At 41.2% G+C, this 72,089-nt stretch overlaps 1 protein-coding gene across 1 annotated transcript; it reads left to right on the forward strand.

The window, feature by feature from the left end:
* The first annotated feature begins 5,624 nt into the window (after window positions 1–5,624).
* Window positions 5,625–30,817, forward strand: ZMAT3 (zinc finger matrin-type 3). The gene is made up of 6 exons (XM_072142768.1): window positions 5,625–5,831; window positions 13,920–14,265; window positions 19,707–19,814; window positions 22,577–22,743; window positions 25,993–26,087; window positions 27,880–30,817. Exons 2-6 carry the CDS (start codon window positions 13,993–13,995, stop codon window positions 28,086–28,088), a joined length of 852 nt encoding a protein of 283 aa, XP_071998869.1. The 5' UTR covers window positions 5,625–5,831; window positions 13,920–13,992; the 3' UTR covers window positions 28,089–30,817.
* Window positions 30,818–72,089: the final 41,272 nt, after the last annotated feature.

A 72,089-nucleotide genomic window follows, 5' to 3' on the forward strand; every position in this document is an offset into this window, starting at 1 on the left:
TGCCGTCAGCGATATATAGTGGCCCTGCCCGGCAGCACTCGTCCACGTGTCCGTGGTCAGGTGGACCTTGTCAGAAACGGCGTTGGTCAGGGCACGGATGATGTTGTCTGACACGTGCTGGTGCAGGGCTGGGACGGCACATCGGGAAAAGTAGTGGCGGCTGGGGACCGAATACCGAGGGGCGGCCGCCGCCATGAGGTTGCGAAAGGCCTCGGTCTCTACTAGCCTATAGGGCAGCATCTCCAGGCTAAGCAATCTGGAGATGTGCACATTAAGGGCTTGGGCGTGCGGGTGGGTTGCACTATATTTGCGTTTCCGCTCCAGCGTCTGGGGTATGGAGAGCTGAACGCTGGTGGATGCTGTGGAGGATCGTGGAGGCGACGATGGGGTTTTTGTGCCAGGGTCCTGGGCAGGGGGCTGACTAGCAGCTGACACAGGGGAAGGAGCAGTGGTGTGCACGGCCGGAGGTGAACGGGCTTGTTGCCACTGAGTGGGGTGCTTAGCATTCATATGCCTGCGCATACTGGTGGTAGTTAAGCTAGTAGTGGTGGAACCCCTGCTGAGCCTGGTTTGGCAAATGTTGCACACCACAGTCCGTCGGTCATCCGGTGTTTCCTTAAAGAACCTCCACACTTCTGAAGATCTAGCCCTCGCCGCAAGAGCCCTCACCACGGGAGCTTCACTAGTTGACAGTGGCGCTGATGCACCAGCTCTGGCCCTGCCTCTCCGTCTGGCCCCACCACTGCCTCTTCCAACCTGTTCAGGTCGAGGACTCTCCTCCGTCTCAGAAGCACTGTGTTCACCCGGCCTCTCAACCCAGCTTGGGTCTGTCACCTCATCATCCTCCGATCCCTCAGTCTGCTCCCCCCTCGGACTTCCTGCCCTGACAACAACTTCCCCACTGTCTGACAACCGTGTCTCCTCATCGTCGGACACCTCTTTACACACTTCCACTACGTCAAGAAGGTCATCATCGCCCACAGACTGTGACTGGTGGAAAACCTGGGCATCGGAAAATTGCTCAGCAGCAACCGGACAAGTGGTTTGTGACTGTGGGAAGGGTCCAGAAAACAGTTCCTCAGAGTATGCCGGTTCAAATGCCAAATTTTCCTGGGAGGGGGCAGACTGGGGGGGAGGAGGCTGAGGTGCAGGAGCTGGAGGAGTGGGGATTTCGGTGACATGGGTGGACTGCGTGGAAGACTGACTGGTGGTGGACAAATTGCTCGAAGCATTGTCAGCAATCCACGACATCACCTGTTCGCACTGTTCTGGCCTCAACAGTGCTCTACCACGAGTCCCAGTAACTTCAGACATGAACCTAGGGAGTGTAGCTCTGCGGCGTTCCCCTGCTCCCTCATCAGCAGGTGGTGTCTCACCCCGCCCAGGACCACGGCCTCTGACCCCTGCAGTAGTTGGACGCCCACGTCCCCGCCCTCGTCCTCTACCCCTAGCCCTCGGGTTAAACATTTTTAAAATGAGAGTTATAACTTTTTTTTTTTTTTTACTTCTTTTTGTTTTTTTTGGTGTTTTTTTGTGTTTTTTTTTTTTTTTTGTGTTTTTTGTTTTTTTTTGAGTTTTTAAAACCAAACAATCCTATCCTATTGCTATGGCTATTTTCTAGCCAAGTATCAAAGGAAGCACACTACTATGCCAGATGAGATGACACTGAGTTATTGCCTAATAGAAATCCAACCCCTACTGAATTTTGCCACTTCGGCCTTTGCTATGGATATGTGCGCCACTAAGCGCAGAACACAGCGGTCGCAAGTCTCACTACAAATTGCTCAGAATTGGCAAGTACATGCACTGCAGAAACTACAGCCACCAGCAGATCAACCAGAAATCAAATATATAGAACGCTACTGTAGGCTTCAAGAAGCTGTTTGTATTCTCCTATGGCTATTTTCTAGCCAAGTATCAAAGGAAGCACACTACTATGCCAGATGAGATGACACTGAGTTATTGCCTAATAGAAATCCAACCCCTACTGAATTTTGCCACTTCGGCCTTTGCTATGGATATGTGCGCCACTAAGCGCAGAACACAGCGGTCGCAAGTCTCACTACAAATTGCTCAGAATTGGCAAGTACATGCACTGCAGAAACTACAGCCACCAGCAGATCAACCAGAAATCAAATATATAGAACGCTACTGTAGGCTTCAAGAAGCTGTTTGTATTCTCCTCTGGCTATTTTCTAGCCAAGTATCAAAGGAAGCACACTACTATGCCAGATGAGATGACACTGAGTTATTGCCTAATAGAAATCCAACCCCTACTGAATTTTGCCACTTCGGCCTTTGCTATGGATATGTGCGCCACTAAGCGCAGAACACAGCGGTCGCAAGTCTCACTACAAATTGCTCAGAATTGGCAAGTACATGCACTGCAGAAACTACAGCCACCAGCAGATCAACCAGAAATCAAATATATAGAACGCTACTGTAGGCTTCAAGAAGCTGTTTGTATTCTCCTATGGCTATTTTCTAGCCAAGTATCAAAGGAAGCACAGTACTATGCCAGATGAGATGACACTGAGTTATTGCCTAATAGAAATCCAACCCCTACTGAATTTTGCCACTTCGGCCTTTGCTATGGATATGTGCGCCACTAAGCGCAGAACACAGCGGTCGCAAGTCTCACTACAAATTGCTCAGAATTGGCAAGTACATGCACTGCAGAAACTACAGCCACCAGCAGATCAACCAGAAATCAAATATATAGAACGCTACTGTAGGCTTCAAGAAGCTGTTTGTATTCTCCTATGGCTATTTTCTAGCCAAGTATCAAAGGAAGCACACTACTATGCCAGATGAGATGACACTGAGTTATTGCCTAATAGAAATCCAACCCCTACTGAATTTTCCCACTTCGGTCTTTGCTATGGATATGTGTGCCACTAAGAGCTAAACACAACGGTAGCAAGTCCCCCTGCTAATTCCTCACAAAATGGTAAAAGATGCAAATTAAAATAAAAAAAGTAGAACGTTATTGTAGCCCTAAGAAGGGCTGTTGGGTTCTTTGAGAATCACTCCTGCCTAACAGTAAGCTAATAGAACACCCTAACGCTTTCCCTGACCAGCAGCAGCTCTCTCCCTAGCGGCATCCAGAGACAGAATGATCCGAGCAGCGCGGCCAGCGGCTAGTCTATCCCAGGGTCACCTGATCTGGCCAGCCAACCACTGCTATCGACGTGTAAGGGTACCACGTCATGCTGGGTGGAGTGCAGAGTCTCCTGGCTTGTGATTGGCTCTGTTTCTGGCCGCCAAAAAGCAAAACGGCGGGAGCTGCCATTTTCTCGAGCGGGCGAAGTATTCGTCCGAGTAACGAGCAGTTTCGAGTACCCTAATGCTCGACCGAGCATCAAGCTCGGACGAGCATGTTCGCTCATCTCTAATAATTAATTAAATAAAGTTAGAGTCCCCTAAACACAAATATTCCCTATACACATGCAATAAAGTGAAAAAAACACAAAATCGCCAAAAAACCCACATATTTGGTATCGCCGCGTCCGTAACAATCTGTACAATAACTCAGAAACATTATTGGACCCGCTCAGTGAACGCCGTAAAAACAAAACCCGAAAAACACGCCAAAAATGTACATTTTTCATAAAATCTCTACACAAAAATGTTCTAAAAAGTGATCAAAAAAGTTATGTGCGCAAAAATGGTACCACTGAAAAGAACAACTCAACACGTAAAAAATAAGCCCTAAACTAGCTCTGTCAACCAAAAAATATTAAAGTTACGTCTCCGAAAAGATGGCGATGCAAAAACAAATGAGATTTCCTCTATATTAGTTTTTATCCAGTAAAATTGTAAAAATAAATGAAAAACTATATAAATGAGGTATCACCGTAATCGTAGTGACCTATAGAATGAAGATAATATAATGTTTTTAGTGTACGGTGTACAACCCCCAAAAAATACGAAAAGAAAGTAAACCAAAATTGACAATTTTCTTTTCACCCATACATTCAAGAGTTAATAAAATCTCATCAATAAGCTAATGACCCACTAAAATGAAGTATTTGTAAAGTGCATCTCATGTCGCAGAAAATAAGCCCTTATATGTCCAAATTGTCAAAAAAATAAAGATTGTATAGCCAATAAAAATTGACAATGCATAATCTGTTCTGAATGGCGCAGCTCCCTTCGATGCCCTGGCGTGTGCCCATACAGCAGGTTACCACCACATATGGGGTATTATTATATACGGAAGAGATTGGGTATCAAATTTTGTGGAGCGTTTTGGTATTTTATCCACTGAGAATTTGTACATTTTTTGAAAAACATTAATTTAGCCAAAAAAATTTTACTTTCAAAATTGCATCCGATTTTGTTTTAACCCCTGTAAAACAATTAAAGGGTTAACAAACTTCATAAAAGTTGTTTCACCTACGTTGAGGGGCGAAGTTTCTATAATGGGGTAATTTATGGGGTTTACTTTTATTTAGGTCTCTCAAAGTGATTTGAAACCTGAGCAGGTCCCTCAATAGCAGGATTTTGCGTTTTTTATGAAAATGTGAAAAATCGCACCTAACGTTCAAAGGCCCATAACAGCATACAAAAATAAGAGGATGCATAAAAAACCATGTCCACATAAAGTAGACATTTAGTGAATGTTAGTTATTAAGTATTTTTGCAGTTATGACTATGTATGGAAAAAGTAGAACATTTTGAAGTTCAAAAATCAAAAATTTTTCCAAATTTTCACCAAATATCTGATTTTCTCATAAATAAATGCAAAACATACCACCAAAATTTTTCAAATAACCTGAAGTACAATGTGTCACGAGAAAACAATTTTAAAATCACTTGGATATGTTAAAGCGTTCCGAAGTTATAACCACTTATAGTGACACAGGGCAGATTTGAAAAAATGGGCCGTGTCAGGAAGGTGAAAAGTGGCTTCAGCGTTAAGGGGTTAAACTGCTGGCAGCTTTGCCAGCGCCGATGGACGGGTTAACACCTGCGATCGGTGTTAGCACCGATTGTGGGTGTTACTGGTAAGCCTTTGCTGCAAAACATCTGGATAGTTGGACATTTCCAGTTTTGTTTCATCTAAAAACACTGATATTATATTAAAGGGAAGATTCTTAGTGTTTCTTAGTACCACAGTCTGGGAGATCTGATCATTTATATGCACGGGGCATGTGCATATAACATATATAGATGTATATCTATAGCTGTATGGCAGTTATGAAGAGGTTAAAATGACGTGATATGTGGCAGGTTTCAAAATAAAAAACGGTTCCTAAAATAATTAATTAATAATTCTAATATTTTTTTTTTCAAAATTTGATAAAATACTGTTCAATTTTTAATCTTTCTAACATCGTAAGATAATAAAAGATTTAAAGCAGAGAAATGGTAAATGGCAGCACTGAACACAAAGCTAGTGGGAGCAAATAACCAGCCAAGTACATAATAAGACTTGATATCTAAATAATAACCAAAGATAATACAATAATAGAGCTGCTGCTGTTTCGGAGGGTCAGTGATCACCCCTGTCCTCCATGTACACCTGCCGATGCCCCCAGCCAGCAGTGTGACGGATCCCCCAGCCTCACACTCAGCACTGTCTGTGGCAGGCAGGCAGGCAGGCAGGCAGGCAGTGGGAGGGGGGGAGGCCCCGGAAGCAGCTCATACACACAGACAGCCGGGGAGGAGGAAGGGGCTCTGCAGCTGCTGGGATCACAGGTCTGCTACACTGAAGGAAAGCAGCCGGCTAATGCAGGGCCTCACAGCCCACCCATCCTAAGGATGATCACCGACCCAGGGGACCCCCAATGACAGGAAAGTGTGGAGGCTGATCCCTGCAGCTGTGTGTGAGTAGTGACCCACATTTCTGTCCTGTCCATCATCACTGCTGTCTATAGATGTACTGGTCCACAGTCCGCCTCCACTCTGCATCCTATGGGACCCTAACAGACTCACATCAGTGCAACATCCACAGCATCTTCTCCACACAGATGCAGTGCTAGAGCATGAGCTACATAAAGCATGGTACTGCACCACGGAACATGCTGGCGCCATAACAGTGTATATGTTTTTAAGTAATCCATTCATTTGAATATCCATTCCTCTATCTCTATTAATCATTTTCTATTCATCCATTAATTGTTGTTCTATCTGACATCTATCTGTCATCAAACAGGAATGTAACCAGGTGGCCACCTGCGACATCTGGGACAATAGATCACAATCACAAAAGATTGTGCACTTTTCCCTCTGTCAAAGTCCCATGAAAAATTGATAAAAAAAAACCCCACTGGGGTTGACGTTTTGCCTACAAATGGTACCAGTTGTACCCATGAAGGATGAACACACTAATATTTGGCAGCAACACATTTTCGGAGAGCACTGTTACTGTAAAACTATGCTCAGGAGTGGCTCTGCTCCAGTGTAGTAGAAGTGTGGTTTTGCCCTCAGTTAAGATGGCGATCAGTAACACTTGAGAATGTATGGGGGAGATTTATCAGAAGTGTCTGAGGTAAAACTGTTATAGTTGCCCATGGAAACCAATCAGAGCTCAGCTTTAGTTTTATAAACAGCTGCTGAGCCCTGATTGGTTGCCATGGGCAACTAGAACCGTTCTGCTCTCAGACACTTATAAATCTCCGTAGTATATATTTTCATGCCTCAAACTCCATCCCATCATAGCTGCATCATGTTCTTCTATACGCAGGATAGGGGAGTTATCTCCACCACTCACTGACATGTGCAGTGGAGAGACACCGACCCTGGGATCGCACTGATAGGTCTTAGTAGGTAGTGGTGATGCCAGTGCCCTATAGAGAACAATTAACCCTAATAATTATGTGAGCACCTGGGCTATTGATTACTATGTTATTGTAGGGTATTTAATGTATATCATGTATATTAAACACTGAGCGAGATTTGTAATTGTGTATATATTTATGGAGTTTTGATTAAATATTTACATGTTTCGTATAACTTTTTGGATTATGGATTGATGATGTCACCAGGGTATAAACTTGCACTTATATTTATCAGAAGTGTCTGAAAGGAAAACTGTTCAACTTGCTCATGGCAACCAATCCGAGCTCAGCTTTCATTTACGTGATATTATATGCACAAATGGTATTATTATTATTAGGTAGATATCTACAAAAGCAGAAGGTGGTGTTCAGGATTTTCCCTGATCACTTTGTCACGTGTCCTGCCGAGCGGTCCGGACAGGGAATAATTGCCATGCATACTTTTATGCATGGCAACTATTTTGGGGGGTAATGGCGCCTCATCACGCGTCTATGACGCTTGGTGAGGCGTTACTGTGACCTCTGTCTGGCTTCTTACATTGTACTAACACAGGGACACAAAGAAAAAGATGTGACATATCAGAGATTATGAGATGCCTATTACAGACACAGCTTTGCTACATCTCACGTGCCTGCCTTCCCCTTCCCCCAGATCACTTATCTCCTTGTAGTTTGCAGCCTCTTTCTCTGCTCACCATGTGCTGACAGGCTGTGAATCAGTGAGTCTCTCTGAGCTCCGTGCAGGGGGCGGGGCTACAGCTACACAGCAGAGACGGATAGAAACTCAGCTCCACAATCTCACAAAGCAATCCAAGATGGCCGCCACCCGACCCTAACTGAGAAGTTACTGTGTTGTGTATAGGGGAAACCGAAATTGTGTACACCAGGACTGATAGAGACAGGTGGGCCTATATCTGTGAAATGCTACATTTTTGGTAATAACAGTGAATTAGAGAATGTGTTATTTTGTACATATAAGAAACTTGTCTTCGTAGGAATACCACTTTAAAGTATCCACATGGTTCCATACTTACAAACCCACAATGGACAAAATCTGGCACTCTATATGTATAAGTACATGTAACATTCTTATGTTAGAGACCTTCAAGGTTTTGATGTGGTGTTATCTGTTCCCTTCTAGAATGGCACATGCAGTGGCAGGATACCCACCTTTCTGCACTGTGGCAGATGACATGCTCCATGTATGGTGTCCCCCATGCCTCACAAACAAGCTGTTAACGAGGCCTGGAATAAATATGGCACTGATTTATCTGAAATTAAAGGGGTATTTCAATTTCAGCAAATAAATATTATTGTTTATATAATCAAAAGTTATACAATTTTCCAAAATTCTTTCTGTATCAATTCTTAATGCTTTTCTAGATCTCTGCTTCTGGCATTGTATAGGAAGCTTCATAGTTTACTTCATGTGGATAGTAATCTGTCTATGGTCACACAGGTGCGCGGCTCATTAGTGTCAGAGAGAGTGATTAGAGCTCTGTGTTATAACGAGCTTTGCACCTGTGTGACATCACATGCTCATGGACAGATTCCTATCAACTAGAAGTGAACAATGAAGCTTTATATATAATGACAGCAAGCAGAGATCTAGAAAACTGCGAGGAATTGATACAGAAAGTGTATATTGGAAAATTATATAACTTTTGATCATACAAACAATAACAATTATTTGCTGAGACGTGATTACCCCTTTAGGTCTTATGCACACAGTCATGGGCTTGCATTGTCTGTAACCTGGCCGTAGCACATGGCTAGGTAGAGAAGGGTGGGTGGGGGGAGTGCTCCTCACCCCTCCCCTCTCCATCCATCCAGGAGTGGGGCTGCGCAGGGTGTTACTGCCCCACGCCTGCGCACTTGCTGCAGCTGGCAAATGTTTACATGTGAAAATTTACTGGCTTCTTTGTACCCTGCTGGATACATCAAGAGGCCAAATCCTCTTGATGTTTCGGGGTGCGCAAGAGCATATGATACGCCTGTGTATGATAAATAACCCCCATTGTGTGTTTACCGCACCATGATCGGGGGCTATAGATCTGTATAGAAGCCATGATAAGGCCGGCGCCACACAGGGCGCTTTTGTCTGCGTTTGCAAACGCAAACGCAGACAAAGTCACGCCCACCGGGGCGGGCCTCGGCCCGATCGCATCGGCGTTTCTATGGAAACGCCTGCGATCGGGAACGAGCCGCCGGTGTTTCGTGTTAATTTAACCCGAAACACCGGCGTCTCGTTCCCGATCGCAGGCGTTTCCATAGAAACGCCGATGCGATCGGGCCGAGGCCCGCCCCGGTGGGCGCGACTTTGTCTGCGTTTGCGTTCGCAAACGCAGACAAAAGCGCCATGTGTGGCACCAGCCTAAGGCTGCAAATTGTGTGGCCGTATCACCAGACCCCTATCTTCAAGGGTAGGGGAGTCATTTGAGATAATTTTTTATATTGTGTTTGGGGGATATGATGAACATTTTTCTAATATACTTCATTAACAAATTCTGATTAGTTTGTAATAAAAATCCCATAGAAATGCGTATTCCAGCGTGTATAGTGCGAGTCTATGGAGGTTGCATTAGCTCACATCTAATCTCCCTGTGTGTGATCATACAGCGCTGAGAAGGGAGGATTAGCCCCTTTACTTTCTGCTTGATCTTTGAATATACTGTTCTTAGCATACTACAGTCAGGGAGAGAGCAGAGAGGGTTGACACTCACAGCTGTGTAACATATAGGAGAGTAGAGAGAGACCTATCTGGTCTTTGCCATAGCAACGTAGAAATAACACCATAATTGAGGGCACTTTGCAGTCTGTTTCTTTACAAAATAATCAGAATTATTAAAAAAAAAATGTGAAAAATGTTCACAATACTCATCCCCTTGCACACACACAATATCACATATCATCTGATATGACTCTTTAAACAACACATAATTTCATGCAATTTGGTCCCCACATTGGGACTATGCAGAGTTTTCCAGCAGTACAGTGTCTCTCCTCTCGCTCTAGGTATTGTTTTTCTTTCCTCATCCACGCAGGATTGCCTCTTTTCCCTCGCTCCCTTTTTCCCTCTCTCCTCTGTATTTCCCCATTTCCTCTATTTTTTTTTCTTGTGTTTGTTTTCTTTTGTTTTGTAGGGAATGCTTTTTCTCCTAGTTGCTCTCTGCTCTGTTGGTAGGCTTGTTAGCCCCATGAAAACAAAATTCCTAGTTGGTGATTAGTATTAGTATTTAGTATTATTTTTAGTTTTTAGTATTTCAAACACAGCATACAAATATCATAGGTGGAGAAATAGCCCATGGTGGCAGCCGAGGTCGAGGTACTTTAGCAGAAGACAGTCTCGTGGTCAAGTTTAGGCACAGGGTCAGGGCAGGCGGCAGAGATGCATGGTCAAGTCCAATCCAGGGTCAGCAATGGGAGGTCCAGGCAGATGGCAACGGGAACACGGGGCACAGGAGCACGGGAACTCAGGAGCAGGAACACACAGGAATGCAAGAATACTCAGGAATGTCACAGGGAAGCTTTCTTTAAGGCGTAGGCTCAAAGATCCGGCAGAGTGTACAGGAAGAGGCAGGTTTATATGGGCTTTCAGAAAATGGCCAGCGCCAATTAACGCCGCACTGGCCCTTTAAATCCAGGGAAACTGGCGCACACCTTAGGAGTCGGGAATGTGCGTGTACGGTGGATGGAGATGAGGCAGGAGCCGGGACAGGTAAGGTGCACGGGTGAGTCACTGGCGGGGTCAACGGGGCACGGCTTAGCCTCCGACCCATGGTATGGGTCGCGGGGCTACCCGTGACACCTATCCCATCCTGGAAAACTTATTTGCTTATTTTCCCACAATCCTTGTCTCATCAGTCTGGGAGTCTTTCATGTATTTTATTTTTGCTGTATGTGGCTTTCATATGTCTTGCATATGTCTTATCATAAAGCCCAGACTGGTGAAGGGCCACAGTGATAGTTGACTTTGTGGAACTTTCTTCAACCTTTTTAATGCATCTCTGTAGCTCAGCCACAGTGACCTTGGGGTTCTATTTTACTTCTCTCAGAAAGGCTCTTCTCCTACGATTGCTTAGGGGGATAGCTAGGTCGAGGAAGAGTTGTAGTCTTCCCAAACTTCTTCCTTTTCAGGATTATGGAGACCACTGTGCTTTTAGGAGCCTTGAGTGCTGCAGAAATCCTTGGCAAGATATGTGCCTTGCCACAATTCTGTCTCTGAGCATCTTGTGCAGTTTATTAGACCTCATGAATCTCAAGTGCTCTGACATTCGCAGCTGTGATTCCTGATATAGACAGGTGTGTGTCTTTCCTAAAAAAGTCCCATCAATCTAATTAAACACAACTGGACTCCATTGAAGAAGTAGAACCATCTCAAGGAGGATCAGAAGGAAATAGACAGCATGTGAGTTAAATATGAGTGTCACAATTACATTAATGAGCTAAAAAGAAACTTACCAAGTGGCTACAATGAAACAAAGAAACATTTAAAGGGGTCTGAATACTTTCCGTACCCACTGCATGTCTGGTTTGCTTTTAATGTGCTTTCCCCTGTTGATTTTGGAAATTGTAGCCAAAACCTTTATCGGGTTAATTTAGGAGATGATAGACTCCTTTTATTCATACTTTTTTGTATGCCAAACCCAAGAATGCTGAAGAACTGTGAAGTGTAGTCTTTTGTAAATGCTGCACAGATTTAAAACGGCTATCAGAAATAAAGGTAATACAAACACAGATATTATTTTGAACAGCCCCTTTTCTTAATTTTGTAAATATGGAAATAAAAGCTATGAATAATGAACTTGCTAATTATTATTATAATCTGTTTGTACTTTTTGTACCATTCCATTAAAAGGGTGAAGTTTAAAAATAAATTCATTTATCATAAAGTGAAACAGCAGAACAATCTGCAGTCATTTCCAGTCCTCTCATGTAGCACATCGGATGCATTCATTTTGTACTAACCCACGACTGACAGAAGGAGATGAGTCATCCAAGATCTCCACTCATCATGTTCCTTGTATCGCTCTCATGGGAAGCAGGATTTGGGTACTGACCTATTACTCAATCAGTGTTTTCCCATGTACAAAACATCCTAAAGAGTCTGGAATGGACTGATTTTATCTATACTAAAAGAAAAGTATTTTTTTTTCTCTGTGTGCACACATAGCATTTTCTTTGTTTGTTATACAGTTACTAGAGTCACCTTATATAGGTAACAGGAACATGTCATTGTGTACTGCACACTTATCTGATCCAAATTTATATAGTTCTGTAGATAAAAATTTGATGTGCATTTTGTTTATTTGAATCCATTTTTTGAAGTCTGATGGACATATATAACAGCCTGTATGAACCTGGCTGCCTCAATAGTCCTGGATGGAACTCAATTTTCTGTACCTGGCTCTTGGCTTTCACTGCTGAAAGAAGAGGCAGAGACGAATAGTTTAATAGTCAACAGCTATAGCAATAAAGGTCTCTCTCCAAGGGGAGCTGTTATTGGTTGCCAGGGGCCACTTTAGGCCAGTTACAGCAAACATTTTAAAGAAAGAGTACACAAACTGTAATGAGAAAACCCACTTATTATTGCAAAGTGAAAAAATAAAAAAATAACATACATTAACATGTGACCCCCCCACCTGCCCTCCATAGAATAGGTGTCCCTTTCAGGTATTATGCTCCTTCCTACCCTACCCCCACACTCCATTTTAGTGCCATTGATAAGTTTGTATCTCTCTTATTCATTAGATTTAATGTCGCCGCTGAAGTTTTTACCCTCTATCCCTTAGTTTCAGGGCCTACCCTCAAGTTTTGTTCCCACTTCCAGTCGCCCCATAGGATTTGTGTCCTTCTTAGGTTTTGTGTCCCTCCCCAACAGTTTAAGTGCACCCTAACATGTTTTGCGACCCCCTTTGCCCATTCTGACTGTATGGTCCCTATAACAACCAACATTTCTGTATTTCCTCCTGTTCTTTCACAGCTTTTAACCAAGATTGAATCACCAGGCCCAGAGCAGGGTCTCCAGTAGCTCTGGCTATGTCCTCACCTTGCTCCTCCTGCAGTCCCAGACAGTCTAGGATGAGCCCAACATGTCCTGGACTTCTGGAGACTGCCAGAGGAAGCCCTGAGTCACTAAGTACCTGTGCTGGGGCTACAGTGCAAGTCCCCCCTCTAGCATCCATGCCATTACCAGCACTGCTTTAGGCTGTGTGCTTTCCAAAAACTAAAACCTGAGTATGGGACAGAGTAATAGAACTATGCACGGGATAATGTGAGAAGAGACAGGACTCTGGCCAGGAATTGATATTTTCAATGACCTGGAGGAATAATATATGGAGAGGTGGGACTCAGTGGTGGATCTTGACAGGAGTGGGAGGGGTGGTATTGTATATAAGGTAGGAATGGACCCGTGCTGGTTTGGGTGGCTTCAGACAGTGGAAATAGGCAGGACTGGAAGCAGCGGTGTAAATAGCATAGAATAGTAATGAGAACATCACAAAGGCATAGAGAAACAACATGAGAGGTGTGTGTATCAGTAGGGCACAGTAGGCAGTAGGCCAACCCCTTTAATGATCATGTCACTTTGGGCAACGGAAAATGTGTAAGTAATCCACAAGTAAACTTTATATTGATGTGGATTTCAAGCAGATTTATTGTGGAAATGATGTAACATCATTACATGTGTACAAAAGAGGTTAAATATCAAATGTGGAAAATCTGCATGCACATCCACATCAAAACTACAATACAAATGAAAAAACTTACATGAAATCCGTGCATAAATATACATGCATATTTTTTGCCCATTTACATGCATGACAGGAACGTATGCAGATACTTTTAGAACTTTTCCACACACAAGTCCTGTACAAGGGATGGGACTCTCATTGAACACTGACCCATTATATGTAATTGGATTATTCGGACATGCAATTTTTTCATTCATTGCTGCATGAAACTCTCAGCATGCTTTACAAGTATACAAGGACACATTAAAAATGCATATCTCTTATTGTTCTGTTGCGATACAGACCACATTTACCAGGTGTGAAAAACACATTAAAAAACATACATTGTGTGTAAAAACTGAGAAACAAAATCTGACTGAAAACTTTCATTTTTATCTTACAGTAATCTTCACTGCTGCTGGTAAAAAGCTTAATTCTTCAATCGATACTGAATCTTCATCATAAAACCCAGACAAATGATTGTGTTACAACATGCCAGGCCGCCAACACAACCCGAGCCGTCCACTTTCCCATCCGCTTTATCAATGGGGACAAAGCAAATAGTACTTCCTGTGCAGCCTCATTTAGAAAGAAGACCTCTCCTTGTACCTCCCCTCCCGCCTCTGGAAGTCACACAGGATGAGGCTGTGGAGCAAGATCCATCCCTGGAAGACCTGTGTAAACCCCTTTCTTGTAAGCTGTGTAATGTCACTTTAAATTCTGCACAGCAAGCTCAGGCACACTATCAGGTAATGGTGGCAATGCGTATTGGTGCTCTGTTCCTTAGACATAGGTTTAAAGAAGAACTTTAGTCAAAATAAATGGAAAATGAGCCATTAGTTCTGTAAGGACTCATTTACACTGACGTAAAGGGAACAGATATGCAAATAGTGCGTCCGCATATTGGTCCATTGACATCTATGGTGCCCGTTCACTGTGTGCCACTTTCACACCGCTAGCTTCTCTAGCAGCACTCATCCCTCCTCCTTTCCAGCACGCGGCTGTATGTTCATCCGGGCTACAACCCAGGTGAACATACGTTGTGTGAATGTACCCTTAACATGAAGTAGTCACTTAACAATTTTGTAATGAATTATCGGCAAAATGCATTTATTTGATGTGAAGTCACAAACAAATATGTTTCCTGGTGAAAAAGGGGAACTCGAGAGGAGCAGTTTGGTAAAAAAAAAGCATGCTCTCTTACAAATGCTGAACAACAAGTAATAAAAAACCAAAGCTCAACTCTCCCTTCAAAACACAGAAAATCCATAGAAAATGGGCTTCAGACAAAATAAAGAAAAAAACAGTACTTTCATTTACACCACTCCACCCTGTTCTGAAATGGAAGACTCTTCTAGGCTTGGCAGTTACTCCCAGTCATAGTATACGCTGTCAGCATCGATCCATTTAACAAAATCTTGCTTTCAGATGGAAAAAAAACAGCCATAGGTCCTATGAAAAGGGAGACAAGCCAATCGTGCAGATCAGCAAGGTTTAAGGAGATAGATGTTTATTATCGAAATACTCACAAACATCAATTAAAATGCACATATAAAGTTTAAAAAGTTCCAAAACGCCATCTGATGGTATACAAATAAACAAATTACACTTTAATTAATTCCCCAATAAAAACATTCCATTTTAACCCTTCGTTCCCCTGCCGTACCTGTGAATACACACACATTCCATTTTAACACTTTGCTCCCTAGCAGCAAATATCCTTCATTTTTCAAAAAAGTAATTAAAGTGTAATTTGTTTGTTTGTATACTGCATAACAATGTTTTTACGAGTATTGATGACCGGTTATTTTTTTTTTTAATAAGAAGATATATGAATTTACTATTCACGGAATGAACACTAATGTGTATTTAAACGCCTACTGCTACGTCAAGCACCATGCCCCGGAAGGAGCCTGAAGAAGTGAAACCTGAGGTCGGGCGAGGTGCTCTGGCATTTTGGAACTTTATATGTGGATTATAATCAATGTTTGTGAGTATTTTGATAAATACCTATCTCCTTAAACCTTGGTGATCTGCACGATTGGCTTGTCCGAAAGCAAGATTTTGTTAAATGGATCAACGCTGACAGCGTATACTATGAGTGGGAGTAACTGCCAAGCCTTGAAGAGTCTTCCATTTCAGAACAGGGTGGAGTGGTGTATGTAATCTTCAATTAAAAGTACAGTTTTTTTCTTTATTTTGTCTGAAGCCCATTTTCTATGGATATTCCTTGTTTTGAAGGGAGAGTTGAGCTTTGGCAACATTTTTTTTATTATTATTTATTTGATGTGGCCCACCACAGCTCATCTACAGACAGTATTGGCCTACCTACACAGGAGCATATTGTACCTATGGACTGTTGTGTGTGGCTCTTGTGTCATCGATGTGTGATGACAGGAGAAAAGAGATGCCAAAGCAGCATGCAGGAAAAGGACCTGCTTCAAAATTTGCAGCTTGGACAGTTTGCACACACAAAAATAGCCCATCGTCATGTTTCTAGCTCATCTTTCTTTCATGGCCCAGGTTGGTGGCATCATTCAGAAAATCAACTTTGAAGTGAGATGTAAGTTGGATGTATAAGTCAGGGAAGGGGGGAGTTTAACACCATAGTCAAGCTCTCCCTGCTTCTAAGTGCCTCCTCCTTTGTGATTGACATGTGCTCGACTTCAGGAGATCTGGTTGTGTTAAACTCTCCACCTCCTTGACTTCTCTAAACCAATTTACATCTCACTTCAAAGTAGATTTTCTGATGATAGGTCCCCTTAAAGCCTCTCCAGCAGAACACCTCTATGAATAGATTAGAACATTATCCAGAGCAGATGTCCTGTATTTTCAATTCCACTATATTATTCATACTAACAATTCCCTTAGAAACCAATGCTAAATGCAATTCTGATTGGTCACTTCTAAAAGGTTTAACATTATATGTATAAATTCTAGTGCAAATAATAAAATAACACCAAAAGTTACTTCACATGGTAGTTGTCATTTGGAAATATGACCAGTAATCTCATTCTGCAGAATTTCCTTCTTTTCACAAAGATCTTTAACTATGCATTGTAGATGTACTGCACTACAATCTAAACTGTTGAGCAGTGAACCAATAAATCATCCAATAGATAAAGTGTCAACTGTATGGACAAAAAGGGTTTCTGATCCACAGAGACACAACATATAGAAAACTGCCCCTCGAGATGTCTTAAAGTATGGAACAATTTGTATCAAATTATAGCTCATATACAGCAATTTATATATGTTACAAAGTTAAACTTTGTATACAAACGTCAATGTTAATGACAAATCTAACAATGATACAACCCCATTTAATGTTACCAGAGCGTAAAGAATGTAATATTTTATGCTTGGTCATCTATTATAGAGAGCTCAAGCTTAGGAAGTACGTTATGATATTAACTGAGATCTATTGGGATATTATAATTATAAGGTAGGTACACCGAAATTACCATTCAAAAGCAGTGTTCATTGTTTCATTCTTTTAAATAGCTGCTCCAACTAGTTACAACAAGCTATTGGCTATACTACACCATAAGGACAGTACATATCCAAATGGTGTACTGCATATCATGACATGCCTCAGGCAGATATGTAAATGTTTATATATGTGGTCTGTTTAGACTTTTTGCTCTACAAAAGGAGTGAATAAAACTGCTCCCCTACGGAGTGGCTCTTGGAAACTACTTTCACGCTAATGTTCATTTGAACGATATCGGTCTCCATAGACACCATTTGGTATGGTGAGCACACGTGTGTCACCTTACCATAGCGTCATCGAGAAAAAGATAGAGCATGCTTTTCCCACATGTTTGCCCGTGCTTCATAACTGCCTATGGAGAGGGGAGGGGTGAGCGCTCTCTCCATCGGTTGGCAGTATGCATGCGTTCATGTGAAAGAAGCCTTAGGTTGTATACTTTTTCGTGAGAGATGGTTAACAGTTAGAAATGCCTCTGTGATCTACTTGACCAATACATTTTGTCCAGTTGACGATTTTTCGATTGGAGGCACATCAGGAAGGCCATTTTGTTGAATTTTCTACTATCTATTAGGAGGCATTGGTAGCATAAAGGCTACAGATAGACAGGATGATTTGATCCACCAACAAACATATTTTATTTGTCCACCTTCTACACAGGGATGACACCATCATTACCTACCCTGTCTGTATCCTGTCCATTTCAATGCACTAAGCAGAAAGAAATTTGGTGTTCAGCCTCCATCACTTTTGGACAAGAAGGCTGGACTGTTCCGGGAACCATGTCATATTTAGCTCTGTATCGAAGTTCTGTTTGAGATCCAACACTGGACTGTTTTTAGTATGGAGTGTTGTAAGATCTGGGATGACATTCCTTAAGACAACCCAACTAGTGATAAAAGTGACATTAAAATCTCGGAGACATGTGCAGGACATCCTGAAGCCACACATTTGCTTCTCTTGGCAGGATAATGCTCACCCAAACACAGCAAGGATTTTCTAGGAGTGTCTCTGCAGTTGTAGCACTTGGTTCCTAAGTTATCTCCATTGCATATTTATGGGAAAGGCCAAATTGCAACATATGTGGGTAATGGTGCCACTGGATACAACCTATATGCCTCCATACCACCCAGCCATATGCTCTTCTATAGTAGACCCAACAGGATAGCATAGCCCTGTTGTCACAGATGTCATCATTACAATCAATTTCCTTTGATCCAATAACTTTTTTTGTTTGTTAATAAGCGTACATCCTCTGAATTAGGAACTTGTTGACGTTTGATAGTAATTAAGGTAGAGGCTTTTATTACACAGTGGGGATCATATTCGTGTGATGATTTTGAGATAACACATATTTATTTAACATTTGTAAAGTTAGAATACCGTATATACTCGAGTATAACCTGACCTGAGTATAAGCCGAGACCCCTAATTTTACCACCAAAAACTGGGAAAACCTATTGACTCGAGTATAAGCCGAGGGAATGCATTGGTCACAGACCCCCCAGTATATAGCCAGCTAGCCCCCTATAGTATACAGCCTGCCCCCAGTAGTATGCAGCCAGCCCAGCTTGCTCCCAGTAGTATACAGCCAGCCCAGCCTGCCCCCTGTAGTATACAGCCAGCCTGCCCCCTGTAGTATACAGCCAGCCTGCCCCCAGTACTATACAGCCAGCCAGCCCCCAGCAGTATACAGCCTGCCCCCAGTAGTATATAGCCTGCCCCCAGTAGTATATAGCCTGCCCCCAGTAGTATGCAGCCTGCCCCCAGTAGTATGCAGCATGCCCCCAGTAGTATGCAGCCTGCCCCCATTAGTATGCAGCCTGCCCCCATTAGTATGCAACCTGCCCCCAGTAGTATGCAACCTGCCCCCAGTAGTATGCAGCCTGCCCCCAGTAGTATACAGCCAGCCCAGCTTGCCCCCCGTAGTATATAGCCAGCCCAGCCTGCCCCCAGTAGTATACAGCCACCCCAGCCTGCCCCCGTAGTATACAACCAGCCTGCCCCCAGTAGTATACAGCCAGTCCAGCCTGCCCCCAGTAGTATACAGCACAGCCCAGCCTGCCCCCAGTAGTATACAGCACAGCCCAGCCTGCCCCCAGTAGTATACAGCACAGCCCAGCCTGCCCCCAGTAGTATACAGCACAGCCCAGCCTGCCCCCAGTAGTATACAGCACAGCCCAGCCTGCCCCCAGTAGTATACAGCACAGCCCAGCCTGCCCCCAGTAGTATACAGCCTGCCCCCAGTAGTATACAGCCTGCCCCCAGTAGTATACAGCCTGCCCAGCCTGCCCCCAGTAGCATACAGCCTGCCCAGCATTAAAAAAAAAAACAACTTATATACTCACCCTCCGGTTGCCCCGATGTGCAGCGCTGCTCCCCCGATGTCCGTGCGGGTCCTCTTCTGGCTTCCGCGCCCGTCTTCTGTCTTCTGTAACATCGTGCTGGGCGCCCACCCATGTAAGCATTTTTAAATTTTTTTTCAACGCATATTGACTCGTGTATAAGCCGAGGGGATGTTTTTCAGCACATTTTTTGTGCTGAAATATTCAGCTTATACATGAGTATATACGGTAAATACAAGTTGTAACATAATCTATAAATGAATAAGTTGTTTTACAGTTGAGAAACGATTTTCAATGTTTTTGTACTTTACAGTACTTTATACTAATATATTTGTAATACAAAGTATGTTTTTAGGGCAAAAACCACAGCAAGAAATTACGAAATTACTCTGCATCAAGTAGTTGTCCGGCATCATCAAGACACACTTTACATACAGTATCACCGGGATCATCGTCACCAAATGTAAGTGTCTGGTATATGAATACTGTATCTTGCAGGTTATGATTTCAAGTTCATTATATAGTTCTTAGTAGGATGTTACCTTTCACTAAATGACCTGTATTGTATGCATGTTCTCATCTAACTTATACATTATCAGTGACTTAAATGTTTCTAAACATATATTAGCCCTTTTCTCATTCTCAGGAGTAATGCTTGAATATAATGGGGCACATTTATTAAGACTGGTTCAAACTGCACTTAGTGTGGCTTGCCTGTGTATAATGCAGGGTGCGCCAGATTCATGGTTTCTTGCGCCCATTCTTCATGAATCTGGTGCTGCCTGAACTGGCCCAACACTGCACTGCTTTTTTGTGGTCTATATTTATCATGGGATGTGCAACACACTTCTGTTGGACTTTGCATGTTAAATCTGGTGCATGGTTCGACTGAGCACCGGAACGACCCCGATTTGTGTTGCATGATGCCGAGTGCTGCTGCACAAAACGGTCACATGTGACACAAATGTGGTGCAGAAATTTCTTAAATACCTGTGCAAGCAGTTTGCACTGAAAAGAACATGCAAAGTCAGACAGAAAATTGGCGGAAGGCCTTAGTAAATGTGCCCCAATGTATCTAAATCAAAGATGTACCAAGCATTGTAATATTACTGTATGTGTGAACTTTTAGTTAAGCTGTGTACGTTTTGCACTTTTAATGTAAGCTTCATGTATGCACCAGGAAGCACATATGTTGAATAGGTACATAGACTGTGCCAGCGCTGATAGGAGGAGGATCCTGTGTAAAAGAGCCAAATTCCTGACAAACCCTTAAAGTCTAAACATGGATGTGAACACACTCCTATACCGTTTGCTTCTCTCTTAACATAGCCCAAGAAGAGTATTAAAGCCCCATGCACCATTGTTTTGTCTGACTTTGCACAACCTGCTTTCACAAACATTTATAACATTTCCGAGACACATTTCTGGCGCACGCAACACAATTGTGCTTCACCCCGCACTATACCCGATGAGACACAAAATTCTGCACTGAAAGGGGCACAGTCACATTTATTTTGCAGAATCCGACATAATTGTGTCACATGCCCCATGTTAAAGATGCATCAAAAATAGTTGGTGCACTCTGTCTGGGCAGTGCAGGGAGCACCAGATTCATGAAGAACGGGTGCCACAAATCATGAATCTGGCGCACTCTACAAAGGCAAACTTCACATCGTGCAGTTTGCACTAGTTTTGGAAAATGTGGACCAATATGTTTTCTACCTCAATTGAGATTCTTTGCTTTCTTCTTCAAAAGAAAGAATTTAATTTTCGTTCTAGACATACAAATAATTTCCAGCTCTGTCCACTGGGGGGCACCTGGAGTTTACTTGTTAGAAGAAAATAATTTTGCACATACAAGCTGCATTGTGCTGCCAAATATCCACTACACTCATTACATTACACTGCATTTATATTCAAATAGGCTGGATTCAAAGGGTTCTATGTGTAATATTACAGAATTATTTTTTTTTTCTGTGTCTAGTCACAATGCATTATATTGATATCTGACATCTGGAAAGTAGATAGAAATCTTAACTCTTAGCTTCTAGAACTGTCCCATATCTACATAATAGACTACATGACTACATATTATTTGTATAAGTTACGAAATGATAACATTTCTACCATTGATAAAGACTATTAGTAGGGCAGATAATTTTGAAATGATGGAATCTGTATTTTGGTTCAATAATGTTGGATACTGCAAACTAAGTGCCAAGCAGATATTAGGTGGGGCAGTTTATAGAAATATACTGTGTAGAAGTCCTATTATGTTATTTAACTTGTCCATAAAGGGAAACTGTCAACATGGAAATGCTGTGTAATCTGCATGAGGAATGTTATAGAGTAGTAGGAGCAGAGAAGATTGATATATAGGTTTCTCTTAAAAAAAAAATCACTTTTGTCATGTATTGTCTTGTATTAATTTATATCACAATATATCAGTAATTTACATCTATTTCAGTAAGTATGTTCAAAGGGGAGGGAAGGCTGCCACCTCCATGACTTCTCAGCATAGAAAGAGGAGAGATATAGATGGATTCTGTGGAAAAATGTATCAGGGCTTGTATGCCAGGACTTTAAATAATTGCAGTGGCCTGAATGATCGCTGGTAATAGTGCAGCTGCCAACCTCATGATGTATCTGGCTTAGCAGAGGGATGGCCTTTCACCATACTTTTATCATATGATAAATATCCTCCTTTATACCCATACAATTATATATCACTCTGCTCATCTCCACGGATGCAGACTACCCTGCATTTGACATGTTCATTTTGGGAGTGCCAAGATATGACGGGATCAATTCTGGAATTTTTTAGTTGATTCCTTTATTTTTTTTTCTCTTGAAAGTAACAGCTCTGGAGGTGTATGTTAATTATTTCCTTTTATTTTACCATTGAAATCAGCATACACATTCTGCCTGGCCGCACATGCATGTTTATGTGGAGACTGGGGGTGATAACTGCTAGGAGAACATCTCTCGGCCAGAAGTCGTATAATGTCTGTGGTCACGTTTGGATTCATTGGAAGCCATTCTGTCTCCCTAGCTACATTTGAAATGCCATTTAATTGATACAAAGGCGCCAATTAATTTAGCTTCATTATTGAAGTTTGTAGATGTCCCAATATGACATATTTCATCTTCAAATGAGGCCTCTCCTGAATATTAAAAACTGCAGACAATGCTTGGAAATAAAAGTTGTGTGTTTAAACCCCTTAGGTGACGCCCCCAAAAAGTGGTGGGCGAGTGATTCTTGCTACGGAGAATGACTACTGCAAATTATGTGACGCTTCATTCAGCTCCCCAGTCGTTGCACAAGCACACTACCAAGGGAAAAACCATGCCAAGAGATTGCGTCTGGCGGAGACCCCAGCTAATGCTTTCATGTAGGTATCAATGAGATCATATCAGAGGATCTATACAGGCTTGTTTGCTTCCCTATTCTATCCCATAGAGGAAACAGGGGCATAGGATGTAGAGTAGAGAAAAAGTAATAAACTAATGCAAACCAACCAGTTAATGGGCTCTCACCTGCAGAACAAAGAATTGACATCTACCACCAGGATGAAGGATTGTAAACTCAGCACACTTTCATGGTGGTGTTTTTAAATGGATTTTAAAATAATTCATAGGTTTTTTCCAATAATCCATAGGTGTAAATGGAGCCTGGAGCCCCTCTGGCTAATTTACTTACTGTATCTACTCATACATTGGGGGACCTTTGGCAAAAATTAACAAATCCTGGAGCATGGATTCCCCTGTCTGCCATATTTTCTACAGTCTCTACCATAAATTCAGCGGATAATTCTTCTCGAATCTTCGCCAGCTCTGTCCTGGTGCCTCTTAATAAATCCAGTGTGCAGTACTCAGTGTAGGAGAAAATAAAGACTGGCGCTCAATATGGCAGTCTTAAAAAATTTTCCCCATTGTGTTTTATATTACGTTGTGTAGGGGTTCAGCGCAAACGTGGGGGTCGGCAATGACAAAGCTCTCATGGACAGCAGGATTCAAGTTGAAACTGTGCATTTATTCCAGCAAAACAGCAGTAACAAACAAAACATCAAACAAAATCCTTGCCTGTCCGGCTCTAACTATACATTTTGCAGACCCTCACTAGCCACTGGAGGGCTTCTCCCTGCCAGCATGAAACATACGTTCAGTAACCCCGTGTCACTCACGTGTGGCTCTCACACAGTCCAGCTTCTGTGTCTCCAGGTAGAGAGCGACTTCTGACTGCTCCACACCCATCTTTAAAGGACACCTGTCATCAGGTCTGTGTCACTAGTCCTGTCACCTCTACCTGTTGGAGCAGCTCACAAGGATCCCATCCCAGCCTTTATCTAGTTATTTCATACATTAATCATTGTAAAATCATCCATTCTTTATCATGTAAATGAGGCTGGTCACATGGTCAGAGGCAGTGATGTCACCCCTGTTACCCCTCCCCTCTCCTCCCCCTGCTCATGTCTGTGTGTAATGTATAGTAAAGCATGGCTAGTGTGTGCTGCATCCTCCTAATATACAGGTGAGAGACACAGACATCAGCTACACATGAATCTGACATGTTCTGCTGTAACATGGCTGCAGCCTGGAGCTGTTGTATCTCTCCTATACACACACACATGCACACACAGGCTGCAGGGGGCACCAGCACCAGGAAGCACATCATTACACAGCCTCACATCATTATACAGGCTGTCAGTCAAGCACTGGGGGTGTGGCTGTGCCTCCCACTCATGAATAGAGTGGACAGCTTGAATATGCTAATGCTTCATTGGACATTTCACAGGTCATTTGCATACAGCTTTAGGACCTCATTGCTTAGGTTTACAGGCATGTAGAGGGACAATGAAGGGATAGAGGCAATGCTCTCTAATGGCAGTTTATGAAAATATATTTAGTTTAGGGGGGTTATTTTGCATGACGGGTTCTCTTTAAGGGATTGCACACCTGGTGCATTGTTAGACCCATTAGAATCTGGAAGCTTTGGTCTGGAGCAATGATCACACTTCTGTCTCCACTCCAGCAATTAGAGTCCTGTACCAGGTCTTCCAAGAGACCAACACGTGGAAAACAGCTTCCAGTTTGACCCAATTCACATTCTGGTCGCTGTAATACACATAAACACTCATTTTCTCTATAATTCAATAGTGACTTTGTCATAGTTGCTAAAGAAGGGAAACTATTACCACGGAAATGCAGTGTAATGCTGCAGACAGCATGTTATAGAGCAGAAGCAAGGGAGCAGATTGTACATAGTGTCCTTTGCAGGCAGTATGAGCTGAGCATATTGCATATAATTTATTACCTGCAAACAGCACATTATAGATCAGGATGTGCTGAATGATGTAGGACAGATAGCTTGTGGGAAGCTATTTATAGAACTATTTTTTCTTCATTTCTCTCTGTGTATAAAGTCACAGGGTGTTTTATTGGGGATTGGCAGCTACACTTGATACATATTTAACCAGGGACAATTGGAGTATATGGTACAAAGTACACATTTTTTAATTAAAAACAATATATCTTTATTATACTATTAAAAATCACTATTCACACATATCACAAGATTCCAATTTAAGCCAATGTAGGCATATGCATCACAAACAAGGCAAGTACAGAGATATAAGCACAATTGTATCCAAGCTCATAGGTGCCACTATGGTCTCCGTTTAGTATTAATTACAAAAACCATCTCTATCAACACAGAGGATTACATACCAAGTAACAAAGTAACTTCCTTACCCATACTTTAAGTGATAGCAACGCCTGACGCCCCAATGCGTGTTTCTTGCATTGCTTCCTCAAGCATTGCTTTTTGTAATAAATACTAAAAGGAGACCATAGTGGCACCTATGAGCTTGGATACAATTGTGATTTTATCTCTGTACTTGCCCGTGTTTATGATGCATTTGCCTAAATTGGATTAAATTGGAATCTTGTGATATTGTGTAAATAGTGATTTTTAATAGTATAATAACAATATTTTGTTTTTTGTACCATATACTCCAATTGTCCCTGGTTAAATATGTATCGTAGGAGTATGTATATTTTGTGATGGGAGGTCAATGACTGGTGACCTAACCCACATGAAAAATTGGCAAAAGAGGATGCATTTGGTACCTCATAGATGTAGGGCTGCCAATCAGAGCCTGGTAGAGGTCAGAACATTCCACTATGTTTAGGAGATTTGTCCATTGTTGCAGATTCTCTGGGATACTCGGCAAGTAAAGATTTTTCTTCCTGCAAATATTCCATTTGTGAACATATCCTTAAAGAATTGGAAGTTGCAAAAAAAAAACAAACAAACATGGCTTTACTGTTTCCATAACTCCCATAGAGGTGAATAGAAGTTCTGGAAACAATGAAGCTCGATGTGCTATGCTGTAACTCCATTCCACTTGTGTATGAAGTAAGTGCCCATTCTTAAAATCAGTGGTGGTCCATGTTATTTTGTAACCTGTGGATATATGATTATATCAAATTTTGGGCCCATCTCTTTAAACATCAAAACAAATACCAGAAAAAACAATTTCCCATGTTACAGTTTTAGCAATTTTCTAGGTAAATACATCTTTCAGCACTTTTGGTTGATATATTAGCTGTGTCATACAATGTGATTTTGTCACACTCAGGGACTCAGAATGCAAGAGGAGAATTCGTAAAGAAGGCAATGAACATAAAATGATGGCGAACCGAAGAAATGTGTGCTCTCCTCAGAATAATACAGGTATTTGATCAAGGAGACTTGTCCAGGCTGGTTCTTGGAATAGGCCTTATAGAGTAATGGGATGTTGTTACCATAGCAACAGATGAAGAATCTGTTTGTCTGGACCATGTTACATGCATAGAGTACAGTGAGATGCGCATTTCAGAATTACATTGAATTTCAATGAACTGCATCTACCTAATACACACATATAATCCACTTTCTTGTTTCAATCAAGTTTTCCAGAGGAACCAAATCTTTATTTTGTAGGCAAAGTTTCCTGGCTTGTAAAGATGTTTTTTTTCACTTTTGCAATCTGTTACCTTATTGTAATGATCTCTGGACATTGGTTAATTAAAATAACTATAGTGTTACATTACTATAATAGAATCACTAAAGGCCTGACGCTCCCTTTGCTTAATTATAATTAGCTTACTGTATTTATGCCAAGTGTGCAGAAATCGGTCTTACTCACAGTTATTTTTAATTCTATTACTGATACCATATGGCGGACTGCTATCTCTTGATTGTTCTTTTTTATCTGTATTACATCATTTTTTAAGTTGTGGAAATGGAAGGCATTGATGGAACCATATACAGAGGAAACCTATAGTCCATATTGCTTCTGTACAAGCAGCAGGGATCCAAAGTGCTCTTTTTTGGCTCACAGATGCGCGTATAGAGTGTGGAGATAGAAGCTCTTAACATTTACACCGGTTTTTAATTGTCAAAGTTGTGGAAAGTCTTCAGGATGTAATGGCCCCATTACTTTTGTGGCTGTTGCAATCACAATTGTTTTATGGCATCACTCTTAATGAATATGCATAATGGAAGAGAGCGGATACAGATCACAAAAGTTTAAGTTAGAAACAAAGAAGGAAGTTTTTGCGTCCTGTTGTGGCTGCTAGAGATGGGAGGGTGAGAGCCTCTCACCATCCCATCTGCATAGGAGCCAAGTTCCCACGCCACAACAGGGCAGAAATAGGACCTCTATGGAGGGTGCACTCACATGGTGGCTAGCTCATGGCCACTATATCTAAGCTTGTGCACGTAAGGACAAGGCTTGTTTACTAAGGTCCATTACATTTCACTTGGAAAGATGGTGCAATATATTGAGAATATTAGTTATAAATGTCAAGTATCTAGACAAGAGATTTGTATTATGTCGGATTCATATTTTTGTGTATAGTAACAAATGAGGGCTATTTATCATACGCCAGCTTGTGCGGCAGGGATCTGCACTGCATTTATTTCTACGTTAGGCCCTGCCCACATTTAAAAAATTAGCGTCTCTAAAGATTGCACAGGTGCAAGGACAGGAACGCCCTGCACCGACCTACTCCCTGGTGGCCGTGCCCCTTTCCTCTTCACACCCCTCCAACCCCCTTTGCGTACAAGTGGTGGAAAGGGGGAAATAATCACAAGTGCTATCAATAAGCTAGCATTAGCAATTATTTTAGGGGTACTATGCCACTGGGAAACACCCTAATAAATACCCCCCAATGTCTCTAAAACTTAGATTTTCTGCCACAATTATCAGTCTCCTAAGATTGTTCTCAGGATTAGCCCACAATCGTAGGGCATTTATTATCAATGCCTTATGTCACCAGATGAAGGTTTTCCTAATTACCAAGACATGGACCAGGTTAATGGACCAAACCATACAAATTGCTTTTGTTCTAGGGCATTCAAATGAAAACTTATGAGGGCAGAGTTTATCTCTAGAAGTCACTTCACATTTTATCTCCAACTATTAACTATTTGCTGTGATTTTATGGCAATTTAACACTAATTTCTTGTTTGTCTCCTTTAGGTCCATATTTTAATCCTCGGTCTCGCCAACGAATTCCTAGGGACCTGGCAATGTGTGTAACCCCTAGTGGACAGTTCTATTGCTCAATGTGCAATGCAGGAGCCAGTGAGGAGCAAGAGTTCAGGCAACATCTAGAGACCAAGCAGCATAAAAGCAAAGTTTCTGAACAGCGATACCGCAGCGAGATGGAAAATTTGGGTTACATGTAGTAGAAGCAAACTGTGTGTCTAAGCTGTTGCTTTAGTCTCTTTTGTTCCTACCAATTGACATTGTAATCATATTTCACATGCTGGAAGCCTTTCAGATACTGGATGATTACCAGAGATGCAGGCTAGACTTACTTTTGCCATTTTTAGTTTTGATTTGAGGCAGTTTTTAGCATCACAGTGCTAAACAATACTCGGTCATGTATGTTCTAAGATCTGGCTATCAGTTTGCATATAGTGTGTGCATTGCTGGGCTTTCACTCTGGGTAAATTGCTTTTGAGCCACAAGCTGGCGAGAATTACTTGGTGTACCATTGCATCGTGAGGATGATGAAACTATTCCTTCTGTACTCATAAGAGGTCATGGTCTCTTGAGAAAGGGTGCAGCATGCATTTAGCCACAGTTATTTACACCTAGTGAATGTACCATGGTGTACTGTGTACAAAAGATCTGTTACAGGGACTCTTCTATGGATAGCACTGGCTTTGCTATGTACATTTTGCCGCTGCACACAATCATTTACACTGTGTGCTCAGTATCCAAAGATTTCCATTACAGAAATGATAAATGGCTTGCTGGGAAAAGTCTACTTGTCCTGAATGGAACTTAAGAAGACCCAAGATAATACAGACATGTACAGCATGTAGTCCGAAGCATGATTGTGTCTGTTGTATTATTACTGTGCAACGCTCCAGAACTCATCACTGTGTTTGACAACAAACCTTAATAGATCATTTCTCTTAATGGTTTGTTGCTGTTGGGCATTTAATCAATTACTGTGCAATGAACTGTATTTTATGTGTCACTTGATAGGTAAATTTATATTCTTCACTTTGCACTTAAATCTTTTGCTGCTCTTGGTACTGTGTCAGTGACAAAAAGATCCAGTGGGACTTTGGCCAGTCAGTTAAGAAAGAGTTTATTTTCTTTTTTTGTGATATTCAATGCCTTTTTTGGTCATGATATTTAAACAGTTTTCTTATGATGTCTTAAATCCATACTGTACTATAACCTCCTCTACTTGGACTTATCCATGGACTCACGAGGCAGGGACAGAATCAGCTATCTCTGCTTTGCGTCTATTCTTTCTTATAAACATCTAATAAGATCAATGTACGGGACACCACAACAGGTATTATGAACACATTACAGAGTTTGATCAATTTTCCCAATGTGTCTCTTGGTTTAGACTTTCAAATTGGAAGTCTTAACCAATCCATAATGCAGAAACAAAATGCTCTTTGAGTTGTAAAATGATGGTACAAGTTGTGTCCGCGTGTTTTTTTTCACATATCAATTGTATGCTTAATACCTTTGTCTTAGATGATGAAGGATTTTGACATGTTCCTTTTTTTGTTTTTAATTCAACCACACATTAAGCCAATTTTATTAAATGGGTTTTCCTGGATGTTTTTATTGGACAACGACCCTTAGGATACATTAACACTACAGGATCAGTGAGTGCTCAACACCTCATCAGCCCCTCCATTCAGCAGTTTGCAGAGCTATGCTCACTTCAAACTGTACATCGTTGTACATAGAATTGTGGCTGTGCTTGGTATTACAACTCAGCCCATTTTTCTTTCATGGAACTGAACCGCAAACAATCCATGTGACGTAGGCCTGGGGAATGGAAGTAGCTCTTACTAGCTCTTACTTTTACAGGCAAAGTGCCAACATGGCAATTTACTTATTGCTCCCTGCTTTGTCACAGATTTCAATCGTATCGGCATCCTTAGGACACTGATAAAGTACATGCTTGACAAAGACTGAGTGTCAAAACGTTCCATGTATTTCTGATGAATAAAGAGAACACTTTATTCACTGGATTACAACAGAGTGCTGCTGCTTTTTCCACAGTTTTATCTTCCTGGACCCGAGCAAGTGGGATCTTTCTGCTGCTGGCACCTACCACAGTGTAAGCAGGCCCAGATTAGACAAATTTGGATGCTGTCTCAAACTTTGTTTTTCTGACCAATACAGTAGAAAGAAGAAGCAGAAATTCGGTTTATTACTGTATCTACCCTCCAGGGAAGAATTTCAGGGTCCTGGAACAAGCACTTGAATGATTACCTATCACTGTCCACACCTCCTCGCTCCTCCTGTAGTCCCAGGCAGCCCAGGATGTGTTGCTTTAAAATAGTGCTGAACATGGCACATCCTGGGTGACCTGGGACTACAGGATGAGGCCTAAAGTCCTGCCTGATGAACTCAACAGAGAGGGCTCTCACCCATGCCATAGGCTCACCACCACTCTACTAGAGCAATGTTCCCTTCCAATATCTTACAAGATAGCCAGATTTCACACCCCTGCCAACCTAATCTTAAATACCTATGCTAAGGATAGATGATCAATAAACAAATCCTGGAATATCCCTTTAATACTGGTGTGTAGTATATCACTCGTTGCAGCACTCGTGCATCTTTGGGATGTCGTTGCGCCAGTACTTAAAATAATTTCCCAGTGCTATAAATAGATGTTTTTACTAATTCGCAAGCATGATGGAATTTTTTTTTAAAAGCACCCACTGACATTTCTTTTTTTGTGCAAGAAAACTGGTTTACATGGTCTGACACATTCCCTCCATTATTGTTTGGTTCTATGTATCTGTTTATACAGTAGGATGTTTAGTTTATCTGTTCATTTATGGAATAATATTTTTCATTATAATGTCCAGAAATATTTAAGGATAAACTACTATTATGGACTGATGTGCTTTATTTGGTAATAAAATAGAATAATTAACTACCATACACGCACTTAATTGCCTCTTTTATCAATGGGATTATCCAAGTTTTTTATTTAGTTTTTTAACATAAACTTATGTTGTCAGGTATATGCATCTCAGTTTACGGGCAGTACCTTGAACAGTGTGTTGAAAAAATGCCTGTATTTTTATAGTTCAAAGGTCAGGAGGATCCATCACTGCCAGAACCTCATGACTGCTGTCTTGGAGATCGGTGAACTGCTAACAAAGCACTTCACCCAATATTACTGCTCTCTCCCTCTCCCTGCCATCTTAACTGTGACCTGCAAGGACCTGGAGTTGCAGCTGGGAAAGAAGTTGAAGAAGATGAAGAAGTTGCAGCTGGGAAAGGGTAAGAAGAAGGCTTGTGTGTACAGTAAGTGTGTTCCTATGTGTGTATATTAGTGAGAGTGTGTTCCTGTGTGTATGGTAGTTCTGAGTGTGTTTATGTGTGTATGTATGTGTGTATTGCACTGTAGATTAAGTTCCAGTGTGTATAACAGTGTTGAGTATGATTATGTGAGTGAATATATGTAGTAGACCTGAGTGATCTGAATTGATGGGTGTATTCGTGCTGAGTGCATTTATGGATGTAGCAGAGCTGTGTGTTCTGTGTTTGTGTGTGATCTACGGTGAAATTTATATTGGTGTAAAATATATTTATCCATTTTTTGGATTACTAAATCTGGTGTCCATCCTGTAGTCTGAAAAATATAGATTTCTTCTTACCCAGCTTCTGCTAGGTGGGCTATATGCCTTGTTATCTTTAAAGGAAACCAACCACCTGAAAAACATTTAAAGAGCTATTAATACTTACTGCCACTCCTCTTCACCACGATCCCGGCGCTGTCCGTTGCTAATCTTGACATGCAGGGATCAACCAGAAAAGAAAGTTATAATTAGCAGGGAAGAGCACAGGGACAATATGTCCGGTGCTATAGGCTGCTAATCATGCACGCCCCTGGACTTCCATCCCCAATTCTGGGAGTATGAGAGAGCGAGGTGTTGTTAAGCAAGAGGCGTGAATTCCCGACTCTTGCGTGACGTTAACTCCCTCTCCTAGCATGGGAGAGGAAGGTGTGCATAATTAGCAGCCTGGATCTGTCTTTCAGGTGGTTCATTTCCTTTAAGTATTTATACTGCGCTGATAATAGAATACTTGCTCATATTGAACACCCATTTATCAAAAATGTCTGAAAGAAATGCTCTCTTCATCCAAGTTCACACCACCGCAAGTAGTATCTGTTACTTTTTTCCATTATGGAAGACACCTAAAGCATCCGTTTACCATTTGTTCTCTTTGAGTTCCGTTGTTTACAGTGGAAAAATAGAGCTGCAGCCCTTGTTATCTTTGCCGTTATAACTAACTGAAAAGAACAGCAGACACCACTAACCAGGATGAAGATGAGAAATTCACTTTCTTAGGTGACCAGCACTTTACAAAATGCCATCCTATGTTTAAAATTAAATTGACAGAAATGTGTTATAATAAAGGAGATGATTCTCCTTTTAGAGATCAGGAAGCCACAAAGGAGACGCTTATAGAGCCCCAGTGTAACCCACATGATTTCTCACAGATCATTTTAATACAGTCTTCACATTTCTTTACCTGGATAAATAGTTGAGGGCAGTCTTTGGGTCTAAATCCTCATAACAGGTTCCCTTTAAAACTAGCGATGTCTACTCCCTTTTTGCTATTTGCTGTAAATAGTTTCGCTGTATAAATCTGGCAATTCGAGAACTATGAGCAGAGCGGTAAGAGAATCATCTTTCACAGCCCTAACTTCTATACCCTTGATAAAGGCATGCCATTCCAAAGCTGTATTTTAATCTGTATCTCTTTATCGATGGCTTTATATTCTGATCCACATAGTTCAATGGTTCACCTCTCAGTACTCTCCCTAAATATCTAAACCCCTGTTCTTTCTCTTCTATACAAAGCTCAATATTGCTTATTTGCGATGCAGGGTCCAACAACATGAGGTACGACTTGGACCAGTTGATGTTCCACCAACAGAACTCTCCAAATTGGGACACTTCATTCATCACAATAGGCAATCCCTTTGGAGTGTCTCCCAAGAATAGTAACACAACATCATATAATGTGATCTTGTCCCTTCTCTCCAACACTTCAAACTCCTCTATATCCTCATTGCTTCTGATATTAACTGCCAAGGGTTCAATTGTGAGCACAAAGTATTAGAGAGAGAGGACTCCCATGTCGCTTCCCTAGTTCTAGCACAAATTCCTCAGATACAAAGGAATACCCCAAATTGTATTCCTCCAGGATACTCTTTAGGTAACACCACTCCACACTGTCAACACCTTAACAGCTAAAGACAGTATGGAGTGTCACCTCCGCAGACACCCCACCTGGATTGTCTCTCAATGATTTCCCTGCCAGGAAGCCACATTGATCCTCATTGACCACAATATTATTCAACTTACCCAATCTATAAGCCAAGATCTTAGCAAGGATTTTTGCATCACTTATAAAAGATATCGGGCGATAAACTATCCTTGGGGAATGAGAATAATGTAAGCCTCATACATAGAGGATGGTAGGCTTTCCATTACAGCTGCCTTAAAAAAAAGTTTTCTAGTCTACCCACCAATACACTCTTATTTGTCCTATATACCTTTGTAGGAGGTCCGTCTGGCCCTTGTGATTGATTAGTAGCCTTATAATCTACTTCCCATACCAGTTCTGCCCTCTGTATGGTTATATTAAGTCACCCGATCTGAGATAAAGAGAATTTAGTCAGATCAACAGATGAAAGATATTCTTCCAACTCCTGCCTCGTGAAATATAATTGCAAATAAAATAAGCAAAAAATATCCAGTATCTTTATGGCTGTTACTAGATTCCCCATTTACATTCCTAATGTCTGATATATAGCTTCCTGACAATGGGGCAGATTTATCAAGCTGTCTGAAAGTCAGGATATTTCTAGTTGCCCATGGCAACCAATCACAGCTCCCGTTTAAAATATTCATGAACACTGGTAAGATGAAAGCTGAGCTGTGATTGGTTGCCGTGGGCAACTAGAAATATTCTGACTTTCAGACAGCTTGATAAATCTGCCCCAATATGTTTTATAACCTCGATTTCCAACCCTGATAATACTTTATGTTAGCAAAAAAGGACTTATTAATTTTCTTCTATTGATGTTGTTCTTCTAGATCTGACACTTCTTTTTGCCATGACTCACTATCTTCCAATACCTTTCCTTCTAAATATTTCCTCTCTGCTACCATAACATTCTTTGGCAGTTCTTTCCTTTTAAATCCTTTAATCAGAGCTGTAATCTCCTGGTACAGTATTCCCCTTAAAATAAGCCTTTGCTGTATCCCATCTCTTCAGTAACCCCATTATTTGCCTGAAAGAAACCCTCTAATTCCATACATATTTTATCATGGGTTTGAATGATTCCAAACCAGTGGGGATTATATCTAAGCGGTCTTCCTACAACTTTACTAATAGCCCCCACTTTAACATTTTAGGCAGGGCGGCCGGCCAGCACTTGGCATACCTGGGCAAGTGCCGAGACCCAAAGTTGCTGGGGGGGCCCACATAAGGCTGCACATAAGGAATCCATGGGGGTGAGCGGGGCTTTATATAAAATAACCATGGGGGGCTGTTTGGTATGAAAAAAACTAGGGATAATTTTAGGGAACAAGTGACTTTTTTAGTTTCTGAATTCTTTTTTTTATTCCACTCTTTATTTTTTATTTTATAAAACAAAAATTTAGTACAAAGATTAACAAGAAAACAATACAGCAGAACACAAAAGAAGCAGCAATTGTCACTTGTACTGAGTAAATCAAATATACAAGCGGTAGTATGATAGCATCCAAAGTAGCTCAATCATATAACAACATATCAAGAAATCAATCTAGCGTTATAGGTGTCCCATTGAGACTTTTTAAAATTTTCTCTAGTATGGCGAAGCATTGCAGTAATGTACCCCATTGATCTAAGATCCCTGAGACATGCATATAAATCGAACAGCGATGGAGGAACTGAACGTCTCCAGTTCAGGGATATCAAACACTTTGCCACCGTTAATATATGTAGGAACAACCTGGCACTTGGACCCATGAGAGAACTAGGATATAAATTTCAGGTTCAGTGGGACTTGCACAGTAAGAACACCCTCGATAAGAGACCTAATCTCCAGCCAGAAGTGAAGCAGAGCCAGACAGCTCCAAAAAAATGTCAAACAGTGTGGCATCAGATCCATCACACCTCCAGCATATATTAGGGACTGAAGGATAGAACTTGTGCAAAAGTTCGAGAGTTCAGTACCAGTTTAATAACATTTTAAATTGGTTTACTTTATACAACGTGCAAATGGATGATTTGTGCTCTCCCGCCCAGATAGTCTGCCATTGTTTGGGGGTAAAACCTTTACCCAACCAGGATTCTCACCTATTCATGTATGGATGTGATATAGGTGCCCTTGTGTTGTGTAGTAATAAGGAAAAAACGGGGTCGAAGTAGTGAGACGCGCTACATCCAAAATGAAATATTGAGGGTTTTTATTTTAAAACGTGACTACGCGTTTCAACGCCGTATCGGCGTCTTCATCAGGTCAAATACTGTACATAATACAAGACAAAAACAAAGACAAAAACAGAAGACATAACCTGTCATGATTAGTAGTTAGTAATTAGTGAGCATGAAGGAAAACGAATGGATACAAACAGTGGTTAAAACAATGGTTAAAACACTAGTAAAAATAATGAGGTAATGGAGAATATAAATAAATAAATAAATAAATAAATAGATAAATAACATGATTAAATAAGTTGAATTAGGTCAAAATAAGTCGATCACCAAGTGTTATTGTAGCCTCTAACAAAATGTTATATAGTATATATGTATATTTATTATGTAGTATTAATATTGGTACATGTGATAAAAACCTCTAATAATATAGTAGAAGCCAAAAAATGAAAAATGAGAAATGAGAAGTGGAATGTGGAGATATCTCCTCCTTTTCGATATCTCCTCTTTCCTCAACTGCCACTCATCATTTATCATCTACCTCCTGGAATGCCCTTGCAACCTGCAGTACATTGGTAGAACAACCCAAGAACTTCATATCAGAATGAATAACCACAGGTCCAACATCACCAACGGCTACTTGAAACATAGCGTCTCAAGCCACTTCGCTCTCAAACATGACAAGGATTTCAGCGGCATCAGGATTACTCCGATCGAAGAAATACCTCCCACCACCAACAACAGATTCCAGAGACTGCGCCAACGCGAATCATACTGGATATATAAATTGGACACTCTCACACCTGCTGGCCTAAACGATATGGTTGAAACATCATTCTAACCCCATTTTAGGAACGGACTTTTAGGCAGCACAGAACCTGCCACATAAACATCAGGACCCCCAGCAGGTACCCCACATTCCACTTCTCATTTCTCATTTTTCATTTTTTGGCTTCTACTATATTATTAGAGGTTTTTATCACATGTACCAATATTAATACTACATAATAAATATACATATATACTATATAACATTTTGTTAGAGGCTACAATAACACTTGGTGATCGACTTATTTTGACCTAATTCAACTTATTTAATCATGTTATTTATCTATTTATTTATTTATATTCTCCATTACCTCATTATTTTTACTAGTGTTTTAACCATTGTTTTAACCACTGTTTGTATCCATTCGTTTTCCTTCATGCTCACTAATTACTAACTACTAATCATGACAGGTTATGTCTTCTGTTTTTGTCTTTGTTTTTGTCTTGTATTATGTACAGTATTTGACCTGATGAAGACGCCGATACGGCGTTGAAACGCGTAGTCACGTTTTAAAATAAAAACCCTCAATATTTCATTTTGGATGTAGCGCGTCTCACTACTTCGACCCCGTTTTTTCCTTATTACTACACATTTTATCTGGATCCCCATCCAGCTCTGGGGTCTGACGCTGCAACTCCACCCTAATATACACACCCCCTTCCTGTTCCCCCCCCCCTTTTTTTAGTGCACACATTTTGGCGCCTGGCTCTAAAAAATTCCCCCACTATTTTCTCTTTCCCTTGTGTTGTGGATGGAGTATAGGCTGGAGATTAAGCCCTTGGAGGAAGAACCTTGTGAGCAAAGCAATTCAAATGGCGTAGGTCTAGGGGGGGTACCAGTGTATAAAATGTGTAAATGTTTAATTTGGTGATAGGTGAATTCGGGCCCCACTAAGCAGGGATGTCTATCTACTGACTCCCTTAACGGGAGTATCTTTTGTGTGAGGGGATCCAACAGAATTTGGAAAGTGCCGGTCCGCACCCATGGTCTGTAGCTATTGGTGAAACCAAATGGAAAAAGCAAGCAGCACTCCAAAGGTAGAATTCAAAAGTTGGTGGTCTTTATTGAGGCAAGTGGTAACGTTTCGATGTTGGACACCTTTTTCAAGCCTACACCAAAACGTTGCCACTTGCCTCAATAAAGATCACCAACTTTTGAATTCTACCTTTGGAGTGCTGCTCGCTTTTTCCAATTTGTATCTGTGTAAGGACCAAGCCAGGACCTTGGCGGGCTTTGCACCCTCCCTCTTTAGGGGTTCCACAAAGCTGTGCGGACTTGAACTTTACTTTTTGTATTGGGGAATCCATCCGTGTGGTGCGACGTAAAAAGGATTGGGGTAAGCAGTAACTGCCTGGGGGCCAATTGGAAGCATACTCTACATTTGTACCAAATAATGAAGATAATGAAGATTGATGCGACTCTGGAGACCAGTCTTCATGGCCGGAGTGAGGCCGTATGGTAGGGGGGGTATTAGCATATTCCATATAACTCCAACCCCCTGTCAGGAGTGCATTGTGGATGGTGGTATTTTGGCCTCTGTGGTAAAGGGGATGCAGTGTTAGATGGCGTGACCAGATGACTGGGGCTCGGCTGCAGGCCTACAAGTCCTGCTGGGATGGCCAGGTTAATCAGCAGGGGGAGTCTGGAGAGGTTCCCAGAGTCTTGGCACGGCAGCAGTTCCCCATTGTAAGCCGTAAGAGCGAAATTTGTTGCACAGCGTCCCTTTAGTCGGCCTGGGTGGACAGAGCTGGGAGCTCACACGTCTGCCGCGGTCAGCATCTGGACACGCCCCCCCCCCCCCCCGTTTCTGAATTTTTAATACCACCATGTGAGTTCACTGCAAAGGGGCCTACTGAGGCTCTGTCACCCAGGGGCCTACTGAAACCTGACCATGAATTAAGGCAACATGATTAGAAAAAACCTTATTAGGAGTAAAATGCATTAAATTTATGAAGAAGCTCATGCCTGTTTTGCTCTCCATGATCATGAATAAAAACTTTAGACTACTTAGAAGCTTGCACAGATTTAAAGGAGGAGGTTAGAGACTCAAATGAATGAAATGTACTGCAGAAAGCCGTGATGGAGTGGAGTCAAAAACTTTGGTGATAAATAGAAGGGAATGAGATATCACCTTGGACTGTTCTTGTGAATTCAGGACAGTTGGAAACTATTATAAAATTCCAAATACTATAAAAATACCAAATAAGTATTACAAATCTCTGACTTAAGGTTATTTCAGTAGATGTGGTTAAAGTCTTGGTGTTCAATCATGCATCCGTATTTGTTTTTAACTGATTCATAAAATGTGGAATTAATCGATGACACTTGTTTTCTGAAAAGAAGCCCCCAAATTTTACAAAATTTTGAATTTTTTTTTAATTTAAATAGCTCAATACCTAACATTTTTGCAAAAACAAAAATTCTGCCTGACTAGAAACGTTTAAAAAATATAAATTTTATTATTATCTATTAAAAATGGATGGGACTAGTCCTATCTAGTACACATTAATACTTTTCAGGCATTGGCCAGCGTTGATGGACTAGTGCAGTGGTCCTATCTCCAGGACAGCCCTGTTTAGGGAATTGTATTGCACTGTCCCGGTTTTGCGAGCCACAAGTGGTCTATCATAAAGTGCTTATTTTGATAGCTTTGATAGGCCTGTGTGAAGGTGCTGGTGTTTACCAGTGACCTGTTTTCAGATAAATATTGTTAGTTACACCTAACGCGTTTCTGCATCCCCCTATTTTGTATTGGGATACGTCCTCAGAGGTGCTTAAAGACTGTAAGGGGATGATGATATTCGGTATTAGATCACATCCCTAGCATTTCCCCCACGGCATTGTAGCAGGCCGTCACGCGGCCGCCACATGCCGGGGGTTATATGTGGTTAACCCCGCCCCTTCCCGGGAACCCAACGGGGGGCGCGAGTAAAGCCCGGCTCTAAGTTTGTCAAATGCTAATTTGACTTACTGTCCGTTGCGTCCGGGATCGGGATGTCTCCGCTTGTTGGAGCTCCCATTCCGGTGTGACGCACGAGACTCGGTCTCACCATTGTGTCGCATCACAAGGTGTCACGTGATTAATCACATGATCGGTGGATCATGTGCTGGTTACTATGGAGACGAAGCTATGCAGGATTTCTACTATGTGGCAGGTACTGTGTGGGAAAGAGAAGAACGAGGTAGCACTGGTTGCTATGCGAAGATACCCTAGACCTGGACCAGCTCCTATATAGGATTGTAGATATTAATTTGATATGATAGTAACAAAGAGATAGTAAATCTTATGAAAATGCACATCAGTCTAATGTGGTTATGAGTATGCATGGTGTGAATCAACCAATGGTCACATGATTTTATGGTAATGTGGACTCATCCCTCAGCATTTATTCAGTTCAGATTGCATTGAAATCAATCTAAATCAAATTAAATGAAACAGGCAAAGGGTACATAGTCATTTAGACCTTTTGGTTTAGCTGTACCCAAGGTGAATATCCAGCGGGATTCTCTTTGGCAGACCATTTTGTCATAGTCACCCCCTCTGGTTAAGGGGTTAACATTTTCTATGCCCTGGAAGCTGATCACTTCGGGACGTCCTTGATGATACTCCCAGACGTGCCTCGCGACCGGGGTATCTTGTTTGTTAACTATATCTCTGACATGCTCTCCTATTCTCGTTCGCAATTCGCGAATTGTTTTGCCAACATATTGGATGGAGCAACTGCAGGTAAGTAAATAGACGATTCCCGTGCTTCTGCAGGAGATAAATTTTTTGATGGAAAATATTTTACCTGTGCTGGAGCTGTGGAAGCTAGATCCTTCTCGGATATATTTACAATTCTGACATCTTTTGCACTTAAAGGTGCCCGATGGAGGTTTAGAAAGCCATGGAGGTTTAAAGCAGCCATTTTTGCAATGTCTGCTTTATGTTGCCATGGTTTTTCATGCATAATCATTTTTCTAATGTTATTAGACTTAAAACTTTAGGTGCAATGTTCTTATTTTCAAGACTCATATTTTGAGGGACAACTCAGCTTTCAATTGACTTTGAGAAGCTTAGATAATAGTAAAACCTGTGAATGCTAAATAATTTTTCATTGTCATGAATGTATTTAAACACAGTTATTGTCGTGTGTCTGTGCTAGGTCAATGATCTTTGCCTAAGAATAGACATTGTACAACTCTTTGAATTACAGCTGTAGCTTGGACTCTGCAAGACACTACCCCCTCACTAGATTATCTTCATTATTAGTTGTTCTAGCTTTATCATCAGCATTACGTAAAGGACTTATAAGGCATCATGTGTATCATGTGTTATGTCATCTGTCAGGTGTTCTTTGACTTTGAGGGGTAGTCCCAGGATTTCATTAGTATAGAAGATTTCAAGTATAGATTTCAAGTATAGAAGTAGTTTGAATGCACTCTGGGAATGAGTTAGGGAACTAAGCAACATGTCTCACCTGCATCTCTGTCTCTGCCCCCACCATCTCCCTAAGAGGGGGTGGTTCTGCCTGTCTGTTAGTATGTCTGTGCTTTTAAATCTCACACCCACAGATAACTGGTCATAGGCCAGTGATGGCTAACCTATGGCACTGGTGCCAGAGGTGGCACTCAGAGCCCTTTCTGTGGGCACTCAGGCCATCACCAGAGATGACTCCAAGTATATTCCTGCAGTCCCAGACAGCCCAGGACTTGCTGTGCTCAGAGCTATTTTAAAGTGACAGATGTACCTGGGACTATTTTCTGCTTTATTGTTGTCCTCAGGTGCTGGTATCAATGAAAACTGTGACAGAGCAGGGAGTACAAATCACAAATTAAATTTCTGTGTTGGCACTTTGCGATAAATAAGCGGGTCTTTGTTGTAGTTTGGGCACTCAGTCTCTAAAAGGTTTGCCATCAAAGTTTAATATCCAATTTCTCCTGAATGTTCTAATACCCCGTATGTGGTGGTAAACTGTTGTATGGGCACATAGATGGGTATTAAATGAAAGCAGTGCCATTCAGAGCAGATTTGTATTGTACAGGCTATACTTTTTTTTTTGGTACTACGAATATATGATTTATTATTTGCAAGATGTGATAATTCATTTTTGGAGTCCAAAGTGTATTTCAAGGTGGACACAAAGAAAATCATCAATCAATTTTGGTTTTTGGAGGTTTAGCACTTTTTTTGGGCAGTTCACTGTATAAGGAAAAATATTTTATCTTTATTCTCTGGTTAATTACAATTACGGTGATACCTCATTTATATTGTTATCTTATTTTTGCTCTTACAGATGCCTCAGTTACAGATGAAAAATAGAAGTAAAAAAAAATTTAAATAGTTTTTGCAAAAAAGGAAAAATGTGAAAATGTTCCCCAGGGGTCTTTTTTGACCTCATGGGGAACATATAAAGTTAAAACACACATACAAATATTAAATAGAAATAAATATTTTAAAATAAACATTAATAAAATAAAAAAAAACCTCAGCTATTCTATAAAAACATCGCCATAATCGCCCCGTTTGCTCCAAACTATACATATTATATATGAAAAGAGATCATTTTGAGTTAATTTGAAAACTGGAAAAAATACTATACATTACAAAAAATTTCTCTCTCTCAAAAAATATTTCTCTTTAGTTTTTGTAACCAAACAAAACGAAAAATGAAAACCGGTCCCTTACTTTTTTTTCATTTTCAACAAACTCTATAGGGCAGATTTACTTACCCGGTCCTTTCGCGTTCTCTGCGGTGGATTCGGGTCTTCTGGCGATTCACTAAGGCAGTTCCTCCGACGTCCACCAGGTATTGCTGCTGCGCTGAAGTTCATCAGAATGCGCTGATCTTCACCAAGCCGGGCCAAGTGCAGGTAAGCGCGAGTCCAGCTACACTTTTTTTTTTAAATGCGGCGTTTTTTTCAAATCCATCGGGCTTTTGTACGGCCACCCCCCCCATTTCCATCGCGTGAATGCCGGGCGCCGATGTGCCACAATCCGATCGCGTGCACCGAAATCCCGGGGCAATACAGGGAAAATCTCTGCAAAACAGAAATATTCGGTTAACCCGTTGCAAAAACTCGAATCGGGCCCTTAGTAAATGACCCCCACTGTGTCATGAAACAATGCACCAAAAACTTTTTCGGTATTGCACGAAATAAAGAAGTTATGGCCCTTAAACCAATAGTATGAAAATTTGTAAGGAATTCTCCGGTCAGTAGAGGCTTTTAAGACATGGTCGGAATGGGGTTAAACTTTGCCTCACACCACTTCCTCCAGGTCTTTGGAGCAAGAGAAGCGGAGGAGGAGGGACTTGGCTGTGTGATGAACACACCCGGGGGACACAGCTGGTAGGGAACCAGGTAAAGTTTAATGTAAGTTATAATTTGATCCACAAATGACAGAATTTGGATAAAAGAGTTTGGGAAAATGCTATTAATTGCCTGTGGGATGATGGGGGGATAAAAGAGTATTTCTGGTGACAGGATCCCTTTAAAGATTACTAGTTTGGGGATAGATCTCTAGGGATTAGGTCATCTCTAGAGATTTGGTCATCTCTAGGGATTAGAAAAAAAAATTAGATCCTTGTACTTGATGTAAAAAATGACATTGTGACCTCTATTGGGCTAGGTCTTATTGTGTATAGTGACATTCTCTATTCAGTACTGCAGAATGTTGGTGCTTTATAAGCAAGATAACTAAAGTACAGACAGTCCCCAGGTTACATACAAGATAGGGTCCGGAGGCTTGTTCTTAAGTTGAATTTGTATGTAAGTCGAAACTGTATATTTTATAATTGTAGATCCAAAAAAAAAAATTTTTGGGCCCCAGTGACAATTGAAGTTTAAACATTTTTTGCTATAATGGGACCAAGGTTTATCAATAAAGCTTCAATACAGACACCTTACAGCTGGTTATTGCAATCTAGGATTATAGTAAAGCATTCAGAAAGCTTCACCAGAGGTCAAAGGGGTCTGTCTGTAACTATGGGTTGTCTGTAAGTCGGGTGTCCTTAAGTAGGGGACCGCCTGTAATATAATTGTTGAATATATTTAGTGTAAGGGTATAATGCTAGGAAATCCAGCACAGCTATGCACCTATTATCACATGAATTTTATTGTAATTTCATATATTGTTTGTACTTCTGGTGGGATAACTGTAAGTTATTTTTTATTGAGATTTGTAATGAACAAAAACAACTTAAAGGCAAAAAATAAAGCAGTAATAGTTATTTATGGGATTCTAGGAGTTTTCGAAGCAGACGATCATCAGTTTTTGTCATTACTGTTCTCGCAAATATTCAGAATAACACCGTTTATTTACTGATTCATCATGCTTTTCGCTTCAGGTTAAACAGTTTGGATATCTGTCACATTGAGAGTTTCTCCACAAGAGGGTAATGATTCTGATTTATCTTTTCACAAAGGGGATAGCTTTACCTTGGTATTTACGCTCATCTGTATTGGACTAGGAATAAAAATAGTGTCGCTTTCAACAGGAATAAAATACACTGGGATTGATTTTTCATGAACACCGGCTGCTTCTATCAATATGTCTTTTTTCTGCATGCAGTAGCTGCAAGTCTTTTGACTTTTAATAGGAAAAACACTTTAATAAATCTACAAAGAATCCAGTGTTGCTAAAGAAGTAATATGAAACCTTTCTTCACTCTTCAAAACCTTTTTGAATCATATGCACTTAATGACCTGCACTATGCTATTAGGGCACAATTAATTGGAGGTCCCTTAGTGGGGCGTTATCACAAGCACCCGCTAAAAATAATTTGTGCATTTAAAAACGCCCATAAAGCTAGTATAACTGTCACGGTTGCTCCTGCAACCCATGTTCTGGGTCGCAGGTGCACCTGTGTACCTCCGTGTGCCCCCCTCAAGCCAGCAGCCACCTCATTCACCTAGCCGCGCTCCAGCGATGGTATCCTCACTTAAAGGGCCAGCACACCGCTAATTGGCGCTGGCCACCTGACTACCGATAAATCATCAACCTCTTCCTGTGACCCCTGCCGGATTTTTGTGCCTTTGAGAAAGTTTTGTTCCTGATGCCTGTGCTTGTCTTCTGAATTCCCGCTGTGATCCAGTTCCTTTGCTGCCTGCCGTGACCTATCGCTACATCCCCGACTCTAATCCTGTGCTGCCTGTCTTGACCTCCTGCCTGTCCCCGACCACGAGTTTGCTTTGTGATACTGTACTTCGCCTTGCCCGCCACAGTGGACAAAGTCGCGCCTGTGGAATGATCTGGTACCACTTAGACTTCGGTCCCAGGTGTCGGCTTTGGTCATCGTCCGCGGTGGTCTAGTGGGTCCACTACGCCCGGTGCCTGACAATGACTGTCAATCTCTTGTGACATGGGCAACTCAATAACATCATTGAGACTCCTGCACCATTTTTTAAAAATTGTTATTTTTATTTTGGTTTTCAAATATATAACGACATAAACAGAGTTGAGAGGTTCATAGAAAAAGAATAATTTGCCTTCACAAGTTCTCTGGTGCTTACAGATGTCCTTATGAATACCTCAGTGTCAGTGGGGTACATATCACTGTTTGTCAAGTTTTATCGACAAGCGGTGGGTGCTGGAGAGTGTGATTTAAGGAAATCAAAAGCCAAAGCTTAATCAAAAGAATAGATCAAGTTTATTTCTGTGATATATTGTTGGATTCGGGGTAGGTCTGGAGATATCCACATTCTAGTATCAGTAATTTAGCTTCAAGATTAACATTTAGTAACTTTTCTGAAAGGTGATATATGTCTACCTCTGTTTGATATCAGCAGTACTGAAATAACTTTCCCTTTTGTAATAATATTAATAATAATCTTTATTTATATAGCGCCATCATATTCCGTGGTGGTTTACAAATCACAGGGGACATATACAATAAAATATTAAATTACAGAGTACAAACAGTCATATGGAGCAATAGGAGTGAGGGCCCTGCTAGTAAGAGCTTACAGACTATGATGAGGGGTTATCATCCAGTCTTCCTCTGTTGTGAATGTCCTCGTTCTGTACATCATAGTACTGGCTCTAGAGTGTGTCCAAACTGTAGATATTTTCCTAGATCTGGTTGTATCTCCACTGGCTGTTACAGGAGCTCTCTCCATGTTATTGGCTTAAAGGGCAATTCCAATATTTTTAACCCCTACAAAAGAATGTAGAACAACTTTGTCTATCATTTTGATTACCTTTGTGCTGAAGTTTCTTTTACTATCCTTCTCAGTTTAGCCTTGCTCTGCACTAACTGTGTATCCTGGCTGTGCTGATTTCTCCTCAATAAGCTTGGCCTGGGGCCTCCAATTTAAGTTTAATCTCATTGGCTTCTTCATCAGTCACTTTGTCTTATGAACAGTGCTACCCACTAACAATAAAGCCATTATATGCTTTCATACATAAAATAATGTTTTTATATAAAATTTCTAAAAAAAAAAAGCTTCTCTCCATGAAACTTTTGACAAACTTTGAAATGGTTCAAAAGGTTTTATTATTTAATTCTTGTATTGTGTCATCTCATTTGTATTTTGATGGAAGTAAAAGTGTCTGGGAAGCTAAAATGTCCTCATGTCCCAAAGTCAAGCAAAGGCAGTGATGTTACCATAGAAACCCTGGATGCTAGAGCTCAAGTAAATGGTTTCTGAAAACATTTTCCTGTAGAATAAATGGAATAAGAAGCCCTTGGGTGACTCTGCGTAAATTATACAGCTTTGGGGCTAATTTAATGAAGTCTGAAATGACCACTCTACTGGACAAGATCTGTATTGAGTCTTTATCATTGATATATAAATAGGACCTCAAATTACTTCCATAGGTTTTAAATAAAATATGTAATTGTGAAAAAGGGTCAGTATAAAGGTCTATTCTTCAAAGATAACCTTTTATATGACAATATCTTATATGAACATTATTTAAAGGGACTCTACCATTAAAATCAAGCATGATAACTGGGGTCACTTAGTCATAGATCTAGGAAGCATGACAGCTGTAATCTTCTTATACAGGCAGTCCCCGGGTTACGTACAAGATAGGTTCAATAGATTTGTTCTTAAGTTGAATTTGTATGTAAGTCGGAACTGTAAAAAAGAGAGAACTGTGAAAAAAGAGAGGAAAAACAGTGATTAGCAGAATTTAGGGGGTGCAAAGATACTGGTGTTATTATTTTGTTTATTTATTGATATGTACATTCTAGGGAAAGGGAGTTAGAATGTTAATGTATTTTTTAAACTTATTAAAAGTATTTTTTAGGCCCACTCGGGAGACGGGAACCCTGGGTCAAATTACTTATAAGTATTACTTGTACATCTATTTTGTGCTCTTTCTTTGTTATTTCTCCTTGAAATGAATTAGTAGTTAACCTAGTGGGTGTTAACTACTGTAGTTAGTGTGCATTATTCTCAAAATCAAATAGTCACACACTTATGTGATAAGACTCTTATTTCCATATAATTCACAGGAGAGAGGTAAGAAACTTTTTGCTTGCATTTTCCTTTAACCTTTTCACTCGGAGAGGTGCAAAGGGTGTATGAAGAAGACTCATGGGGCGAGCCCTCTTCATACAGAGGTGGGGTTTGATGCATATTGGGTTCTTTGTCAGACCCAATGCTGCATGGCATCTGCAGTTTTGTTACAATGAGCCACTTGTTCATTGTAATGAATACTTTGTAAAAATGCAACAGTAGTATTGCAGAATATGGTAGGAACAATCAGACCATATAGGGTTTAAGTACCCTAGAGGGTCTAAATAATAGTAATAATAAAGTTTGGAAAATAATAAGAAAATAAAAATTCAAAACAGCCCCCTTTCCCTATAACTGATATAAAATGTAAAAACGTAAAAATCATTAAGGTGTTAGGTATGGCCGCATCTCAAAATGGCCGATGTATCAAAATAAAGAAATGTTTTTTTTGCCATCGGAATGGAAAATAGCACCCAAATGTCTGAAACGAAATGCCTGAAATGAATAGTGACCAAAAGGTTGCAATGAAAATGTCAGCTTATTTTTCAAAAAATGACACCTCACCCAGCTCCGTACATCAAACTATGAAAAAGTTATGAGCATCAGAAGATTTTTTTTCAGTACACATCCGTTTAATTTTTGAAACTGTATTAAAACACAACAAAACCTACACAAATTTGGTTTTACCGTGATCGTACCAACCCAAATAATAAAGCAGAGATGTTATTTGTGGTGCACAGTGAAAGTCAACAAGAAAGGGACGCAAATGTATTTTTTTTGCCAATTTCACCATTTGGAATTTTTTTTTTCAGGTTCCTAATAAACGACATGGAATAATAAATAACTTCACTGAGAAGAAAAATTTGTTACGTGGAAAATAAAAAGTTATGGATTTTTGAAGGTGGAGAGTGAAAAATGAACAAAACAACCCTGCGTCCTTTATTTTTGAGACTTTTCATGTTGATTTGTGACTTTTTTCACAAGTTCGCCATTGTCTAGTTTTCTGCAGTGTTCCATGAGTTATCACCTGAATCCAGATGTGAAAAAAGTCGCAATTCTAAGGCTGTACCTGACCAGGTGTAGAAAAAACCTTATACCTGATGGCAACTTTTGTTTTTAAAAAGTTGCAAACTCACTAAAGACCAAAGAAATCATGAATCTGGTGCTGCCCTGCACTGGTCCAAAAGAGTTCACCAACTTTTTTGTGGTGCACCTTTAACATAGGGCAAGCGTCACACTGTACATGCTAAATCTTGAGGACGGTCCGACTGAGCACCGATACACCACCTAATTTGTGTTGCATGATGCCTATTGCAGCTGCTCCACAAAAGGGTCGTGTGCGACACAGTTGTGGTGCAGACACTTCTTAGATACCTGTGCAAGCAGTTTACACCTAAAAGAATGTGCAAAGTCTGCAAATAAACTGGTGCAAAGCCCTTAGTAAATGTGCCCCATTGTTGTGTTTTAAGCCTTGCCCTTCACAATAAACCACAAAATTTCTTTCTAAGCTATTCTCCTTTCCCATAAACCATAACCTGCTAACTATTTACCATAAGTAAAGTACTTCAAGTCAAAAAAGTGTCTAAAACACATTATACGGCCTCATGTACACAAACACCCCAAGGGAATGCAAATAATGCGATGCTCCCTTGTACCATGAACATGTGAGGTCCACCACACGCCACTAATAGGAGAAACGACTGCCTGAGCATCAAACTTTAATAGGAATAGGACCTGCTCAGAATTTTGGGGCTTGGGCATTTGGCTCATATATGGGCTGCGGAAAACAAACAAATACACAAAACTACATTTGTATACATGAGAACTAAAATTGATACACTTCTTGTCATCACCAATGTACAATGCTACTTGCGGTAATAAAAGTAGTAGCCTTGCTTTGTGCCTCTTTCATGTAGAAACCATTAAACTCTCATTTACACATGCACATTTACACATGGCTCTTTAAAGGGGTTTTCCCACGAACAAAAATTCTCACATTTCAATCCCCTAGATATGTTAACACAATAAAGATCATTTTAACCTCTTTCTTTACAATGTTACTCAGTGTTATTGCTGTTTTATCATTCGCTAGGCTGCTCAGTGCAAAATCCCAGGGTGTGGGCGGGGCCTCTCTAAGCAGACACATGGTGGTTACATTATCATGTGTATATCATCTGGCTTCTGACATTGTACTGACACATAGAAAGAGAGATGAGACAGACCTGAGATGCATGAGATTACACAGAGGCTGACAGACATTTGCAATGTTACACTGTGAGCTCTCTTACATCTCACAAATATGTGCCTGCTTCCCCCTTCCCCCGGATCACTTATCTCCTTGTAGTTTGTAGTTTGCAGCCTCTCTCTCTGCTCACAATCTCCTAGCAGGAAGTGATCAGTGGGAGTCTCCGAGCTCTGTGCAGGGGTTGTGGCTACAGGTACAGAACAGAGAGACAGAGGGGCAGATTTATCAAGCTGTCTGAAAGTCAGAATATTTCTAGTTGCCCATGGCAACCAATCACAGCTCAGTTTTCATTTAACCAGTGCTCATGAATATTTTAAAGGGGAGCTGTGATTGGTTGCCATGGGCAACTAGATATAATATGACTTTCAGACAGCTTGATAAATCTGCCCCACAATCTCAGCAGCAGCTGTCACACAGCAATCTCAGATGACGGCCATCCGACCCCAAGTCAGAAGTTACAGGATCGGGTATAGGGGCAACTGAAATTGTATACATCAGAACTGATAGAGACAGGTTGGAATTATATCTGTGAAATGCTGCATTTTTTGTTAATAACCGTAAATTAGAGAAATGTTATTTTGTTATTCTGAGTACATGTAAGAAACATGTCTTGGAAATACCACTTTAAGATATTTTCTTTGGGACACTAAAGCTTAAGCCTCTGGCAGTATTACTGGTAAATTTCACACAATTTCACCTTCAGAGTAATTTTTTCTCCCATACACGTCTACCTATTTACATTTTGGTGTCTCCAGATATGGCGTTTGCTGTCACTGATTAAGCACTGGACTTTATGGGGACAGCAGATGAACCTAATAAATTGAACACTTTAAATTCAGTTCAGATGTCTGCATGGTATATAAACAGATCAGTAAAAAAACTGACATACTACTAGCTCCAGAAGAACCTAATCTGTGGCTTGGCAGAACATTGGGAATAACTGTTTAATTCCTTCCATGAACATGACCTACTGATTTTCAGTACATTAAGGATTCGCCATAGGACCTGGGGAAATGTTCAGGCCATTAGATGCTTTGTTGCACAAATGACTATGAAGCATGTCTAATGTTGGATGCAACATTAGACCTTGCATGATTCCTCCAGATCATTTCCATGAAGATGTATTATGCAGAGAAGCTATTTTAAACAATGCTGGATGTATGGTCTGAATATTTATGACTCGGGGTCGCTAGCTAAAAGGACACAACTTTCAATGACAAATATAATGACAATGACAGATTGTTCACAAATCAAACTCCAGTTAAATCTTTGTCCTCTTGTTACTGTAGCAAATCACGGACAATCAAATAATCAAATCACATGTCCAGATGGATGTCTAAAGAGCTTTAGAATGAGGGATAATTTACACATAACACATCAATTTGCAGAGAAAATTCTTTGTGCATATCTGCAAACCACAGTTGGATTTTGGCCTTTGTGATAAGTTACATCTGGGCAGGATTTCACATTGTAGTAAATGCATATTATCAGGATTTTCCTATTTTGTGTAAAAAAAATCTTAAAATGGTATTCCAGGCCTGTAATGTGTATAATGTATAGTGGCCCACATTAATCAAAATCAGTGCAGTAGGTGATTCATAAAATGTGGAGCATGTCCTGCACTGCACCGACAGAGTGCACCAATTTTTTTTGGAGCACCTTGAACAAAGAGCGCGCAACACAATTCTGTTGAATATTGCATGATAAATGTGGCGCACAGTCTGACTGTACGGCCCTTTCAGTGCAGAAGTTTGTTTGAAAGCATTTTGCACTGAAAAGAATGTGCAAAGTCAAACAAAAAACTGGTGCACAGGCTTTAATAAATGTGGGCAAGTGTCTTCAGGATAGATCACATTTGTCCAGTCAGTGGGAGTCCCTACCCAAGTCCACCAGTGAACAGTTGGCCAAAGGGGCAGCAGATAATGCTGAAAGTAGCATAATGCTAATGCAGCTGTCTCCCATTAACTTTGATCTCCTTTAACCCCTTAATGCTGAAGCCACTTTTCACCTTCCTGACACGGCCCATTTTTTCAAATCTGCCCTGTGTCACTATAAGTGGTTATAACTTCGAAACGCTTTAACATATCCAAGTGATTTTAAAATTGTTTTCTCGTGACACTTTGTACTTCATGTTAGTTGAAAAATGTTGGTGGTATGTTTTGCATTTATTTATGAGAAAATCAGATATTTGTGAAAATTTGGAAAAATTCTTGATTTTCGAACTTCAAAATGTTCTACTTTTACAAAGTCATACATACATAGTCATAGCCGCAAAGATACTTAATAACTAACATTCACTTAATGTCTACTTTATGTGGAGATTGTTTTTTTATGCATACTCTTATTTTTGTAGGATGTTATGGGGCTTTGAACGTTAGGTGCGATTTTTAACATTTTCATAAAAAATGCAAAATCCTGCTATTGAGGGACCTGCTCAGGTTTCAAATCACTTTGAGAGACCTAAATAGAAGTAAAACCCCATAAATTACCCCATTATAGAAACTACACCCCTCAACGTATGTAAAACAACTTTTATGAATTTTGTTAACCCTTTAATTGTTTTACAGGCAGGGTCGGACTGGGGTGCCTGGGGCCCACCAGAGAAATTGATTCTGGGGGCCCACCATATCGCTGTCAAGAAATATTCGTTATTTCACAGGAGTTCACGGCGGCTTCAGTTTGCTTAGCACCAACTTCCCAATAAAAATAACTAACTATAACACTTCAACTCCTTTGTATGTTTTCTGCAGCACATAAGAAGACTAGGCACTGATATTATACAAATAGTCTAGGTAGTTAATCAGTAATTACAGTTATCAGACTCAAAAGTGGGATTCAGTACCTCAAGACGCAAGATAACTTCTCCCTTTTTTTTCCTTATCACTGGAGAATTTTCCTCCAGATACCTTCATCTCTCTGTGGCACATCTCCACACTGTGCAACTAAAGAGTTCACTGTCAGTACAGCATAATGTCACCTGGATAACAATGTCCCACTCTGTGCTCCTAAATAATATTTACCACTCACAAAACAACAGACCACACTGTGCCCCCCCCCCACCAATACCAAATATACCCCCATAACAAAAAACATACTGTGCCCTCTCCATAAATGAAATATTACATTGAGCTCCTTAGTGTATTACAATCCCACCCCGAGTAAATAATATGATAAACCTAATAAAATAAACTGGACATCATTCCCTTTAATTAATTACATAATATATCATTTCCAATGCTCTCCTTATATTTACTGCTCTGCTTATCAAATATTTTATATAAAAGTCCTAATAAATACTCCTATTCAGGTATTTATTGGCACAGCACAGTACTACTACTCCTATCCTGTATATATGGGCACAACACAGTACTACTACTCCTATCCTGTATATATGGACACAGCACACTACTACTCCTATCCTGTATATATTAGCACAGTACTACTACTCCTATCCTGTATATATTAGCACAGTACTACCACTCCTATCCTGTATATATGGAAACAGCACACTACTACTCCTATCCTGTATATATTATCACAGTACTACTACTCCTATCCTGTATATATTATCACAGTACTACTACTCCTATCCTGTATATATTAGCACAGTACTACTACTCCTATCCTGTATATATTAGCACAGTACTACCACTCCTATCCTGTATATATGGAAACAGCACACTACTACTCCTATCCTGTATATATTATCACAGTACTACTACTCCTATCCTGTATATATTATCACAGTACTACTACTCCTATCCTGTATATATTAGCACAGTATTACTACTCCTATCCTGTATATATTAGCACAGTACTACTACTCCTATCCTGTATATATTAGCACAGTACTACTACTCCTATCCTGTATATATTAGCACAGTACTACTACTCCTATCCTGTATATATTAGCACAGTACTACTACTCCTATCCTGTATATATTAGCACAGTACTACTACTCCTATCCTGTATATATTAGCACAGTACTACCACTCCTATCCTGTATATATGTAAACAGCACACTACTATTCCTTTCCTGTATATATTATCACAGTACTACTACTCCTATCCTGTATGTATGGACACAGCACAGTACTACTACTCCTATCCTTCCTGCACACTTATTAGTGGTAATTTAGGTAATTTAGTGGTAGTTTGCGTATAGCCCCTATTCATTAATAGCTTTAGGAAGCCCCAGACCCCATACACACACAAGTTATAATTGAAAAAAAATAAACTGCAATACTCACTGCACGCGATCATCCTCTTTCCATCCTTCCTCACGGCTTCTCCTCTGCACGGAGGAAGGCGCCCAGCGCAGGCAGCATAGTGACATCACACGCTGGCAGCACTGGGACGCCTTCTTCACGTCCCGTGCGCTTCTGACAGAGCAGTGAAGTGTTTGCACGGCACTTCCTGCTCTGTCCCGGCTCGCAGCGATGCGTGCCTGCAACAGGGTGCCGGAAGTAGACGGCTGCCTCAGATTGCGGGCATTCTACTCTGCGACATATTTATGACAGGGGGCCCGGACCGAGACATTCATTATATTACTGTTCCGGTCCGGGCTCATACCTGCCAATGTGCCCGATCGCGGTCGCGACCCCTGCGACCGCGATCGTTACGCCACTGAGTGCGACCCTGCTGTCAGGGCCCTCAGATGGGGATGGAGGGCCCTGCTGTAGCAGAGGTATCGGGGGCCCACCGGAGGATTCACCGGTGCTCCGGTGGGCCAGTCCGAGCCTGTTTACAGGGGTTAAAACAAAATCGGATGCAATTTTGAAAGTGAAATTTCTTTGGCTAAATGAATGTGTTTTTCAAAAAATGTACAAATTGTCAGTGGATAAAATACCAAAACACAATTTGATACCCAATCCCTCCCGCGTATAACAATATCCCATATGTGGTGGTAACCTGCTGTATGGGCACACGCCAGGAGATGCACTTTACAAATACTTCATTTTAGTGGGTCATTAGCTTATTGATGAGATTTTATTAACTCTTGAATGTATGGGTGAAAAGAAAATTGTCAATTTTGGTTTACTTTCTTTTTGCATTTTTTGGGGGTCGTACACTGCTCACTAAAAATACTATATTATCTTTATTCTACAGATCACTACGATTACGGAGATACCTCATTTATATAGTTTTTCATTTATTTTTACAATTTTACTGGATAAAAACTAATATAGAGGAAGTCTCATTTGTTTTTGCATCGCCATCTTTTCAGAGACGTAACGTTAATATTTTTTGGTTGACAGAGCTAGTTTAGGGCTTATCTTTTACGTGTTGAGTTGTTCTTTTCAGTGGTACCATTTTGGCGCACATAACTTTTTTTGATCACTTTAGAACATTTTTGTGCAGAGATTTTATGAAAAATTTACATTTTTAGCGTGTTTTTCGGGTTTTGCTTTTACGGCGTTCACCAAGCGGATCCAATAATGTTTCTGTTATGTTATGTTATTGTACAGATTGTTACAGACGCGACGATACCAAATATGCAGGGTTTTTTGGCGATTTTGTGTTTTTCTCACTTTATTGCATGTGTATAGGGAATATTTGTGTTAAGGGGACTTTAACTTTATTTAATGAATTCTTTTTATTAAAAAATGTTTTTATTTAATGTTTTTAACTTTTTAAATTTACTTTTACAGGTAAGCTGATCGCTTGTTCAAGCTCTTCTTCTCAAATTACACAGTGTAATACAGATGTATTACACTGTGTAATGTAACACACTAAGGATGCTGCAGGACCCAGCAGCCGGAGGAGGATCGCGCAGCCCCGGGCACCTACAGTCCTGGGGCTGCGATCGGAGCAGCGGACCCCCCGGTAAGCGCAGCGGGGAGCCCCATTCACTTTAGATGCCCCTAACACGCCGCGGTCAGGGGTGTTAGAGGCAGGTGTTGGCTATAACATATAGCCAACACTCGCATCTTCTGGCCCCGGCTTCATTAAGGAGCCGGGGCCAGAAGTTTGACGTAATAGTACTGCATTTTGCCGGAACGCACCTCCCGCGATGCAGTACTATTACGTCAAATGTCGGGAAGGGGTTAAAGGGAACCTGTCAGCAGCAATTGACCTAATAAACTAGTATGTATCAGTATAATGTCAAGTGGATAAACACCTTCTAAATCATATTCCTTATATAGCCCAGCATGGTTGCATCATCAAACTGTGAAGTGAGATTTAAGTTACTTCAATAAAGTCACAGAGGTGGAGAGCCAAGAAACTACTACCAGTATGATGACAAGCAGATCAACACCTTCCACATCCTTTCATGGGCCAGAATGGTGGCATTATTCAGAAAATCAACTTTGAAGCGATTGGTGGAGAAGAGGAGAGCCAAGTGAAGCTCTCTCAACTGAGGATGCAAACTCAGCTGTGACATCATTCACTTAGACTTTTGAAGAGACTTTTATGGTTTACTTGAGTCATTTTTTACAGGTAAGAGACATTCTGGGGTGGGCAGAGCTTGACTTCTTTGACAAACTCTTCCTCCTTCACTTTATTTACCATTTTACACCTAACCTCAAAGTTGATTTTCAGGATGTTCCATGAAAGAAACATGATCTGGAAGTTATTTTGTTGCTTGACAACATACTAGTAAGGTTTATTAGGTCAATTTCTGCTGACAGGTTCCCTTCAATTACTTTATTAGATCAAATAACTTGTACAATGATTAAGTGGTATTAACATAGAGTTGCATGTCAGCTGGGACCAGGTGGGACTTGTATCTTATGGAGAGTAAATGAATAAGACAAGGTGCTCTGATGCTCTTTTGTGGCTAATTAGCATATTTTTTTTATAATGGTTTATTGCTGCAATCGTTGTGTATAGTGTCTACCCTTGGTAAACTAATGGTAGATATCCTTTAAAATGTATTGGTGTAACTGTTTACAGTTAGCAGACTCCCTGCTTTGCAATTCAAAAAGTCAAGAGTCAACTGTTCTTTGGGCCCTTGAAAAGCCAAATCTGCCCCTGCTGTGTAAAGTAGTAGATCGCCTCGTAAAATAGAACATTCTAGTTGCCTGCAGCTGCCACCAGCTTATCATACAGGCATTTGACATTTCCTTATGAAATATATTACAGCGGTATTCCTGCAGAAGGGAGAAATATTCTGAAAGTGGATATACTAGTTAGCAATACGAAATATTACGATAAGCCAAAATGCCATCCTATAAGTGACTGTAACAGTTCTCCCCCTGGATTTGATGGCATAAGAGACCTTTAAAATGCTATCTTAATCTAAAGGGAAACTTAGCGGTCTTATTGCAGGGAGGTAGAAAGCAGCTTTTCACAGTTGTTGTGGGATCTGAGTCTTTCTGAGTCTTTCATGTGCAATGATAAATGCTACTCGGTGGGGGTCATTTATCTTTTCTCTGTGTTGTGTTTTTACCTGTCATTTTCACCTCTGAGAACCTTCAAGTCACTTCTTTCCATTTTCTAAATTTTCCTTAAAGGAAATCAACCACTAAAAAAATGAAAAAAAGGCTACAAATACTCACCTCCACTCCTCTTCATCTTGATCCCGGCGCTGTCCGGCACTAGTCTTGACACGCCAATATTGAAGGAAAGCGGATAGTAGGTAAATATAACAATTTTATTAATTTCACAGATACAAGAAAGAATAAAAGCAATTAAAAAAGCACCCTAGGTGCTCTACAGAAGCCCTTGTCCCCAGTGCACAATGATAAGCAATTCAATACATGTAAGCAGCCTGCAATATTCATCTATGAGGCACCATCAATGCAATATATTACGTGAATATGGTATGGTAAGTATATAATATAGAAGGTGCTAGGATAATCACTGTTTACCTGGATAGGGGGCGTCAGTGTTAGGCACTGGGGGCAGTAGTCCCCACGCCTTTCGCCTGTACCAACAGGCTTCCTCAGGGTCTTCACACGCCGGGAACACCTAGTAAACAAACATATAATTAGCAGCACGGAGCACGGAGACAAGTTGTCCAACGCTGCTAATTATGCGCACCCTCATCACCTCCCTCTCCCATGCTGGGAGCATCGGAGAGCGAGGTGACATCACACAAGAGGCGTGTATTCACCCATCTCAGATGATGTCACCTCCCTCTCCCATGCTGGGAGGGGAAAGTGCGGGGGCGTGCATATCAGATTATTATACTCTATCCAGTTGAAGCTTGTAAAGCTAATTTAAAGGGAATCTACCCTCAATATCAAGCATGATAAACCAGGGAAACTTACTCATAGATCCACACACCATGACTGTGGTAATCTTCTCATATTTGTTTTTCCTTCTAAAATCAACTTTTAAAATTATGCTAATGAGCCTGAAAGGCTCTGGGGTGTGTTACCAGAGCCCATTCAAGCTGCAAATTCACAGACTATTAGACTGTCCTACCCTCCCCCTGCTCCCTCAGCACTTCCCCATCTGTCTACCTGAGGAAATCTCACTGGAGCAGAGGAAGATTCAGCACACAGTGGGAGGAGGAATGTGCTCATTGTACATTGTAACAGCCTGCTTAGCTACAGCATGGAGGGGCTCTGGTAAGACTAACAGGAGCCTGTCAGGCTCATTAGCATCATTTTGGTTTATTAGTCAACTATTATTCTTATTATTTAATATCTACCTGACTTGGTTATTGGGTGTAAATGTGGAGTATCATCAGTTTCCTCACAAATCCTACTCTCTTAGGTCCAGTTCACGTCTGCGTTGAAACCTCTGTTAATTTATTTTTTCACTAAAACGATAATAACAGATGTCTAATGGATCTGTTAAAATATCCATTGATTTCATTGGAGTTTTAATGGCTTTCATTAGTGTCTGCTTGCACCACTTCTATTAGGCTTCTGTTACTTGAGACAAATAAAATATTGCTACAGCTCTCATGCACATAATGGAAGCACAAATGGAAGTGGCGCAAGGACTCAATTAGACTCATGTGAATGGTGACATGTCTGTACAGTGCTGTGGAATATTCTAGTGCTATATGTAGCATGCAGGGGCATAACTACAGCTGTAGCAGTCATAGCAGCTTCTACAGGGTCTGCAGTGTAAGGGGGCCTCGCATCCAACCAGACACACTAAAGAATGGTGGATGTGCACCATTATATACATATTATGCTGCACATTGTACAGCATAATATGTTTATAACAGTGCACATCATCCATAGTACAACATGATTAGGCAGCTCAGGTAAATCTGAAAGTGTGTGCGTAGGTTTGCAGCCATAAACATTTTGTAAAAGAGACTGCAGTGACCACAGTGATCAGTAGATTACAAAAGCTAGAAATCATTAATGACTTTGTTACATTTCTGTACAGCAGTGGGTCAAATAAGTGACCCTGCACATTGTTTGTCATCCAAGGTTTTTGTATTTTCTAAGAACGTTTTATTATCAGAAAGACTGCACTGGAAAAAACAACAACTAAAAGCATCTAAAGAATAATTATTTTTTATCAATGACAGTTGTTTATGCCAGTTAAAGGAAACCTACCATTAAGCATTTGCTCCCACATCTCGGAGAGGCTACTCCAGGCCCTTGTTGTCGAAAATGTGCATATAAGTTAGATAAAGTTTAGATCAGGCTAGGAAGTATTGAAGGAAATCTACCATTTGCTTTTATGCATTATGATCCAAACATACATTGCGAATGCTGCAGCTACATTAATGCATACACATATCTTGTTTAATCCCTGAACTGAGTGGTTTTGATGAAAAAAAAAAAATTATTATAATGGGGCTCTGTTGCTCCTGTGGCTGCTTCAGGTGCTTCTCCTCTTACCCTAATTATGCACTGCTTCAGAAAACTCTGTATTCACTGTGTTGTCCCTGACAGGCAGAAGTATTCAATCACTGCACATGCCCCAGTCATCCAGCTCAGGTTTATTGTCCCGTCTGGACAGCAAAGGAACCTCTTCGAAGCAGGCAGTATTCCCAACTTCCTGAATTGTTTTTTGAGCAAAGCCACTCGGATCAGGGATTGAACGAGATATGTTTCTGTATCAGTATAGCTACATCAGTTTATGCAGTTTTCACAATGCATAAAAACAAATGGTAGATTTTCTTTAAAGGATCAGAGAAAGATAGTTTTGGGCTCAGGACATATGAAGAATCCTTCCACCTGATCTACCTTAATAGGTAGATTCCTGTTGGTAAGATATCTTGGTCCATAAGTTGGCACATGATGACTTAAGAACACCCAACTTACAGATGACCCCTAGTTACAAACCAACCTCTGGATGTTGGTAATTTACTGTACTTTAGCCTTAAGCCGCACACAGCTGTTTGGTGTTAAATAAAGGACGTATTGCAACAGTATGGCAATGTTTTGCACTGTATCAGTACCGTATCTGTATAAGGGTGCGTTCAGGCATCCGTCTGGGGGGATGTATATGCGGCCACAAATTTGCGGCCACAAATATATCCTCATAGTCGGCATTGGCGGCCCGGCAGCGGTATGGTGTGGCACTGTTCGGTATCTGGTGTGGCATGCTCTATCATTCCCTGTGTGTACGGCCATGTCTGCGCTTTTCTCTGTGGAGGGGTTACCTCCTCGTCTTCTCCAGCGCACAGCGGTATACCCACCTGGCTGCTGAATGTACCCTAAAATACAGTGGGCTGGCAAATGATGGATGGCTGACAGAATGCACCTCCCACTGGTTCTGGATACTGCACGTATATATACTGCAGCATATGGTGCACAGCCATATGTAGTGCATATTTAGCCTGTTTTTTATACGTTCCCATTGACTTCTATGGGCCATATCATCATAGTATCATAGTATATAAGGCTGGAAGTAGACGCAAGTCCATCAATATGGTGGAAAATAGGACATGCTCTATATTTTTAAATGGCTTGCTTACGGTACGCCACGGTGGACAATATGTACATGGATGGCCGTATTCCCCATTGGAATACATGAGACCATATTGAGACCATACATGAGACCATATTCCACCTGTATACAGAGCTGCTTTTATACGGTCATGTGCATAGGGCTTTAGGCTACCATGACCAGCTGTAAAAGTAATCAAAGGTGTCTGCAATTTACCTTCTTCCACATGGTTTGGGAATGCCCACCCATTCAGGATTTTTGGGTGGGAATTCATTCTTACATCAATGGGCGTCTGGGTCTTCCGGGTGTCTGCTCCCCTCGAGTGTGTCTCCTCGGCCTAGTAGGAGACGTCCTCCAAGCAAAATTTGAGAGGGTTTTGTTCCGGCTGTTAATGTTTTATGGTAGGAAGGTTATTTTGCTAAATTGGAAGCCTCTTAAGCTCCCCACCTTGGCCAAATGGATTTCACTGATTAATGCGGAACTTCCAATGTACAAACTCACCTACACTGGTAGAGGTGCTCCGGACCGTTTTTCCTTGATCTGGGATGTGTGGGTGAGGTGTGAATGAGGGAGTGAGCGCTAATCTGCCTTGGGGAGGGTTTTTCCTCCTGTGAGGCATTATACGGGTTTGTTATTGCACTACTGACTGATGTATTTCTCTATTAGTGATATCTTTGTGCTGCTAACCCTAACTTTATGATTGTGCCTAAAACTTCCCTGAGGTGGATGTTGTTGTCTTTTGTGTATTGTTGTAATTTTGGAAAATGAAAAATAAAATCTTTAAAAAAAAAAAGGTGTCTGCAATCTAAGATTTATTATTAATCCTGGTTCTTATGACAACCCAAAAGTTTTAAAATCCAATTGTCACAGAGACCCCCAAAAAATTTAGCTGGGGTTACAATTAAAAAATATACAGTTCCCTTTTACATACAAATTCAACTTAAGAACCTTGTAACCCGGTGACAGTCTGTATTCAGCAACCTTGTGCTGCGGTGATTGAAAATAAGATGGATATTTCCTTTACACTTTGCACCCTGTTTACACACTTTAGAAACATCAAATATATTACCCAATAAAGATAAAATATACATTGGGATATAAAGCTCCACATAGACAGGAGCTGCAGAGTTTTCCAAAGTTTTAAGCCTTGCTTTAAACAAATTTAGGAGCAGATCATCACTTATAGTAGACAGCAGAGACAAACACTTTTAATTAACTTTGTGGTCAATGAAGGGGGAAGTGTTTTGCTGACATCTGCAAGGAGTCTTTACATCAAGCCATAGATACAGGCACCGATTCCCACAAGGTTAGGATGGCATTTGGAGTGTAGGTTATATGAGGCATAAAGAAGTACAAACCAAAGATGATAGGAGGAAGATAAGAAAGATCACATTTTATTAAACTCTATACTCAGAATAATGGTTCTATACGTTTGTTTTTAAGACTTATAATATAAGATATAATATACCGTTCTGATGCTTCTTGGTTCCAGCATCCTGTAAAATATTTACATATGTGGATAGTAATGTACAGGAAAAACTATATACAACTGTAATAATCATATAGGCGGATATTTATCATGAAGAGAATATTTCTTTAATATATATTATATCATTAGTATTTAAATGTGGCACATCTTTTTTCTTTTTATATATTTTTATTTATTTCCTTTGTGCACAGAAACAATAAAGATATTTATTACACAGCTTACACACTCATCTAATTAAATATGGTCAACATAAACCGACCTATAAAATGAACTTAAACCTGTATAATAACAAGTTCAATCAATTTTTCCATATGACCAAATTATTGTTTCCTGGCCCATCAGGGGATGACCATCAATATCTGATATGATGAGACACAGCGTTAGGAGCCATGTGTCACTGTGGTGGCTGGACGCTACCAGCAGTAGTTGTTCTTTCCATTGAAAGTGAATCGAAGTCGCAGTTTCCTTCCAGCCAGTAGAGCCTAGCAAACACAATTCAATATTTACCTTATCTGGGAGCTGTGATAAGCTTCTATGTGCACCCCTCCCTTTCACCTTTATTCTGCCTGTAACTAAGAAGCTGGCAGGGAAGGGGGCACATTTCAGAGGGATATAACTTTTGATCCCTGGTACCTTTCATCTGAAAGAGGAATGTCTTCTTGTGTTTCTCTGTGCCAGGGAGTCAGATATATTAACTATTAAAGTGACAGGATTAATTTAAATATATAAAAATCATGCCTGAAATTGGCACTTTGAATGTGAATATCTCCGGATGCCTGCCAAATATCCATAGATTCATATAAAAGAGGAGATTGTCCTCTTTCAAAAAACCTTGAGATGCTAGATGTCAGGGATGCAAAGTTATTGCTCCTAGAATCCAGGACATATACGTCCTAGGCCATGGAGGTGCCACCCTGTGAGGGATTGGCCGAAGGTTAGATTTATCGTATAGCATATTCAATTAAACAAAGTATGAAAATAGATTTTATTATCAATTTGAATGCATTGCGGAGAACTCACCCTTTTTAAGTTGGAATTGACAAAAGAAGATAGAATTGCCTGTGATATAGCAAGTCACCAGTGCCATGGTGTAAGCTTTGAATTGGGGCCCCATATACCTAAACTCTTGCTGCCAACGCCATCCCACACATTACACTTGAGAATACAGATATATGTTATACAGACATATACACTCACCGGCCACTTTATTAGGTACACCATGCTGGTAACGGGTTGGACCCCCTTTTGCCTTCAGAACTGCCTCAATTCTTCGTGGCATAGATTCAACAAGGTGCTGGAAGCTCCTCAGAGATTTTGGTCCATATTGACATGATGGCATCACACAGTTGCCACAGATTTGTCGGCTGCACATCCATGATGCGAATCTCCTGTTCCACCACATCCCAAAGATGCTCTATTGGATTGAGATCTGGTGACTGTGGAGGCCATTTGAGTCCAGTGACCTCATTGTCATGTTCAAGAAACCAGTCTGAGATGATTCCAGCTTTATGACATGGCGCATTATCCTGCTGAAAGTAGCCATCAGATGTTGGGTACATTGTGGTCATAAAGGGATGGACATGGTCAGCAACAATACTCAGGTAGGCTGTGGCGTTGCAACGATGTTCAATTGGTACCAAGGGGCCCAAAGAGTGCCAAGAAAATATGCCCCACACCATGACACCACCACCACCAGCCTGAACCGTTGATACAAGGCAGGATGGATCCATGCTTTCATGTTGTTGACGCCAAATTCTGACCCTACCATCCGAATGTCGCAGCAGAAATCGAGACTCATCTGACCAGGCAACGTTTTTCCAATCTTCTACTGTCCAATTTCGATGAGCTTGTGCAAATTGTAGCCTCAGTTTCCTGTTCTTAGCTGAAAGGAGTGGCACCCGGTGTGGTCTTCTGCCTCAAAGTTGGACATACTGTGCGTTCAGAGATGCTCTTCTGCCTACCTTGGTTGTAACGGGTGGCGATTGGAGTCACTGTTGCCTTTCTATCAGCTCGAACCAGTCTGCCCATTCTCCTCTGACCTCTGGCATCAACAAGGCATTTCCGCCCACAGAACTGCCGCTCACTGGATGTTTTTTCTTTTTCGGACCATTCTCTGTAAACCCTAGAGATGGTTGTGCGTGAAAATCCCAGTAGATCAGCAGTTTCTGAAATACTCAGACCAGCCCTTCTGGCACCAACAACCATGCCACGTTCAAAGGCATCAAATCACCTTTCTTCCCCATACTGATGCTCGGTCTGAACTGCAGGAGATTGTCTTGACCATGTCTACATGCCTAAATGCACTGAGTTGCCGCCGTGTGATTGGCTGATTAGAAATTAAGTGTTAACGAGCAGTTGGACAGGTGTACCTAATAAAGTGGCCGGTGAGTGTACACACAGTATCATGCTGATAAACCAGCCTCACCTCTCAATGCTGAAATGTCTAGCAGCAACTTACACTCTCAAATGGAATGTCCAGCAGACTCACCTCACAAATGAAATGTTCAATAGCCCTCTCACAAATAAAATTTCCAGCAGCTTTCTTTAACAAACCAAATGTCCCGCAACCTCCCGCAGCCCCCTTAATATCGCTACCTTCAAGAAAGGACTCTCTGCGCAGGTCAAGGACGCGCTGGCAGCGCGGGACCTGCCGTCAACTCTGAGTGGTCTTATCACCCTGGCCACTCGAATTGATGTGCGGTTTAAGGAGTTTGCTGAATAACTATGCTCCGAAGAGGCTTCATTCGCAAATCTATCTCTCCGGCAGGCGCAGGCTTCTTTTTTGTCACCAAGAAAGATGGCTCTCTCCGCCCCTGTATTGACTATCGCGGTCTTAACAAAGTCATCGTTAAGAATCGCTATCCTCTGCCGCTGCTCACGGAGCTGTTTGATCGTCTACGGGGTGCGAGAGTCTTTACCAAGCTGGATCTTCATGGGGCCTACAATCTTATCCGCATCAGGAAGGGCGACGAGTGGAAGACCACCTTTAACACCCGTGATGGGCATTTTGAATATTTAGTTATGCCTTTCGGACTCTGTAATGCGCCAGCCGTTTTCCAAGAGTTTTTCAACGATATCTTCAGGGACTTATTGTACAACTGTGTTGTGGTTTACCTGGATGACATCCTTGTGTATTCTGCTGACCTCGAGTCCCACCATTCCTATGTTCGGCAAGTGCTCAGCCGCCTCAGGGCCAACCATCTCTACGCCATACTGGAGAAGTGCCTGTTTCATCAAAAAAGCCTTCCATTCCTTGGCTACATTATTTCCGATAAAGGCTTGCAGATGGATCCTGACAAGTTATCTGCGGTTCTTCAGTGGCCACGCCCAGTGGGACTGCGGGCTATTCAAAGATTCATGGACTTCGCAAATTATTATAGACAATTCATTCCTCACTTCTCGACTCTGGTAGCTCCTATGGTGGCGCTAACGAAGAAAGGTGTCAATTCTCGTGCCTGACCCCCAGCGGCTGAGGAGGCCTTCACGAGACTAAAGTCTGCTTTTTCTTCTGCATCTGTCCTTACCAGACCAGATACCGAGAAGCTATTTTTTATGGAGGTTGATGCCTCCTCCGTAGCAGCTGGAGCGGTCCTTACTCAGAAGGAGCCTAGGGGCCGAGCTCTATCCTGCGGCTTCTTCTACAAAACCTTCTCCCCCGCGGAGAGGAATTATTCTATTGGAGATCGTGAGCTTCTGGCCATCAAGCTTGCCTTGGAGGAATGGAGTCATCTGTTGGAGGGAGCCAGATTTCCAGTCAGCATCTACACAGACCACAAGAACCTCCAATACCTACAGTCGGCTCAGCGGTTGAACCCGCGTCAAGCCCGGTGGTCTCTCTTCTTTTCCCGTTTTGACTTCCAAATCCATTTTCGTCCTGCCGAGAAAAACATCAAGGCTGACGCCTTGTCCCGTGCTTCAGATGTTATGGGGGAGGACTATGCCCCGAGACACATCGTTCCTCCTGAGAGACTTGTGCTGGCAGCTCCGGTGGACCTCCGGCAATTACCTCCCGGCAAGACTTATGTGCGACCTGGACTTCGAAAGAGGATCCTGACCTGGGGACATTCCTCTCGTGTGGCTGGGCACCTTAGGGTGCAACGCTCTGTGGCCCTAATTTCCTGATTCTATTGGTGGCCTGATCTGGTCAAGGACGTTCGGGATTTTGTGCGGTCCTGTACCACTTGTGCTCGTAATAAGCCCTCACGACGAAAACCAGCTGGTCTTCTGTTGCCATTACCCGTGCCTACCTGCCCGTGGTCTCACGTGGCTATGGACTTTATTACAGATCTGCCACCATCATCTGGCAATACCGTTATCTGGGTGGTAACTGACCGTTTTTCCAAAATGTCTCATTTTGTTCCTCTGCCAGGCTTGCCGTCTGCTCCACACCTTGCCAGCCAGTTCTTCACCCACATCTTTCGCCTACATGGACTTCCGTTGCACATCGTCTCGGACCGAGGGGTCCAGTTTGTCTCCCGCTTCTGGCGAGCCCTGTGCAATCAACTGCAGATAAAACTGGACTTCTCTTCTGCGTACCATCCCCAGTCTAATGGACAGGTTGAAAGAGTTAACCAGACTTTGGGCTGTTACCTGTGTCACTTTGTCTCTGCCTGTCAGGACAACTGGTCCACTTTGCTACCTTGGGCAGAGTTCTAATATAACTCCCTGGATTCGGAGTCTGCTGGTGCATCACCCTTCTTTGTTCTATATGGAAGACATCCACGTCCACCCCTACCTCTCTCCGTGTCTGCTGATGTTCCTGCTGTGGAAAAGTTGGCAACAGACTTGTCAGTCCCTGCTTCGGGCGTCTGTTCGCACCAAGACTCAGGCCGATAAAAAACGCAGGTCTCCTCCCGTCTTCTCTCCAGGGGATAAAGTGTGTCTGTCTTCAAAATATGTCCGGTTGAAGATTCCCAGCTACAAGCTTGGCCCTCGCTATCTGGGTCCATTTGAGGTGCTGAAGCGTATTAACCCTGTGGCCTATAAGCTGCGCCTCCCTCCCACCATGCACATCCCGAACTCCTTTCATGTCTCCCTGCTCAAGCCTGTCATCTTGAATCGCTTCTCCCAGCAAGATCCTCCTCCTACTCCAGTGGCGGACTCTACCAACACCTATGAGATAAAAGAGATCTTGGACATGAAGACGGTGAGGGGGAAGCGGTTCTTCTTGGTTGACTGGAGGGGGTTGTGGCCTGAAGAAAGATCGTGGGAGCCAGAGGACAACATATTGGATCGTAATCTTCTGCAGAGGTTCCTCCAGCCTAGGTGGAGGAGGAGGCCGAAGGGGGGGGTCCCTGCTCCTGGTTTGCTCCCCCCCGACTGCTAGGGCGTGCGTGCGGCACCTTCTCCAAATTTAAAGGGCCAGCACGCCATTAATTGGCGCTGGCCATATTGCCCAATTCTACATAAGCCTGCCTCTTCCTGTAACCCTTGCCGGATCTTTGTGCCTCATAGCCTAAGAGAAAGCTTCCAAGCGATTATTTCTGCGTTCCTGTGTATTCCTGCGTTCCTGTGTATTCCTGCGTTCCTGTGTATTCCTGTGTGTTCCCGCTCCTGAGTCCTGTGTTGCCGTGTTACCCGAGTTCCTCCGTGTTGCTGTGTTCCGTGTGCCTGTGTTCCCACTCCCACCTGCCTGGACCTCCCATTGCTGACCTCGGACTTGGACTTGACGTTGCATCTCCGCCGCCTGCCCTGACCCTGTGCCTGGACCTGACTATGAGACTGTCATCCGCTAAGGTTGCTCGACCTCGGCTGCCACCGCAGGCTGGTCGCACCTGTGGAACGACCTGGTGGTATCCTGCCGCAGCAAGTCCAACCCGCTTTGCGGCGGGCTCTGGTGAAAACCAGGTGCCGCTTGGGCTCCGGTCCCAGGTGTCGGCTAGTTCCATCTCCCGCGGTGGTCCAGAGGATCCACTGATCCTGACAGTGTCCAGCAGCAGCCTCCCCTCACTAATGAAATGTTCAGCAGCAGCATCCCCTCACTAATGAAATGTTCAGCAGCAGCCTCCCCTCACTAATAAAATGTCTAGCAGTCCCCTTTCTTTACAAATGGAATGTCCAGCAGCTGAAGAGCAACCCCAGTTACAGTGGAAAAGGAAGATGTAAAAATAAAATAAATGGAAATAATATAGTTTCCAAAGGTATATTCTAATCTTTGCAGAAAATAAAAGTAACAAAACCAAAATACATTTAGTAAAAATTAATATATCAAAATTTGTAGCATATCATGCCACACTCAAAAGATGTCTGTTTGGTACACTTTGGTACAGTTAAAAATAGCTAAAATAAAAAAAATTGTTTTTAAAAATTATAATTTTTTGTGGCTTTTTTTTTCAGCTTTAAAGGAAACCTACCACTTTCCAACAGTGCTTCTAAGCAGCAAATACCGTGCACCAGCTCAAGGTGAGCTGGTGCCAGAGCATATCTTCGTTGTGTTCTTAAACTGTTGTAAAGCGTTTAAACACTTAAAGTGCAACCGTCATTCTGAGAAAAAAAAAACTAAAATACATAATTCATATATATACATATTTTTCCTCTCGGTCCTCATTTAGTACCTTTTTTGGCCCATAGCAACCAGGGTTTCCAGCTCTCAAAAAACTACAATCAGCAAGATGGAGGGCGGGACTTCCTCCTGTCACCTCATCACAAGCGCCTGCTGCTGACCAATGAGACCAGAGCTATCTATCTATCTCTCATATCTATCTAATATGTATTTATCTCCTATCTATATATCTATCTATCTCATATCTATCTATGTATATCCTCTCTATATCATATCTATCTATGTATGTCTGTCTGTCTACCTACCCAAGTAACACTCCAGTGCAGCACATGAGGGCAGAGCTTGCAGACTTGGAGAGAGTCTCCTGCCATTTCTTGTGTGTGTGAGGTGATGGGGGGAGGGGGGGCTGCAGTTTCTCTCTGTGTGGATTATTTGTTATACACAGGTGTAGGGGAAGCTGAGGAGAGATATGTGTTTGGTCACTATATTAGTGAGGTGGCTGAGTGCTGGGGCAGTGACACATGAGGTGGTCAGCTGTGAGTGGGGATGGGGAGGGGGGCGTTACTCCTGTTCCGTAGTCTTCTTTATGAAGACGGAATGTCCATAGTAACAGCTATCTGAGCAGTCACTGCCATCTAGGGGAAGTCTGCAGAATACAAGAGGAAGGAGCAAGATTTGGGTAACTAATCCAATTGCAAAAGGGCTTAAAATTACGTGCTCTACAACATATCAAAAGTTTTTTGAAATGACGGTTCCACTTTAAGTAATCTTAAAGTAATCTACTCAGGCGTGCGCCTGAATAGGAAGTGGTCACGCGCATGGTGCACCGAGCGCGTACCACTGTGCGCCGAAGCTGCTTCGTATATAGATTACTAAAGTGTTTAAACGATTTACAACAGTTTAAGAACATAACGAAGGTAAGCGCCGGCTGGTGCACGGTATTGGCTGCTTAGAAGCACTGTTGGAAAGTGGTAGGTTTCCTTTAAAGCATAAAATGTGTAATAATAATAATAATAATTGCCTAATCCTATAAAGGTGATAATTGGTGGTCAGTGAACACTCTTATCATACACAAACATATAATAACCCTTTAATTGAATCCTAAGATATTTGGTCTACCTAGAGAAACATTACATTTTCCCTGGGCCTGGATGTGCACACATCATGAAATGAAATGAATGATCAATGATTGATTACACTCATTATCTTGTACATGGCTTTGTCTGTGAATATTGTATTGAAATCATACCTCTCACTGCCTGTTATAAATATGGAAGAGCAGTTATTGTCTTTTGATTATGAAGGAACAGTGTTCAACAGAAGCTACGGGATGTCATTTTATTATTGGATACAGTCAGCTAGTTCTATGAAGAGTAAACACAATACAATGTCTAATCTGCTTTTGATTGCTGATAAAATTTGCAGATGTATTTGGCAAATATGAAGATTTCATTAGCATTATTTATCTGCTATGATATGTAAGATATACCTCTACCTATACCTATGTAATTGAAATATAGCCAGTATTAATATAAGGTTGCAGGATGCTTTTGTATATATTTTTACAGCGAGTTGAATCTGTGGTTGATTTAAATGTATACTCCTCCAGTAAGCCATCAGATGCCAATAAAGAGTATATAGGGCCCATGTTCTTATGTCGTTTATGATTTACTTACTGACCCAACTTTGAGAGATGTAAATTGGCTGTATAAAGTCAAGTTGGAGGATATTTTAACACTGAAGTCAAGCTCTCTGTTCCTTAGAAAGCCCCCTTCACTGTAATTGATGGTCCTGCATCCAGATACATCATTAAGCAGATCTCCTGAAGTCTGATGCATGATGTCCATCACAGAGGAGGAGACACTCCAACCCTTGACTACAGTGCTAAACGCTACACCTTGAATTTATAAAACTTATTTACATCTCATTTTAAAGTTGATTTTCTGGATGATGCCACCACACTGGGCCATGAAAGAAACAAATACTAGGACAGTGTTTATTCTGTTTGGCAATATTCTGGTAGTGGTTTATAATTGCTGATGACAGGTTCCCTTTAAGTCTTCTTCTTTCTGTGCATGTATTCTTGGCTTATAGATGTATGGAGGCAAAAGTTCCAGGCAAGAGACAGTCAGCAGGTTGCTGACAGGCTCTTGCCACGACCATAAAAGTCAGGCAAGGTGTAAGAAGTAAGCTACTACTGAAAGGAATTCGTCTAGTAGAGTAGGGACTCACTACAACAAGGTCACCGTGAAGTGGTTAGTCGGCCTTTGTAAATGTAGCCTAGCGACAGTAGATCGTTGTATAATGTGTGGATGTGCGGTCCAGTTCTATTTTCTTTCCCTATGTTGACTTACTGTTAGAAAACTTATGAATTTTATGCTTACAGTTTTGCTGAACTAACTCAAACATTGTTCAGGCAGAGCATTGGATGCATTCACATTAATTGGAAGGAAATATGTGTTATTAAAGCAAATATACAAGTACATAAAATCTCTCCTTGGCTCCTGGGTATTAAATGCAGTGATGCTAGACCAGTATGTTTCATAGAGGGAAATTTGTTTAAAAGTAGGAAGCAGTAAACTGGACTGAAAGATGAAATTTATACTAAGTCATATCCATCTAATTCTAGTGGAATGATGGAATTTTTCTTTTTAATAAAAACTCTGCTGACATTTTCACTCATTTCTGGTTCGCAATTCTCCAAAATAGATTAGCGCACAGATTTAAAAACGAGGTAAAGTGTTCCCAGCAGATGCTATGCCTGCAGTTTTCAGGAGTTTTCTGCCCAAGGCAAAATAGAGAAGAAATAAATATATTAAACACTTCAGAGAAGCACCTCAGCAAAATCATATGGTGTTTGCTGTTGTTGGTTGTATCCATGTTTCAGGGGATGTGTAGATAGGTACAAGAAACTCGGAAATATCAAGTAAGGCTTTGTGTGGGGGTATATATATATATATCGAGAGCACAGAAACACTACATTTTCTAGGAAACTATTGGTTTAATTTCACTTATATCAAAATATCAGTTTCTATATATCATTACATCTACCTTGACTTAAAATCCATCATATTAAGGCTATATTCACACGAATGCATGGAGGATGTATATACGGCTGATGTACATACAGCGTTTATATACGTCCCCCATATACGGCAATGGGCTTACAGCGCCGAGGTATGCACACTGTACTACGGTATGGCGCAAATACATCATGTGAATGTAGCCTAAATCATATTATCACAATACATTATGTAACCACATTATATCACTTCGTTTGAGGTTATTCGCACTGTAGCTTCATCATATATCGTAGCACATGACATTAGATCAGTTATAGCAAACCACATAATTCTATTTACACTATATCACATCATATCTCATGGCATCAAATCAATCAATTAGATCATACACCATATCATTTCAAGGGAAATTGTCACCTATATCTTTGACCTAACACCAATTCCAAAGGCAGTCTAAGGCTCAGTTAATACCTGCATCCAGGCTTTCCATTACTGTTTCCATTTTAGGAGAGCATATTGGAAACTAAACAGGAGGCCTTAGGTTCCCCATTGACATTACACTTCCATTGTTATTAGCAGCAAAAAAAAAAAAGTTTGTTATTTTTTCCACCAAATAATAACAGAACCTGCAAAACAATTTTTTTTCTGCCTGTTTTGCCAATATAAGTTGACACAGAGTGATTGTACAAAGGATGGGAATATCTTAAGGTTTGTACCTCATTACTTAAATTGAACAAGACCATCGCGGTAGATACATTTCCGTAATATTAGTAGGAGTTATACTGCATTGAGATTTGGTGTTCGGTCAAATGTTCTGAGTGCATGAGCTGCTTTGAATCGTACGGTTTTCTAGTATTGTATGAAATATATTTTATAAACCATATATATCATATGACCCCATTATGTATCCCATCACATCAATCATTGCATATAGTTGATTGCATCATTGCACAGGGGTTGTTCAGTTCCATAAAATAAATGTTATTATTTAAAAAGTTATACAATTTTCCAATATGCTTTTCATATCAATTCCCCACAGTTTTCTATATCTCTGCTTGCTGTCATTCTATAAACAGTTTGTTTGCTTCCAGTCGATAGCAATCGGTCCATGGCTATATGATATTACTTTACAACAAAACACCACAATGATTACTCTCTGTGGGAGAGATTTATCAGGGCTTGTACACCAGTTTTCTGGCTACAAACCCTGAAATAGTCGCAATTCCTTCTGGATGGCCATGAATTGTGTTTATTCTCCCCCTTAGGCATGGGGGAGTGATATGGGGCATGCCGGCAGCAGAGTGGCCTGTGTACCAGCTATAGCCTTGCCTGTTCAGGCACAGGTTATTGCACAATTATAACAGTTATAACATAGCCTCTAGTCTTCTAATATATCCAG

This window comes from Engystomops pustulosus, chromosome 3 (assembly GCF_040894005.1).
Source record: "Engystomops pustulosus chromosome 3, aEngPut4.maternal, whole genome shotgun sequence".
In the NCBI taxonomy this organism is placed as follows: domain Eukaryota; kingdom Metazoa; phylum Chordata; class Amphibia; order Anura; family Leptodactylidae; genus Engystomops; species Engystomops pustulosus.

Excerpts from the sequence above, each read along its gene's own strand:
- ZMAT3 (XM_072142768.1), top strand. The coding sequence starts at position 13,993 with ATGATTGTGTTACAACATGCCAGGCCGCCAACACAACCCGAGCCGTCC. Across the intron at positions 22,744-25,992 it reads ACCCCAGCTAATGCTTTCAT|GGACTCAGAATGCAAGAGGA; the intron begins GTAGGTATCAAT and ends TGTCACACTCAG. Across the intron at positions 26,088-27,879 it reads CTCTCCTCAGAATAATACAG|GTCCATATTTTAATCCTCGG; the intron begins GTATTTGATCAA and ends TGTCTCCTTTAG.